General features: G+C 43.9%; 1 protein-coding gene across 1 annotated transcript; it reads right to left on the bottom strand.

Annotated features, from left to right (window-relative positions):
- Window positions 1-25,419: 25,419 nt before the first annotated feature.
- On the bottom strand, window positions 25,420-54,836 carry LOC8034917 (cytochrome P450 3A5-like). Its single transcript, XM_040211254.1, has 14 exons — window positions 54,787-54,836; window positions 53,413-53,509; window positions 53,239-53,291; window positions 51,671-51,767; window positions 50,687-50,806; window positions 48,840-48,928; window positions 48,467-48,615; window positions 38,204-38,319; window positions 37,615-37,714; window positions 31,573-31,730; window positions 29,283-29,371; window positions 28,762-28,899; window positions 26,825-26,987; window positions 25,420-25,603 (listed from the first exon to the last, which is right to left on the bottom strand). Exons 1-14 carry the CDS (start codon window positions 54,834-54,836, stop codon window positions 25,523-25,525), a joined length of 1,500 nt encoding a protein of 499 aa, XP_040067188.1. The 3' UTR covers window positions 25,420-25,522.
- Between the last annotated feature and the right edge of the window lie 17,253 nt (window positions 54,837-72,089).

Genomic DNA, 72,089 nt, shown 5'->3' with positions numbered 1-72,089 from the left:
CTTCTAAGGAGCGGCCGTTCCCGATGCATGGTGGAGGCTACGCGATAACTACACTACCCCCTTTAAGCCACTGTAGTATGCATCTCGGGACGAGTCGGCCCCGCCACGAGAGTTTTTCTTGTAGGTTCTAGCAGAGGCGCTATTATGGTGAGCTGTAGTATGTTCAATTTACGGAACAGGCAGTGAGTGCGGAAGCGGTGGGTGTCAGATTTGTCGCGTCTGCTTGTCCTTCTTTTCCCTTGTATTTATAAAATAGGCAGTGAGCGCGGAAGCGGTGGGTGTCGGATTTGTAGCGTCTGCTTGTCTTTTGCCTTGTATTTACGGAGCAGGCAGTGAGCGCGGAGGTGGTGGTGTCGGATTTGTAGCGTCTGCTTGTCGTTCTTTTGCCATGTGTTTACGGAGAAGGTTGTGAGCGCTGAAGCGGTGGGTGTCGGATTTGTAGCGTCTGCTTGTTTTTCATTTGCCTTGTAATTCTCGACCGCCACGAATAGAGCATGCACTGTGGAATTTCAGCACTAAAGCACTCCTTCGCGGTGCACCTACGTCGTTGGTGAATCTCTAGGAGGCTTCGTAATGTAAGTCGAGCGGCTCGCTCGAAGCAGCCTCTCAGCAGAGACTGTCTCTAGAAAGCGCTGTCAAAGGCAGGGCTCAATCTTGAATCGCGTTTTACGCGCTCGCGCGCTCCAACCTTGACGGTACTTTTTTTAAGTCCGTCTCAGCTGAGACGCTGCATTCGAGCAAGCCGGTCCGGGGCAGCGGTCGTTCCGTGCGCTTTAGCATTATCTTCCAAGCTGCTCAAAAAAAAAATATATATATATATATATATATATATATATCCTGGCTCCGCCGTTTTTTGGCTTTCGGCGGGTTCCTGGAAACTTGGATTCTTTAATTCATTGGATTAAGTACGGTTCATTCATCTGCACAATCTCGTTTATATATATATATATATATATATATATAAAACTGAGAAGAAAAAAAACCTTAGTGAAAAACAGCAACAACGGACGATTTAATCTTCGACGTTTCGGCCGGAGTCTGGCCTTCGTCAGGAAGACGAAGGCCGGACTCCGGCCGAAACGTCGAAGATTAAATCGTCCGTTGTTGCTGTTTTTCACTAAGGGTTTTTTTCTTCTCAGTTTTATACCCACGCCTTCGGCCTCCCGCCACCATGCCCGTTATATATATATATATATATATATATAATGGGATTGAGTGAAGATTGACAAGTGCAGCCGTAGTAATATTGAGAACGAAGAGGGGAGAAGGTGATTATTGAATTTATTGCATTAAAGTTAGGGAAAGGGAAAGGGAAAGAGAGCTGGCGAAAAATTGGGCCAGGAGCGGGGATTGAACCCGCAACCTTCGCCTGACCGGGGCGACGCCTTAACCGATTAGACCATCCTGGCCACTGGTTTCGGCGGACTCAATTTCTGACCAGCTCTCTGTGTACTGTTTAGTTTCGAATTCGCTTAACTGGGTAGACGACAACCGTTGCTGATTTAAGGCCCGCGCTATTTCCGACATGCGGCAGTGACGTGGCACGTCATCTCAGCTTGCAAATGTCGGAAAGGGCCCGTCTTCCAGGATATCTAGGGAACCACTCCTCCCCATAGGGACAGGCTGCACCGTATATATAATGGGATTGAGTGAAGATTGACAAGTGCAGCCGTAGTAATATTGAGAACGAAGAGGGGAGAAGGTGATTATTGAATTTATTGCATTAAAGTTAGGGAAAGGGAAAGGGAAAGAGAGCTGGCGAAAAATTGGGCCAGGAGCGGGGATTGAACCCGCAACCTTCGCCTGACCGGGGCGACGCCTTAACCGATTAGACCATCCTGGCCACTGGTTTCGGCGGACTCAATTTCTGACCAGCTCTCTGTGTACTGTTTAGTTTCGAATTCGCTTAACTGGGTAGACGACAACCGTTGCTGATTTAAGGCCCGCGCTATTTCCGACATGCGGCAGTGACGTGGCACGTCATCTCAGCTTGCAAATGTCGGAAAGGGCCCGTCTTCCAGGATATCTAGGGAACCACTCCTCCCCATAGGGACAGGCTGCACCGTATATATAATGGGATTGAGTGAAGATTGACAAGTGCAGCCGTAGTAATATTGAGAACGAAGAGGGGAGAAGGTGATTATTGAATTTATTGCATTAAAGTTAGGGAAAGGGAAAGGGAAAGAGAGCTGGCGAAAAATTGGGCCAGGAGCGGGGATTGAACCCGCAACCTTCGCCTGACCGGGGCGACGCCTTAACCGATTAGACCATCCTGGCCACTGGTTTCGGCGGACTCAATTTCTGACCAGCTCTCTGTGTACTGTTTAGTTTCGAATTCGCTTAACTGGGTAGACGACAACCGTTGCTGATTTAAGGCCCGCGCTATTTCCGACATGCGGCAGTGACGTGGCACGTCATCTCAGCTTGCAAATGTCGGAAAGGGCCCGTCTTCCAGGATATCTAGGGAACCACTCCTCCCCATAGGGACAGGCTGCACCGTATATATAATGGGATTGAGTGAAGATTGACAAGTGCAGCCGTAGTAATATTGAGAACGAAGAGGGGAGAAGGTGATTATTGAATTTATTGCATTAAAGTTAGGTAGTATATAAGTAGTATATATATATATATAGTAGTAAGTAGTATATATATATATATAGTAGTAAGTAGTATATATATATATATATATATATATATATATATATATATACGTATACAACTTTTTTTTCTTTTTTTTTTTTTTGCGAAAACGCACGAGAGCAGACGTTGTCATCGCGATGTCTTCGGCAACGAGAAATGATTTAGCGATGCGAGGCGACTTGGGAAGATCCGACGCAGGAATGCAAACGAATCGTGAACTCTGTACCCCTCCCGCTGTGCTCGTGGGATATCAACTTGCCTTGCTGAGGCAGCTTCATTTCGTCACCGTGAGTAAAGCCTAGTTCCACTTGTCTCGAAGTCTCTTAAGTCACGTATTTTATTTACATTAGAATCACTTCGAAAATTAAAACAATACATACAACACTTATTTACAGCATAGCAATAGATTTGCAACACAACATTGACTTATAAATTAGTTACGGTACCCCTTTCAGACGGACAAAATAATTACAAGGTTGACAGAATACATAGTAATCTCTACTGGCCTTTGAACTGTGCGAGTTCGGTGTGACTTCGCCTTACTTTCTGTTGGTGTAGTTCACGTGTGGACACCGTGCTTATGCTTCGCTGTCTGATGTCCAGGTACTTCTGTGCAACAGACCGCATGAGGTGATAGGTGTGGTTCTCCATAGGTTAATTCTCAAGCATGTGGTCATTTAGTAAACTAAAGATGTCTTTGCCAATAAAGCGTTTCATCAGCAAAGGGTGAACGCACTCACCGATGAAACGAAACACCAGTGGGCGACTTCTCCGACAGCTCGGACCGATTACTGCAAATTCGTACACTACACAATCCCATCACGGTTAGGAAACACCAGCACGATTCGCCCACACAATCAAGCGCGACCGCCGCGGTCGCAAACACTTTGCAAGGTGACTATTCAATGGACACTACACCTTTGATGTCGTTCTCCGTCGTCAGAACTGTTGCTCAAGCGGTGCTCTGCGTTATCAGGCGGATATCACGCTTTGGTGGTTCGCAGACTCCTCTTCTCGACGATCTCGAGCATCGCCGCGCGTGGCTCTTCCGTCGGCTCCGTCCGTCATGCTTAAAGCTAAACGCCAGTACAACAGAGACACAAGAATAGGTGCAAACAGGACGAGGCGTCTCGTCCTGTCTGCAACTACCATTCTATCCCTGTTGTTTTGGCGTCTAACTTCAAGCATGAACAACCAACTAGCCTAACGCCCGTCAGTTTTGACAACTTCATCACTCGTAAGTCCCCCCCAAACGACATACTATTTTATAGCATACCTCAAACCGGCCGGCTTCTGGGCCGACTTTTTTTTATGATTAGGCTTCAAAAAAATCACGCGATGCCATCCCCCTGAGATTGCGGGACTCACGCGGAACTACAGTAGCGAAACCACGCGGAACTGTGTCGATGTATTCGACGGTATTGAAATCGCAGGAACTCCGTCGAAGACAGGCAGATTTTGCTGCAGGCTGCCTGGGTGCCTTCCGTGCAGAGTTCGGTTCTGCATATCTATGCCGAGTGCAACCGGCGTTCAACATGGTTCTGTATTTGTGCGTGTCATCAACATAGCAGCAACATCGTGATGGCAGTGTTGTGGGTTGTGAACAGAAGACTAGAATTATCGCCGATGTGACCGTGTGTTCGCGTATCAGTTATGTAACAATAAGATGAGATGACGTAAACTGTCGGGCATTGATGGCGCCGGTCAGGCCGTGTTCGGAGGGGGCGGGGATTCGCAGGTTGACATTCCGCTTTACATAAAAAGTTTAATACCACTTGAGGGATTAGGTGCAATCGATCGACGTGCGGATAGGCATGTTGGAACCCTGGTCTGAACAGTGAGCTCCTATCGTACAGTGGCCCATGTGACTGTCGGTTGTCTCGTCCCCGAGAGCGATTGCGCTCTGGGAAAGGATTAATCAGTACGAAATCGCGTCGAAGATTACGTATATTTACAGTGTGGAATTTTAGCATTAAAAAGGAATAGTAGGTAAAATCGAAAAAAAAGCTACCCGTTATATTGCTGTTTAAATATACTTTGGTTCCTCCAAGTGACGCGCTGGGATGAGCGCTTGAAGTTGAGCTCGCCACGGCGTAGCTCCATACACTTAACACCTGCCGCAAGTCGCGGCTTTGACTGCATTAAAGTTGATCAAAAGGCAATTTCTCAGCCCGTGAAGCATCACTTCCAGCTGAGTGAGTATCCGCTCTTCAGAAATGAATACAAGACGGCAATTAGTGGTGAGTTCATTCTGATTGAACATCTTGAAATATAGCACACAAAAAAACAAGGAATAAACGAGAGGAATAGATACACTACATACGAGTGCTGACTCCCAACACACATAAATTAGAGAGAAAAAAAAATGCATTAGGAGCTTTAGCAAAAGTTCAAACAGGTCCAAGTGGGCCGTGCTAATTCCCACCCATATGCATAATACTGTAAAAACAATTTCCTCGGCAGCTCAGGTAACAGACGGATGTGCGGACAAATTGGTTGCCCGTTCTACGAATAATAAAAGCCTAAAATAATTCTATTTTATGTTTTCATAGTATCTGCTAGTTATTCACGTTTTTCCTAAGCATGTAAACAGTGCATAGGTAGGCGACAACCCATCGTAGATTTTAGAGAAAAATTGAGCTCTCTTAATGTACTAGCCATCCATTTGTTACCTTCACTAAAATGAAATTTTTTTTTTTTAGTCGGCTCTCGCTTACAGGTAAATCAGCGCCTTCCACTTAGGCCTGTGCTTGAGCCCTACCACATTTTTATTTCTCCCTTTTCTGATTTATGCGAGTTCAGTTTGCGCTTGCATGAGGCCTAAGTGTTACTCTCCCTGTCTCCTTGATTTTTTGTGTACTATTTTTCAAGATGTTTAATTAGTACCAGCTCAGCACCTTACTACAATCATGCAGTAACTAAAAACAATCACAACTTACACCATTCGTTAAAGTCAGTACCAAACGAAAAATCAGGGATATGGTGAGGTATGTCTAACACTATATACTTACACTCAACAAAATATAAATAGCAGAAACTGGCGGGACACTACCTTAATTCAGGACATGCTTGTGAATTTCCCTAGAACCTTGTAATTAATACTTGATAGCCTCTAAAAAAAACAGCAGTATGAAAAGAGTAAATGCATAACCATTTAAAGCAGCCTGAGTGTTTCTGGAGGTGTGAAATTTGTTGAACGTGCGATGGATCATACAAAACACGTGTACAGTAAATGGTATTTAAAGCTCGACTTTTCGCGAGGTATAAGTGCCGGTGTCAAAACTTATTTCGCGGGCACACATTTTTACGATCGAAAGTGGTATGCTATGCATTAATAACCATGGGGTGAATTCATTGGGGCACCAATTTTTGGCAATCCTTTTCTGATTACGAATCGCGAAAATGAAATCGTTTGGGGACGACTGGGCGGTGGACGCTACGGGCTTGCTCGATCAATCAATCGCCGCTTTTTGTCAGGTCCGGGGGGGGCTATGTTGCACGTTTTGGACTCCCAGGAGACTAGGGAGAAGGAATTGACGCAGGTGTGAATGAACGTATGTTAGCAGCACCACACGACGCGTCATCAGCGACTCCACCAATCAACATCGAAAGAACGTTGTTGACGTCACTTCCTTCTCCCTAGTCTCCTGGGAGTCCAAAACGTGCAACATAGCCCCCCAGCTCTCCGGACGCAATGGCGTCGGCGATGGAGGGGCACCGCACCGCGCGCTTCCAGACATTCTAGTTTACCAGTAAACAATACGGCAATCATCCCCCCCCCCTCCTCTTCCGCCTTTTACCCCCACCCCCCCACCTTCCGTCTCCGAAAGAGTTCCGGCGCCACTGATGGACCTTGAGCGAGTACAGTCTCTGCATCGGGGAAAAAAGAAGAAAAACAGCCTCGCATAACACCATTCGCGCACAATTAGTAATACTGGTAAAAGCAAGCGATCTAGAGACAATAACAAGCCTTCTGAACGCAGGAAATAAGCTAGCTCTAACGAACAAAGAAACAAACTTACTTCGGATCCCGTGCCATGATCTTGGCTGTTGAGCTGATTTCACGTAGTTCTACCGTCTCACAGCCGTTTCCGTCTTTTTCGGACACGTTTGAAAGTAAGGCCTACACCACGCATTACGACTAATCGGGAAATTTAACCGTTAGCCGGTCGTGAACGCAGACATTCAAACTGTTCAAACGCACACGGCTGACACGCCCGGCAAACTGTGCGAAACATAGGCTGTTGATTCGATGAGATTGTTTTCGTATCTTCAAAACGTTTAAAATAAAAGGATAAGCAAACCGCATTATAAAACTTATAAAAGACACCATAATAATAAATTATTGCGTACATCAATATTGCCATAATATTATGAGTAAGTCCTGAACACTTAGCAAAATATGAAATACGAAACTAAGTGTACAATGTTTTGAAACGAATTTAGCAAACGTGTACACTTCTAGAAAACCAAACCAGGTCCACCCGGCACCTGTAGCGTAGTTTGTCTTGCTGAGCGTACGGTCTTTGGTTCGAATCTCGGTGGGCACTTTACCATGTCATATTTTTGTATTACTTTTTATTATTTTAGATATTTTCCCACGTTTTTGTATTAGTTTTTATGATTGTAAATATTTTCTATACTTTTGCAGTCGTTGGCACCGTTCTTTAGGGTAATAATCACGTAGAAGGTGAAAAATAACAAGAGTGAGCCAAAGTTTGAACAGTTGCAATGCACAAACTGTGGCCTCTTGTTTTGCTGGGATAATTCATAATTACCCGCAGGCGAACAGCAGAAGTCCTTTCAAAGTAGAAAGCAATGTAATAATAATGAGCATATTGCAAGCAAAATGGGAAATTGTGTAAGTGCATGGTAAAACTGCCACAGTAATGCAGCCGAAGTTTTTCAGAAAGCGGCCATTTTAACCCACTATTGAATCAAAAATGCCGCCATTTTAAGGCAGTAATTTAGCTGAGCTCATACACACTTAAAATTTTCACACCCTTATTGGTGTAAATGGCTTGTCCTATAGGCAGCACCCTTATTCGTGCAACAAAACACCCTAGGAAAGGGGTGTACTTCTCAGCAACTTAAGAAAGGGGTGCGATTTGCTCACACCCTACAAAAGGGGTGTGATTTTTCTAACACCCTTAATCATGGGTGCGATTTCTAACACCCTAAAAAGGGGTGTGATTTTGCTAACACCCTAAGAAGGGGTGTTACTTTCTAACACCCCCCCCTCCCCCCGTTTCCCCAGGTAATGTCCACCTCTCAGAAATTCCTGGGAGAACCCTGCTTGCGGCATTTATACTTTTTAGCACTGGTGACGTAAGCAAAACTCGACAGGCTTGCAAAGACGGAACGACCGGAAGTTACTTGGGACGCAAGCGGCAGTTCATGTTTTTAGCGTGCTTGCAGAGTACTTACAAGTAAGAGAGCGATCTCATGTAACCCGTGATAGATGCATTATCCCCATTCTGGCAGCACAGAACAATTCGCAAACACAACCCTTAGCAAAAAGAGGCCGTACTTCAAGCGAAGTTGAAATATATTTAGTACGAATATTCATTTTGTATTTATTCTGTATTATTTTGGCCGCATTCGAAATACGCGCGTAATGTATTCAAAATACATTATAAATATGAATCAAAAATTATTTTAGATATGCCAAAAATATTATTCCTTCACACTCAAGATGCCATTTGTGGATTAAAAAATCGGTTACACAATTTCTTTTTTATTTTCGACTTTGTCAGCAAATGGTGTCCCTGTGGTATTTGGAGGCACTACTAAATACCTCTCACAAAGCCACATTAGAAACGAACACAAACACAAACACCATGACGCACTGAAGAGCTCATTTTTTCTTTTTTCTTTATTGCCGTTTTTACAAGTCACTCACTGCGTACATGTCTGAGGCAGTAAAACAGCAGAAATGACAGTGTTACTTTCTACCAGCCGGCCTTTGGGCTAGTAGAATAAATTAAAATGATTTCAAATGCCTAACGGTTTCCGCACATTGAATCCAATCTGGCACGCAGCTCTGTGCCTTGTGTACTTCTACAATCAAGGCAAGACTCTCGCCGAAATATTCCCGAGCCTCACGCGCGTCGATATCGGCATGGCGCGTAGCCATCCGAGACCGCCAAATACTATGCAGGCCCAGTAACATAATCATATCAAAGGGCACGCCGTCCTCGTTTTCAACTGGAAGGTATCTAATTCCCTGCATGTCTAACGGAAAATCCTTCTTCAGGGTGCGTTGGAGGACATCCCAGAAGAAGACGCCATCCCAGCACTCCAGGAATACATGCTCGATTGTCTCGGGCTTTTTACACAAAAAACAGTGGTCGCCCCACGGGACGAATAGTCCCTTTTCTTTCATCCATGTCTTTACAGTTAAGGTGCCGGTGTGTAATTTGAAAAAGAATGACTTAACACCAGGCGGGACGAGCATTCTCTTAACGCGCTTTAAGACATCCTGTCCCGCGGGCCCGCACAATACAAGCTTCTATACAAAGGTACGGGAAAGAAAACGCCACATAGATCTCTATACAACTTTTTTCTGGATACTTGGCTCAAATACTCAAAAGAAAACCTGGCTGCCAAAAATTTACTTGAAAAGACAACTTCCTTGAGATATCCGTGGATGCCGCCTGGCACCCATGCCGAGGAAACGATAAACTCAGGCATATTTCTGCACAGTCTCACCTGGTAGACTGTTCGTAGAAACGGGTCACTGACATCCCGAAAGTAAATAAAACGATTCACAACTTGGCGCAAAAATAAATGTGACAATCCTAGTCCACCATCGCGGACGCGCCGAAAGAGGTTCATACGACTCGTCCGTTCAAATGACGAGCCCCAAATAAAAACAGCAAAGACGCGGTGAATTTTTTGAACATTAACTCGGGAGCAATGCAATACCTGTAGCACGTACCACAGTTTGCTAACAAGAAACAAATTGCACACTGTGGCACGGGCAAAAATAGACAATTCCCAACCTCTCCAGCCCTCCACTCTCTCGCGCAGTTCTAGCGCCCGCCTGCGCCAATAAGGCTCACTGTCGCTGTAATTCTCCAGAGGTACGCCCAAATAGTTCACAGGAGTTGTTGACCACCTCATATTTTGAAACACACTGGGAGTGGAAAACCAGCGACCATGCCAAAAACCCAAACACTTATCCCAGTTCACAGCACTTCCACCAACAGCACAAAAACGTTTAACTATGTTCACAACTTCAACTATGCTTTCTTGATTCGTGCAAAACACAGCGATATCGTCAGCGTAAGCTAAAATACGTACTTCAGATGCAAAAAGATTAAACCCGCGGATACTGTTGCTTCTAATGATGCTCAAGCAAAACGATTCTATGTAAATGCAAAAAAGGAGAGGTGAAAGAGGACATCCTTGGCGTACGGAACGCTCTACTTTGATGCGCTTTCCAACCGACCGATTTACTATAAGACTGGTGGTACAACCGCTGTACGCCATTCGCACACCTTCTCGTAAAACTGAACCGACATTTACATGGTCTAAAACAGTTAACATAAGATCATGCGGTACCCGGTCGAAAGCTTTTTCGAGGTCAATTTGTAGCATGGCTACACCCCTATTCATGACATCACTACACTCCAGCACGTTCCGAGCCTTTTGAATATTTGTAAAAATAGTTCTTCCCTTTATCCCGCACGTTTGGTGGGGACCAACTAGTTCTGTTATTACCGATTGCAGTCGTCTGGCCAGAATTTTCATTAGTACTTTATAGTCGATATTAGTTAAACTTATGGGGCGATAAGCTGTGACCTGTCTTAGTTTGATTTCGTCTTCTGTTTTGGGAATCAACACAGTGTGCGACGACAAAAACGTAGGTGGTAGGACATTTAGTTCAAATGATTCGTTGAAAACGTTAGTTAAGATAGGCGAAATCTCATGTTTAAACGCCTTATAAAATGCGGCGCTTAACCCGTCAGGACCCGGGGACTTTCCCGGGTTCAGTGCCTCGATTGCTATTTTAACCTCCTCGTCTGTGAAGGGTTCCTCCAATACTTCCCTTGTTCCGTCGTCAAGACGGAACAAGGGATACATGGCATACATGACAAAAATTCATTTTTAAAACACTCTGTCTGAACAGAGGTATGAGCAAACAGCGTACTGTAATAGTCATAAAAGGCACGCTCTATCTCTGACCCTTCCCTGCTAACTACCCCACCATATTCTATTTCAACTATCTCGTTTCGGCGCGCGTTCCTTTTTTCAAGGCCTAGGGCACGCTTAGTGGGCGTCTCCCCAGCCATCAGCCTACCAGCCCGCGCTCGAACCAAAGCTCCGCGATAACGCTCTCTGTCTATAAGTTCAAGCTTTGCCTTCAAAGTACAGATGTCATCTCTGAATGTACCCGGCATTTTGCCATCTTCCCTAATCAGCGTTTGCAAGCTGCATCGCAGCAACGTTTCGTTTCTTTTCTCTTCATTTTGAATTGCGCTCGCTCTTTCTAGTGCTTTTATCTTTATTTCCTGCTTAAAAAGTTCCCATTTCGTCCCATATTCCGATTTTTGCCCATTCTCTACTTTATCCAAAGAAGCCTGCACTTGGGCTCTAAAAACTTCGTCCTCCAAAAGCTTGGAGTTGAATTTCCATAACTCCCAGCTAAACGAATTTTTCTTTTCCTTGTGACCATTAATGCAACCAGAAACCAGACAATGATCGCTGAAAGACACCGCGCGTACACTGTACTCGCAACACAAAGGAAGCAGCTCCAACGAAACATACAGTCTATCCAAGCGGGCATGACTCGACCCTTGAAAATGGGTAAACTTCACCTCCCGCCCGCTTCTGAGGCATTCACCGACGTCGTCGAGGCCACACTCATTAACTATGGCACTCAGACTCGCGGTGCTCGAATCACTATAGGCAGTGGAACTGGTCTTGTCGCCCGAAGAACAAACACAATTAAAATCCCCCAGAAAAATAAGAAGCCGATCGCAGTTGCAGTAATGGCGAATGCCGTCAAAAAAGATGCGCCTTTCTTCAACTCTAGTTGGGGCATACACACAGATAACACGCCATTCGAAGGAAGAAAAACTTAAATCACACACTACAAAACGGCCCGACGCGCACGAAGTCACGGACTGAACTGTAGCTCCTAAGCAATGACGTATATATAAGCAAAAAACACCCTGCCGACGTACCCACCGCATGGCTGACACAGACGTCGTATCGCGCCGTAAAGAGCCTTACCATAATGTCAGTCTGCTCCACGCTCTCTATTTTAGTCTCCTGCACGGCGACAATGTCCAGGTCATGCTCCGTCACGAGGCGGTAAAGTTGGTTCTGTCTCCGCCTCGCTGAGAGCCCACGTACGTTTAAGGTCGCAAATCGCAATGGCCTTTCTAACGTCACCATCGACTAGTAGAGGGTGGACATACGACGCTTACCCATATCAGCCAGCGTCGTGCCGAGCGTTCCAATTCAGCTGTCGGTTACGTAGCCTGCCCGTCACCGCGTGTAAGCGACGACGAACGGGCTTTGCTAGCGACACGTTTCCCCCTCCCACCGACGGTCTTCCACTGCTTGTCCAGCTGGCTGAGCTGCTGCTCCTGCGATGCGCCGCTGACCTCGTCATGTCGACGCTTTGCCGCCGCCACGTCAAAGTCCATCTGGTCCTTCTCCGAGGGAGGGCCGTCCTCTCCTCGTGCGGGAACGGGGTCCCCGACCTTGACGATGGCCTTGGTCACCGGCTCCTGTTGGGCAGCCGAAACGGAGGACGACCGTTTCGGAAGCTCCTCGGGCTCGCGACTTTCCACAGCAACAGCAACGGCTTTTCTCGGAACTTCGGCCTTGACCTCTGTGGCCTCCGAGGCCGCGGCACGTTCCGCTTCTTCCTCGTCCATGAGGAGCTCGTTGTTGTCTCCTCCGTCGGTGCCTTTTCCAACTGCCCGAGCGTACGACCGGGTGCAATCGGCCTGCACGTGCCCGAAGGCACGGCATTCGCTGCACCTGGGGACTCGGCAGTCCTTCCGGATATGCCCCGTGGTGTAGCATCTGAGACAGATCGGCGGGCGGCCGGGGACTACCACGAGAACATTGCCGCCGCCGAGGCGTAGCTGGTGCGGGATGCGGTCTAGCGTGACACCATCGCGCAGCACCAAGCGGACGAGACGGGTCGTCGACTCGGCGTGCTCGAAGCCCGGGACCCTCCACTTTTCGCTGGTCACCTCCTTCACGACGCCAAACTCCGCAAAAGCTCGGCGTATGGCGTCACTGGTAACGTCGAAAGACACCCAGTGCAGTTTCACGCGAAGCTCGTGCCTTACGGGGTCGATGACAAGGCACGTCTTCTCCTTAATGATGAGCTGCCCGGCTTCGAGAAGCTTCTTTTTCGCCTCGTCCGACCGCATGTTGAGGAGCCACACGTGCGACATTTGGTACGCACCTATGGTTCCCACGTCCTGGATGACTCCGGCGTTGTTCAGCGGCTGCCGAAAGTCCTCGATCTTGTAGGGTCGACCGGCGATGTCGCAGTGCAGAATCACTGCACGCTTCATCGCCTCTCCGGAAGGCAGCGAAGGCAAAACAATACGATAGTCCGAAATGGCAGCCATATTGCCGATAACCGAGTCACCGCTGCCCGAGGGGGCCGTTGTCGCAGCTCCGTGGGAGCCAGCCATTCCTACGTCCGTACTCGACGAGCGCCGGAGAAAGAGCTCATTCACAGTCCCGTTGACTGCTCTAGAGCCTTATATAGCCTACATATTGAAGGTAATAATTTTTTCGGTGACCACCTCTGCGCTTATTAAGGTTACAAGTATTCGATCTTCTCCTCGGGAGTCTGTAAAGGGGGAAACAGTGTTTTGAAGTTCGTGGACGATATCTCTTACTAAAAGGCATTGGTACAACTAATAACAATTCGGCACAGTCCCTAAAACAATATCCACACAAACGGCTCATAAAATGCATTTTATTGCTTCTCTGCGTAGCACCACTCAGGGCGAAGCGAATCAAGGCAGTTTCTTCACTTTAAAATACTGTAAACGACTTTATTTTCGTGAGGACCTAATTCTCGCAAAGTTGGCGAATCGCCTACAATTCCGAAAAATAGGTCCCGTGAACAATTCCGGCAAAATGTAAAAACATTAAAATCTATATTGCGATCCCAGCGCGTCGCGAAAATTAGAATTTGCGAATTATTCTAAAACTCCAACTTCGACCTAAATCGCGAAATATTGAGCCCGCGAAAAATAAATATTTTACAGTAGTTGTTTTGCCTTTCCTTTTTAGTAGTTGACTATTTAATATGGTAGTTAATGTCACTGTATTAAAGTCACTATTCACATCACGTACAATGGTGAGTATACACGTTCAGTGAACTAACATTGTGCTAACAAAACCACGCCAAACGTATTTTTTCACAGCACCTGCTGAAGCTTTCCAGCATCAGCAAATGTTGTGGTTGTAGTTCCCGAACCCCGTTTGTGATTGGTGTGCAAGGAACTGATCAGGTGTGTTCTTGATAGAAAAAAGGAAACAATAACATAAACTGGGCTGATTTATCAGTGCGATGCTGCGCAATTCAATTGCCAAACTAATCAAATGTGTTTAGGCTCTTCAGTGTACTCCATATCTGCTTGAAGTGAACTTCAGAAGGGGAGCTTTTAAATATTTTGGTAGTTTAAGTCAAACTACCAAAGTATTGCAGTCAAAAGGTAATTAGAGTATAACACAACAGTATTTACGATTTTCAGGTATTTTAAGAGTATTCTGGACGTATTCTTGATTGCTCCATTTTTTTAGGGTTGGAGTATATTTTGCATGAATTAAATAAATATTTCAAGAAATATATGTGAAAGGTATTTTGTGCCTATTGATTTAGTATTTACATATTTCAAAACGCATGAAGGGAACTTCAAATGTAGTTTAAGTAAAGGTATTTTAAAATGATATTTAGAAGTATATTTTAGTATAAGTAACAAAAAAAGAAGTTTAAATTTTTGGTATATTTTTCGTGTACTTACAATTATGAATTGTATTTCAAATACACTCAAATTAGAATGTGGTATATTTCAAACGTATTAGTTTTCGCTAAGGCAATGCTGGGGATGAAGGCGGTCGCTCACATTCAACGGAGGCCTCGCGGTCACCGATGAGCAGCTTTCTGTTGTGATAGATGCACAATCCGATCCGGGCAGCACGAAATAACGCAAACACTTTGTCGAGGATGAAGGCGGTCGATCACATTCAACGGAAGTCTCGCGTCCGCCGATGAGCAGGTCTTTGTCAAATCTCGTCCAACAAACACAGCACTATAATTCAACAGACTCCGACGAAATAAGCGGCCAATAGATGAAAACGTTGGCATAGATGTATTCCGGCCGTTCACGACGAAAAACCACGGTCGCGAAATGGAACTCGTCAGGACCTGTTTGCACGAAAAAGAGGAGAACACTGACGGTCGCTTTTTGGAAACCGGATTTACGTGGTCCCTAAAACTCACCATAAGCTGGCAAACGGCGAAGGCTATGACCCCTGTAATTCATCAGCGCGTCAGAGCGAGTCGCGTGACAAATTTTCGTCCGACCGCTTTTGTCCTACGGAGATCTGTCACGTGTTTCGCTCCACACCTCCGATTTGCTAGAAGTGGTCTTCGCACTCGCTCACCGCCACACTGACAAAAAAGAAAAGTGGGGAGGCTTATCAGAAGGAGAGGTCAAAGGGGGGGGGGGTTGACAATGCTGCTAGTCTCCCTCTGCTGCCTCCTGAGCTGCACAGGGAGGGTCGCCTTGTATATGAGACCTTGAAGTTGTTGTTCGAGTGGCGGTTCCCTTTCGAAAAGTGGGGAGCCGGGGAGTGGCTTATTCTGTCTGGGTAGAACTCGTTGATCGACGTCTTGTTTATCCGTTTGAAATCCTTCTTTCCATTTCCTTTTTTTCTTCATGTGTTTAGAAGTGTATCTATTGGTTCAGTCAAGTGTGTTTGTGCTACCCGAAATAAGGGCGCCACTGTTTGTTCCAAGCTTCAGCGCAGTTAAAAAAAAATAAAAAGATTAAGCAAGAGAGAATTTAGTTCGCATTTTGCCCGAGAGAGACTTCTCGGGCTAAAAGCAAACAGATTCCGTTTTGGCTAATCTTTTTTATTTGTAACGTCGTATTTTAGGCGGTAGAGAAATAGAAATACCTCTCCGGCATAGCCGATTCACGCAGGATACTCTCAACAGACAACTAAAAACGGCGTCCCGTATGTTACGTCAGAATATCATTGGCGCGACTCATCCCATTCGTTAAATATTGGCTAAACCAAAATGGTGTGGACACAATCTTTCGAATAGATCCAATATCGGCGACATACGGTGTGTTGCCTGGGTTGTATATGTACACATCTTCGGTCACCTTTTGCGAGCGGAGGTGATTTTTTGAATCGAAGTAGAACTGATAAAACTGATGCACGCGCGACACGTAATTTTCGACTCCTGTCAGACGGAGAGTTCGATCGGAGTTGCAAAAAACATTCTCTAGCACTTTCTAATAATGCGCGCCTTTGTGTGGCGATTAGTTATATCCGATGTTCGTACCACCGTACATCAGCAACCGTTTCATCAAAGCAATAAACATGAACGGTTATAAAAACATGGGTGTAATCGACAGTATCAACATTACGCCCGTCTCGCACCGTGTAAATGAAAAGTGTGTGGACGTCTGTTAAACCACTTGACCGTGGACGGAAGCATAGAGCACTGCTCATCGTCATTTGCGCCGGGTTTTCGGGCAGAAACCGGTAGGAATAAATGGCCTCTCCTCTGGCGAGAAGAAAAACGGCGTCCATGACAATGATATTGACCAAACAGAGGGGAAAGCGGATTTATGTAAGATTAATCTGACGCGCATTCTTGCACGTTCTCGTTGATCTCCTGAAATTTTGACGAGACGCGGACCGATGCATCGCTACATAATTCCAAGCAATTTGAGCTATCTCTTAGTATTGCACAAAGTACAAAAACTACCACTTCAAGCACGTATTAGATAAATATCCGAGCTTGCTAATGCAGGCGAAATTGTTTTTCCGACTTATTTCATAGTTAGCTCCTCGATTTGGGGTGCATGCTGCTATAAGTCATGTCTCGTTAATATGGACGCCTCCGTTCCCCAGAAAAATCGTCCATAATGTGAATCGTCCATAATAACGAATCAAGTTCAAAAACACAAACATTAGGTAATAATTGTTAAAAAATAGCATTGTTTGTTTCGCAAAGAACGAGGAGATATGAGTTTGCACTGACGCTTTCGATCCCACTTTAGTGTCCAAAAAGCGCAACACTTCGGCCACTTGAAGTGCACGTTCTCCGTCCCCCTCCTGCTCAAGGTAGGCGATCGCTGTCTCCAAGCCACGGCGAGCTTCACATCGAGTAACGGTTGGTCTCTCTTCTTCATCGTCTGTTTCTGTCGGCGCAAAGTTTTCGACAAGTTGATGGCAATGTTGAGCGGATTCACCGACAAGCTCCATGATCTGCTCGTCGCTCATAGGCTCTCAGCTGTTAGTCTCTTCGTCTATATCCAAGAATGCCGATGCCTCTTCATCTGGGTTTTCTCCCCGAGTTGTCGAAGAGCTTCACGAAGGGCCGCGAGCGGAAGTTCATCCATCGGATCCTCCACCTCCATAGCAGAGCTGTTAACAAGAATACCTGCGTGACGCCAGCAGTTCACAATGTTTTGAGGCCTCACCGCGTCCCACGCCCTCTTCAGCTTTTGAAGGCACCAGCTCAAGTCAACAGTTTGCGGTTCGTTGTCTTCCGCGCAAGAGATGTAGTGCCGCACAAGTTAACCTCTGTAGTGTGCCTTAACCGCGCGAATGATTCCTGCGTCCAAGGGCTGTATTTTGGCAGTCATGTTGGGTGGAAAGAACTTCAAGGTAAGGTTTTCATAGTCCGCACGAACAGAATGGCATGATGCGTTATATCAACCAACAAAACAGCCCTCCTCTTCTCAGCCTTCAAGAAGCGGTCAAATTTTGCCAAGAAGATTTCAAATATCTTTCCTGTCATCCATGCTTTCTTGTTGCAATTGTAAGAGCAATACATGTTCGGGTCAAATGTCTTTCCAAAACATCGTGGTCACTCCGCTTTTGCCACGACAATGGGCTTCCACTTGTGGGTGCCGCTCGCGTTGCACAAGAATCCCACCGTGATTCTCTCTTTGCTTCGCTTGTTTCCAGCCACAGGTTCGGATGCAGAGTCAAAGATGGGCCCAACTTGTAAAAAAAGCCAGTCTCGTCGAAGTTGTAAATATCACCTGGAGAATACTGAGCAAGAAATTCCGCAAGCTGTTTTTGAGCACTGGCAACGGCGGCTGTATCCACGCTTCCACTCTCTCCATGAATACGGTGGCTTGAAATTCCATACCTTCTCTTAAACCTGCTGAGCCAACCTCTTGAGTAGTTCAGGTCATGAATGTCTGCATAAAGACGTGAAGATTGCAGACATTAAAATAAAACCACTGAAGAGAGAACAGTTATTTAAACGTAGATGCGTAGTTGCACAAGAACGAGCAACTAGAAAAATCATTAGAAGAAACAACATTTTTGGGGAGGAATGCGTAACATTTTGAGAAAACATTTTCAAACTCAGTGCTTAAAAAGATACGCTCAGAACTCACTTACCCATCGTTGTGCCGAACTCCTTCGCCTTTTCTTGCAGCATCTCGTCGCTGACGGCGGCCCCTCTGGAGCGCATTTCCGCAAACCAGATGTTGACGGCCTCCTCCAACTTCTCAAACTTTGGGGGTCACTGCCGGCAGGAGCTGGAGCTGGCTGTGGGAACGCTCATCCATTTCTTTGATTCTTTTAGAATTGCGTGGACTGTCGATTTTCCGAGATCAACGCCAAGGTTTTTTCCACTCCACTCTTTCACGTACTGAACAGACGCTGAAGGCGTTTCAATTTTGAATTTGCATATCTCCTTTTTCAGCTGAGCAGAAAGCTCTGTCCGTTTACGCTTAACATTCGTCATCGTCTCCACCTCCAAAATGACCGGAGAAGCGTGCAGCCTTGCCTCTTGCCTCTTATGCACAACGAATGTGATTCATCACGTATGCCAACCCGGAAGGAGATGGCATACGTTTAAGCTTAAAAGACAAGAAACAAAAAAAAAATGACCACCTTCAGGCGCGCAGGTCTTATCTCAAGGGCGGAGGACAATAGTGAATTCCGGGTACAAACTGTGACCTCTACGATTCACTAACCTTTTTTTCTGTCGGGTATGTGGACTCGCCTTCAAAGTAACCAGACGGGGAACAAAAAGGCAATGGTGAATTCCGAGTAGTACACACTGGGGTCACTAATATTTTTTCTTCGTGGACACGTGTCCATATTAACGAGACAAAATGCCTGTATTTTCCCGTTTCGTCCCCAAAATGGCCGTCCATAGTCCGGACTGCGGGTTTCTGTATTAACGGGACAGAATTGCATGGCGGGAGACCGGTCGCCGAACATTTCGTCCATATTGCGGGGTGTCCCGATTAACGGAATCCATATTAACGAGACATGACTGTACCACGATGACGATCAATCGATGTCAGGATGTCCTTACCGGTTTCTCTCGTGGACAAGGGTTTTTTCGACGTGATTAACTCCGACTCCTTGAAATCATATATACGTTCATCACACCCTTTCTACACGTTATGAACGGGGGTTGTTGCGACGAGTGCGTACACCCTTCTAACACAATTTCCTTAACATATTTCAAACTACGGGTGTGATAGGGGTGTAAGAGGGGTGTATGTAGGGTGTAAGCCTTCTCGTACACCCCTGTTACACCCACCAATACTCAAAAACGGGTGTAGGAAGGGTGTTGGTTAAAAAAATACACCCTTTTAACACGATTTTGGTTGTTAAAATATGTACTGTGTAGTACGCTACGTATTAAGCACATCTCTCAATATTGTGACTTCCGGAAAGTAGTATTTAATTTGTGCTTGTAGATCAGTGCTATCCCCCGCGTGCCGCCAGGTTTTATTTATACAGGTTGCGCTCCTCAGTTTTACTTTTTTATTAGGCCTAAACACGTTTTTATACCTGAAATTCAAGTACAGCGCGGATAATTGAAGTAGCTTTCCGAAATGGTATCGTTCGGCGTTGTACCATTTATTTTTTATAGCGTCAAGGGCTCACATTCACAAACCCGGCAGTGTGAACATCCACAACGCAGTGGTGTTTCCCGGTTATTTGAGTTAAAAAAGTTTTTATATTCACGTTCCTCTGGTACGATATGTCGTATAACATAAGCTATCAAAGAGACAGATATCGTTTGGCTATGGGAACATTTGAAATATTTCTGTTAGATAATCGTAACTACCACAGAAAACAGTTAATTCCTGCCTGAAATAGCATATTTTCACACTCAATTTCGTAGCGTCAACACATCTCTTACTTTTCTAGTCTCTGAAAGTAATTTTTACTATTGTTTTTGTAACTGAAAGCGCGTGCTCAATATTGCCAGGTTTTTTTTTTTATTTTTTTTGCTCCGTTATACCGTTTTTATTTTTTATCACAGCCAAACACGTTTGTATACAACCGGACCTTAAGTATAGTGGATCAAGGTAAACTAGCTTCCTGAAAAAAGTAATGCTCGGCGTTGTGAAATTTATTTTTCGTGGCGTAGGCGGTCATATTCTCAAATCTTGAGCAGTATATGTTCTTCACCGCATTGTTTTTTCTTACGTTTTCGCGATAAAACCCGTCAGACTTGCCATGCTGGGATAAGATACCCTAGCGTCGGCCGTCATTTAGGAAGGATGGATCAACACAAACATTTCCACTCGCTATTCATGAATTGCCGCAGTTCGTCAGAATTTCAATGACTTCACTGCACAGTGAAAAAGGCAAAAAAGTAAAACGATGCCGGTCAGTAAATGAATCTTCCATGACGGGGCTCGCCAGTTTGAACAGCAAAGCGCCGATGCCGGCCACTCACTGAACTTCCATGTAAATACTGGCCCATCAAAGGATATATTAGCTTCCACTTCACAAAATACTTTTAACTTTCGTGATTGCTTTCTGTTCAGATAAATTCTGGATCACGTTAATATGAAACATACACTTAACGCAAATGTTAAGCCTCTCACAGTTTTTTTTTCTTTGTGTTTTCTCAAAATTGTCACTAGCGACACGCTTCAGACTAAATGAATGCCAGGGTTTCTTTTCCGTCAGCTCTGCATGACGGTCAATTTACCTCGTTTCTTCATACTGGCTACTGCATGTCAGGAATATCGGTGATTTTGATAGAACCGAATTGTGATGGGACATCTGAGGATTCTAACTTATTAGTTATTATACTGAAGGCGACACATACTGATACTTGTAGCGGTGTAGGAGTGTTACAGATTTAGAAATAGATACTTTTTTATTATAAGCACGACCACTGATTCCAACTAAGTATCCTTAATTCTAAGGTTAGATTGAACGAAATGTGTTACCAGACGCACCACTCGCTGAAAGTACCTCTGTCAAATTGCCACAATATTTCAAGATCCCTCCTCCTCCAGGTCATACCTGAGAAACATTTTTTTTAATTTTTCGGCTAATATTGGTTAAAACCGGCTACCAATAAAGACTTTATGGTTACGGTTACGGTTATTTTTTTTTTTAAATTTCAAATAGCAATTTTGTTTCGATTATGGTTACTGAAAATTTTCGTTCCCAAATGGTTTTCAGTTTCGGTTACGGTTACGGTTCGAGTCCCTGCTTTGCGTAACTATATTGATGAAAGCCCTTGAAATTTTCTGCACGTGCACCATAATAGAATGTTGAACATGCAGGCATAAACAAGGAGACCGCAGGAAAGCTCTCAAAGATACTGAAATGACACTTTCCGATTGTGTGTACATCTAGCTGTGGCATCACAGTAGTTCTTGTTTTTGTTTGTTGTTATGTGGAGAAAATTATGTGAAAAAGGTTATTTGACAGTTATCAATAAATTTTTTTTAAATATTAAAAACAAAACAAAACGTAGTTTAAGCATAATAATGAACAAGTATGACAGAATGGATGCTTGGGCGAGTTGGATATTCATATTGTAGGAGAAGCGCTAAAGTACACTCACCCTCACACTCACACTCACACCAGAAAAACGGTCACTCACGTCGCGCTGACTTTCAACTCAAATTGTATTTTCGTATTCTTTCGTTTTTCTTTTACCCGTATTAAATTTGTCATCTCACTTCGTTCTCTTCTGTACAAAATAATTAGCAATGTCTATCGCACATTACCTTCGAGAATCAAGATATAACAATTATTTTTCCCTAAGCGTTATGGATGGACTACTAACACAGGTGTCACTCCTTTTTATGATGTCAGCTGCTTCTATTATCTCACGTGTTAACTGATGATGGTTCTTTCCGATTATGGTGCTATTTTTGAAGTCCGCGGCGCACCCACAGTCACGGCAGTGAACGCCCAAAAGTCCTGAGTTTGCTAATCGGGTGTTGTTGTTGTGTTCCCTTAATCTGTCATTAATACATCTTCCAGTTTGTCCTATGTACTGTTCGCCGCATGATAGGGGAAAGGAATAACTCACTCCTTCTGAGCAAGGTATGTATGGGGTTCTATGCTTTTTAGTGCAGACGGTATTAGTTTTTGGTATGGCTTTAACTTTTTACATAGGCCTGATAGTTTGATGGGGGCGCAAAAGGCTACATCGATATTTGCGCGATTCCCAATCTTCTTGGAGATTACGCACGAGCTTCCAGAGCTAGGATCATTAAGATTTCTGGACCTAAGATTCAACTCAAATACTATTTGAGTTGAAAGTCAGTGCGACGTGAGTGACCGTTTTTCCGGTGTGAGTGTGAGCGTGAGGGTGAGTGAGATTAGTTTAGCGCTTCTCCTACAAGTATTACACAGTGCATAGGAAAAGCTAGACGGAATTAGATGGCGATGACTTGCGCAAAAATAGCCTTGATGTCACCTTTTTGGCGCCGCGTATCAGCTCGCTGTATTCTGCGGTCTGAGCTCTGATCGACGCAGCCCGTACGGTATCGGGATGGATTGTTTGCAATTTGATGTTTCAACCATACGCATGAAAGTCTTCGGCATCAGGCGGCTGATCCCATTTTTTTTTAACAAGATATGGCAAAGTATGGTTTGTACAAACCGGATATTTTCAGTCTAGACTTTGTCCAATTTGACTTTTAACCGAATTAGGCGAGAAATGGTTTGTTCTAACCGCATATTGTGTGTCTAGAATTCCTTCAATTGTACTTTTAACAGAATTCCAAAATTCACAGTTTGTGCGAACCAATTAGGAAACTCACGGTTTGTGTGAACCGAAATTTTTCTGTCTGGAATTCCTCCAATTTGACCTTGAAGCGGATTAGAAAAATCACGGTTTTTGCGAACCGGAATCTGTCTCTCTGGAATTTCTCCAATTTGACTTTGTACCGCATTAGGAAAATCACGGTTTGAACGAACCGGGATTTGCCTGTCCGGGATTCCTCTAATTTGACTTTGAACCGGATGAGAAAAATCACGGTATGAGCGAACCGGGATTTGCCTCTCCATTATTCCTCCAATTTGCCTTTGAACCGGGTTTGAAAATTCACGGTTTGTGCGAACCGGAAGCCGCCTTTTCGGTTTGACTCTGATATGATTTTAGTCCGGATTTCACTTTCCGGACTAATTTCAAACCGTTATTTTTGCTATGGCGCCCGGGAAAGCAAGCTACAAATCTTTACGAGAAACTAGCTGAAAGGGTATCGACCCCTAAGGTTTGAATGTGTTCTTGGCCGGCTTGCTGGAAATCAAGTAATCGGGTCCTATTTAAGCGAATATTGAAGTAAGTATTGTTCTGATAGCGTAGTATCAATATACCACGTGAATGATCGCACTTTATGCGCATGCGCGTTCTATCCTTGGCAGTGGTTCCATTTAAGTCTGTTTTAAACGCTGCCGACCGATTTAATTTCAGGGATGCCATTGGAAACGTCCTGTTCCTCACGACCCTAGTGATAAATGTTATTTGTATAACAATTTGCTTGATTCAATAAGAGCATATCATCAAATGTTCAATAAGAATATATTTGAACCCGATAAGAATGTATACGAAAATATGTAAATATTGCTAATACATTTTTATTAAATCTTATATCATTCTTATATGTTCTTACACGGTTCGTACCCGAAGGAAAAATCCATCAATGTAACCCTGCTTGGCAGTCAATGTTTTCTAGTGGACCGCTGACTGTGCCTGACTGTACGTCAAGCATGTCTGATTGGCCAACAAGTTACTCTGACCGACTGTCAAACTCCAGTCAGACCCCGCTTGTCGGCTTTCTGATGGTTTCCTGGTGGCAGTCGGCCGCCGCGAAATGCCATCAGGATGTCTTGGTGGTGATTCTGACTGTACATCGATTGTCTCTGACTGTACGTCAGAAAGCTTTGACGTGCAGACAGACGTACGGTCAAAGGACGTAAAGTTCGTTCGGATACCACTATTTCGTCAAATCTATGAATACGAAAAGTAATCTATGCACGAGAAAACGATTTCGGGACGTGAGCCCATAAAACCGCTGACGTTAGAGATATGACACGCAACCGACCGACAACCTTGATCAGAAGCCCGCCGAAGCGCCGAACACGACACTTCGCACTTCGCTTCGCCCATAGAGGCTTCGCCGAGCTTTCATGAACGATCGCTCTCGACTCGTTTTGTTTGCCCGCTTGCTCCAACCTGTCGATCCTGCCCGGGCTCTACAATGTCTTATGTTTTAGTAGAATTTCTACTCGACAAGACCCAGCCTGTTGTGAGTTCCGACGATGTAAGGGACTTAAGTGGTGTAGTTGAAGACGACAGGGTGTACCAGGTCTACTGGGCCGGTGATGCGCGAACAAAAGGATCGTTCTACGACGCGAAAGTACTGTACATGGCAGGTGAGTAGAACTGAAGTACGGCGAGTGATGTACAAGTGCTTTGCATAACATGCTGACGGCTTAACTGCATTTGCAGCCAAAGCATTTTGTATAAAACGAATAGTCAAATCGAGTTTCTCTAACGGTGGGGCGGAGCATAGCGGTTAAGGTGCCCGATATATACGCATGTGGTCGTGGGTTCGATGCGCGGTGGTGCTGCTTTTTTTTTTTTTTTTCTCACTAACTTTTTGTTTTATCGGGGCATTTAGCGATATTTATGAGTGCGTATAGCTTTACTCTTATATAAATGCTGCCCTTGTGATGAAATTCCCTTGGCAGTGGCAGTCAGACGTCATCTGATGGACCATCAGATGACGTCTGATGGTCCATCACGTTCCACCAAAGCTGCTGACTGGCAGTCAGTGTCCCAAATTACGAAGCTTGATGGAATTTTCAATAGGGTATGTGTTTTATATGATCTTATTTGATTGTATGTGCTTATTGAACCAATACATTTTATATACCATTAAGATTTTTCACTAGGGGAGCGACAACAGCACCGAGCGTAAGCGAAATTTCAAGAGTAACTGTCTTTATTTACACAAAATAATTCATGTTTATATTTTCACACAACGACAACCTTTGTTTCCATTTTAACCACAAACAGTGAATACAGCTCTATGTTATACAAACTCTATTGCCACTTCCTGCCCCAAGGATATACAATATTGCGCTCAATATGAGCTCCAACAGTCCTTCTTGTTGTTTTTTTTTTTTAGTATCTGCAAGTTTTTTAGAGAGTTAAGGTCCGAACGAGAAACACAGAATAAGACGTTGGAGTCAATAACTTCGGCCTTTTTGACACAGTTAAATATAAAACAGCCTGTAAGGACCGTAAACGCAGATTAAGACCGAATCGGGTGTTCATGTCATATAGAGTGTGATAATGAAATGGCTCCACTAATGAAGATGTGAACCTCCACGCCGAGCACTAAGTGCGAGAATAAATCTTAAGCATCACTGGTTGTCTTGGCACTGGTAGAAGACACCTTGCTTTCAGCTTCAAAGGAATCTGGAACAAATAAAAACATCGCCCTTTATAACATAGAACTATACTTGTGGTGAGCTTGTGCTAAAAAAACACCACTACCATCTTAGTTGAAACAAAGTTGCTGCTAAAGCTGTAGCTATTCAAACGAGGTCTTAATTGATCCTCCCGATTTACGGACATTTTTACGGGCGCTCATGTGCCACAAAACGATTTTCATTTATATATATTTTTTTACCATTCTGCCACCTAGGCGAGCAGTGGGTAGAGAACCCACTTTGTAACATAACCCCCTAAAAGAGCAAGTGTGAACTGCTAATAACATGCTCTATGATGTTCATTTTGACCCTTGCGTTACAAGTAGCGTTACACAAAAACTCTAAAAGCATGTTCATGCAGTGTCGTTAGATTATGTTACGTTGGCTTTAGTTGGTATAACACTAAAATATTATTTAGCAATCAAGATTTTACACATTGTTTTATGGTAACAAGCAGAGGAGTGCCGACGTGAGCATTGGAGGTTGTTTGGAAAAATTTGTGGATTAGTGAACAGGCCAATTTTAGCTCTTTGATTAACTTGTCATCGTGGACGTAATATCCCCGAATTTACGGGGGGACAGAGGGGAGGTAGGATGAGCGTTAAGTAAACACTACTCGGTGATTCACGCGTTAGCCTTTGCTTACGATTATCGGGTTGCATTTTTACCTGATAAGCATAAGCCTTGCAAATGCTTCAATATCGCCTTGAATAATTGTGTCTTTTTGCTTTATTTTAGGGGAAGATATCCGTACAAAATCTCCGCGAAGAGAGACTGCACGGAAAGAACCCCCCCCCCCCCCCCACGCACACACACACAGACCGTGAATCAAGACAACTTACTTTATATATAAAAAAAAAAACTTCGAAATCTTTATTAATATCTCTTCAATGCGCTTGACGCAAATCTTCAATACACCCACATATTATTTCACTCGAGAGTACCAATCTAAACTGCATGCTTTTGTATTGAAATGATTTCTAGGCGAATTGTTTTACCACTTTAGTGTCCAAACGTTGTACACGCACTGTGTAAGGAGTTCGAAGCGAGTTTAATCTAATCTCAAGCGAAATTTTAATTTAGTCTAAAAATGCACAGTTCGCAGGAGATGTGAGAACTAAGTTTTAAAGTCACGTGTTCGGCCCTGCGTCTTGCACTCTTCTGCACAGAAAAGCTTTAAGGAAGTAGTGAAAGCAAGGCTTCGTACCATCGTCTCAGGACAGGTGCCAAACTTGACGTGCTGTAGTAGGCAGACCATAACAACTTTGACTGTCAGATACCCCAGCCGCATTCCCACGCAACTTCTCGGGCCACTGCCAAACGGAAGGAACGTGTACGGTGTGTGAGAGTCCTTGTTTTCAGGCAGGAATCTGCAATGATTCCAAAAAACACACAGTTCAGACACTCTCGTGGTACCTTTTAAGTTCACGCTGTAAACAGAAATAGTAACGTGGTAATTACTTTTACGGACTAACACTTGACAGTGACGGCAGGTTAATCGAGCTAAATAACTACAAACTCGTAGCAGAGAAATATCCTGTCTAAGGCTTGAATTCACAGTCGTACGCAGCACCGAGCAAGCTCATTGTAGAAGCCTGGTTTGTCCATTTTCGCCAGGCCGCCAAGAGAGCAAAGCACCGCTCGCGCATGACACATCCACACAGCTTGGCCCGCAATGTAGTTGAGGGGCGAAAGCTGTATAAACCTGATTACGGTGTCACGCTTGGCTCGTCATAAAAACAAAGAGCGTAAAACATCATTTTCTTATATTCAAAATTACTCGAAATTTTTGCTCGGTCTTTACACGTGGGTTCGTGCCTTAGGGCCTGTGCAGATAGTGCCACGTTACCGCAGTTGCGAATTCGCTCGTGGGATAAAGATGGCGACGAGAGCTGCGGCGCGTTACGTCGCAACATCAAAGCAAACTCGCACTGCGTGAATCAGGCATAATGCGGTGGCATCATCACATACCATGGCCGGGTCTTGACGAAACGAAAAAGATGTTTTGCCACTTTCCTAAAGCAGCCTAAATGAGTGTGAACACTTTTCATGAAAATTTATATACGAGGGTCTATGATGATGTTGGCAGCGTCACGAGCAAGTATTGTGGTATGGCATACAGCACAGGGTAGAGTTTAGACTACACCGTTCCAGCCCCGTTAAACAAAACGTATATATGTGATGCAGAATACTGCGTGAAACAATACCCCGCAGTCAAAATGTACACTAGGAAAAAGTGACCTTTAAAAAACAACAAAAAAACAAGCCCACTTCAATGTATCTAAGCAGGCATTCATTACAAAGGGCGTTTCTTGTTTTAAGCTCTATAGATTTGTTTAATAATAGTGGTGAACGTTACAATTACGTAGCTTGTAGAAGTGAGTTATACGGCCAGGGGGACATTATGTGGGTGGATAATCTTTGCGATAAGTCGGCTAATTAGTTAAGATTCGTTAAAAACTTTTTAATTAGTGAAAATAAACATATCGCTACAATTAGGAACTTGCTGAGCGTCATCGGAAAACCCTTTAATCAATTCTTTTTTAGAACGAATTGAAGCTCGCGGGAGAGTCTGGGGAGCACCAAAGTTACCACTGGTACAGCAGGCGCAAAGCTAACACTGGCGAAACGTGATTATAATTTTATCACCCGCGTTCCGCAATCGCTAGCCTTGTGCCTGCTCCACTTCTACACTTCTCACGCGCTGAATGTGTTTCTGAAACTTATTGATTTTGTGGTTTTTGACGACGCTCTGCAAGTTTTTAATCGGAGCCATATGCCTATTTGTATTAGTTAAAAGGTAAATTAATGAATTGTAATTAATTATCCGACTGATCATTACGATTAGCCCCCTCTACTATATCTCCCTGGCCGTATAGCTCACCTGCACAAGCCTCATACGTGTAACGTTCACGGCTTTTTTTAAAAGAATCTGTAAACCTTAAATAAAGCAACCTGTAGTTCCTCTCAAATGTTGTCGCGCACTCTGCAAGACTCGATGTGGCCTGTGATGCTCCCCCGGTCATTTCTCGCCGTTCTTTGGTACTTTCTGCCGCTCCATTGCCCAGCCCACATGGTTGCCTTCGGTAGATCCAACTGACCTTGTTCAATGTGTAAATTGAAGAATAAGAGGTGCGTGCTTACCTTTCCGGTTTGAACGACTCGGGGTCAGGGTAGAACTCCGGGTCATAGTGGATGCCGACTACTGGTATGTCCACATTCATTCCAGGTTTGAAGTTGATTCCAGCGAGCGTCGTTTCTTGAGTACAAGTCCTCATCAGGCTATGAAGTAACGACGGAAGCGTTTAGGTTATAGAGTGGTTCAAAATCGGCCCTAATAAGGCATTTTTAGTAGAAATAAATATGGAAAATATTGTCTAAGAGCAGCGGACACCACTGACAAACCAAAGACAAAAATATTTATCATGCTATTTTTAGTTTATATAATTTATCTAATTTCTCTTGGTATAATGAGCATCTGTATAAATCGTAATCATATCTACCATGCAGGTGTGTACACATTCTGCAAAAGTGGCTGCAGCAAAGGGTACTGTGCTTAATCTATAATCATTTTTGCTGGAAATATTTAGCTAGGCTATCAGACCTTACGTCAAGATGTCTTTTTGTACTCTGCCCTCAAGAATCGTAACGTAAGGGGCACTCACAACATGGCACCTGGGTACAAGCGCATCGTCTCCTTTACACAGGCATGGAGGTAATGCATGGACTGAATGCTCTCGTATGTTACCCCATCCTGGAGGAGAAAATGAGTTAGCGTGTAAGCGATGATGCTTCAATGCATGGAGAACATTTACGTAGATAATGCGTGCTATTATGGTCAATACGTGAGTGAAGAGTCCTTTACGCTTTTTGGAGGACTTGAAGCTTTTCTGACTCACCGACTTCCTCAGCGTGACACGCTTGACGTGTCGAGCTGTGACAATGTTTTTTTTTTTTGTTTGTTTTTTTATCAAACGGTGCACGTTCCTAGATCGGCATTAATTTCTATACTTTAACTGATATCATTATGAAGTTTTGAATGAAGACAAAAACACATATAGTATATTTAGGCTATTTATTTTGAAATCGTTGGAGAGTTCAGGAATGATCCGTCAAACGAGCCTATTCGCTAAGGTTCCGGTCACGGTCATTAACCGCTGGTAAAATGAACGCCACGATCATATCGGTGCCATTTAAAATAGTTTAAGTAACATATAAGCAATAGTTCTTCTTCTGGATCAAGTTTTAAACGCCAGTATTGAAGATGACCGCAAAAAACACGAGATGAAATTTCACAAACGCCAGGCGATATCACTATACAATGCATTAGTAAACAATATCTTCTTTATGTCGCCAGATTTGGAAAAGGTGACGTTATCGTAATCGAACGTACCTGAGGTAAGGAGCGAATATGACGAACGAGGCACCATCCACTACGCAACGCCAGGGAGTTTGCAGATTTTCTTATTCATTTAATAATTTATTAATACTAAAGTACATTACATAAAGGTTTACGGCGGCATACAAAGCCATGTGGAATATTGTCGGAAAAAAATTCTGGTAGCTGTACATTGTGCACCGTCTGTGTTTTTGCTTATGACAGTAGCGTATATTTACAGTTAAGTGTTTTCGGATAAATCCGTTAAACTCCGAAAAAGACTCGCCGGTAAAATTTTGGACAATTCGGATTCATCTAAAAAAAAAAATTCCAACCTTGTAGGTCACGTTGACAAAAAAAAAAGCACATAAAAAAGAAGAGATTATACGTATAAAGGTTTTCATGGCAGAGGGTTAGTCGCTCTGACAAAAAGTCAATGCAGTTTTTTCTGAATTCGGGACCAATGGCAATACAGTTTGCCGTTCACCTCGCCAATGTTAGTTCAATACAATGAGCCATGTACTTTTGGACCGAAGCAAAAGCCGCGGTTACGTTATCCTGTTTAAACCATACCATTTGCGTTTCTTAGATGAAAGAGGGGTTGTAATTTTTTAGCAGTGAAAGACGTGAACACATATATCGGAGGGCAGTTGAAGTCTTTGTACGTACAGGGGTTTGGCTATTTAAAAGAACAGACATTTATTGAAGTAGCAATTGTTTTCGAAAATTTGTCGTCGGACAGTTAGCACCGTCACTAGCAAGGGCGCCAGTACCAAATGCCGCTGCAAAACTACATATCGATACCGGTTATTTGTTCTTTATGAGTTAAGTTTACGTTAGCATCCTTCAATACTCTATTTTGCTTTGAAAAAATACATAAGAAAACAATGTAAAATAAACTCCAAATTTCGGAGGATTGGGAATCTAACAAAAACAAACTCCAAATTTCCAACAATGAATTAAAAAAAAAAAAAACAGCCCCCCGAGCTTCACAAAATGTAAGGTCCGAAAACACAAAATCCTACGTAGATCACAAGCGCCCGACCTCATACTATTCATATTGGGAGAGACATTAAGTATTCGCGAAGCATCGAGATTCAAAATCAATCGTTCTGAGTGCTAGGCTGGACAATAAAAAAAAATGCAATAATGAACGAGTTCAATTTCAGTGTTGTTTCGCGAAAAAAAAAACCTTAGCCGGTAACGAACGTCTTTTCAAAATGGAAAATATGATGCCTGATATAAAAATTATATATAATTAATGCCTTTGGTTATGTAATAAAGTAATGATATAAAACCAGATCATTTTAATCGCCCCGATATATTGCTGTTGAAGAGGATAATAGCGATATTTGGTTGTTTAATTTCCAGTCTAAAATAACCCACCATTGAAAACACCACTGAACTCATGGTGGATACCTCAGTAAATGTTCTCACATGCGCCTTCTGAAGTATAATCTTAACAATAACGCAAGACTGATGAACACTAAGTAATATGCAGTTATGCCAGGCTTCTAATCATTTCCTCACTTTTGATACATGATCCCAATTTGACGGTGACATATCTCCCGTCTTACTTTTTCCACGGTAGCGTCTATTTCACTGATGAGCTTCTCTTGACATTCCGGGTGAAGAGCGAGCAAGTGCGCCATGGCCATCATAGCCGCCATCGCGGTGTCGGTGCCAGCAGCGAAGAAGAGTCGACACTGGGCGGCGATGTCCACGATCGTCAGGGCTAAAAATGCATTTATGAATGGATTTCAAAATAAACAAAATATCGCTGAGCCATGGCTAACGCGGCAACGGCATTTAGATAAATATGGTTAGAGGCTGCCCAGAACCTCTAGAACAGGGTTCGTAGATATTCGTACATACATACTCTGCAGTTTTTTCAGTCTTCGCTTTCCGTACACCCTAAGAAAAAGGGGAGCGCGACTTAGGCCCCCCCCCCCCCCCCCCCCGGGAACCAAATGCGCTGCCACCCCCTTAGAAAAATGATTAGTGAGTTTCAATTGACTTTCTACTGTGTTCCTATAGAGTCAATTGAAACTCAATATAAACTCAATGTCTAATGAGTTTGATCATTAGAAACTCAATTTTGATTCTATTGAATTTACTCATTAGGAATGCAATTGAGACTGATCATAAGAAACTCAATATAGATTCTATTGACTTTACTCACTAGGAATGCAATTCAGTTTGATCATTAGAAACTCAATATCAATTCTGATGAATTTACTCATTAGGGATGCAATAGAGTTTTATTATAAAAATTCAATATCGAATTTATTGAATTTACTCATTAGGAATGCAATTGAGTTTCGTCATTAAGAACTCCATATCAATTCAATTGAATTTACTCATTAGGAAGGCAATTGAGGTTGGTCAGAAGATACTCAATATCGATTCTGTAGAATTTACTTATTAGGAATGCAATTGAGTTTGGTCATTAGAAACTCAATATCGATCCTATTGAATTAACTCATTAGGCATGCAATTGAGTTTGGTAATAAGAAACTCAATATCGCTTCTATTGAATTTACTCATTAGGAATGCAATTTAGTTTGGTCGTTTGTGGATTACTGCACCAGGCGATTATTGCTTGTAGCAATCTTTTATTCTATTATTCTATTAAGTGATAGAGTCCAATGACGTCCAAACACTGTTTATCGTTCATGAGACTTCCAAGGAGGAAATAGCAAACTGGGAACCTTAGTAGATGCTGAGGTAGTCACCGGCCAAATGAATACCTTTCTTAGGTAGGGTATATAAGGCGGTGGGGTAGTCAAGGGGAGTACAATTAGTGGGTTCTGAGTGCTTAGTTATGATGGTGTTCGTTTCCTCGATGTGCTTTGTTTCCTTCATGCTGTATACAAAAAGATTCCCAACCAGTTGCAAATTTTTTTAACGCAGTTGAAATAAATTCTATTGAAACTTTTTGCAAAAATTTAATTGAAACTCAATCGCAATTTTTTAGTGAAACTCAATAGCAAAAGTTATATTCAAACACTATTGCCAAAATTAAATTGAAATGCAATTGCTAAAAATTTAATTAACACTCAGTGGCCAACCCTTACAAAAATCTGTAGTTAAATTCTTTTGAATTTTTGTTGAAAATTTTCTGGAATCGTATTTTATTTCTTTTTAAACTTTTTTGGTGTGTTTTAGACTTTGTTTTGACAACCTATTTAACTCCTAGTTATAATTGGCCACTTAAATTTTTTTGAATTCCTTCTTACATACATTTTTTTTTTAAATTCCTTCTTACATAAATTTTGTTGAATTCCTTTTGACGGAACCGCAAATTTACGTTAAAAAAAATTCAATTTTTTTATATATTTTTTAGTTTTGTTAGGAAATAGTGTGTTTTTGATACATACACATCCCACAGATAAACATTGTAAACAAGCACATACACCATGAAGCACTCAACACCAGAATCATGATCCGGTTGAGAGCACCAGAGTCTTATATAGCCTACATATTGAAGGTAATCATTTGGCCGGTGGCCACCTCAGCACTTACTAAGGTTCCAAGTCCCTGATCTCCTTCTCGAAAGTCTGTCAAAGGGAAGACAGTGTTTCGAAGTTCGTGGACTCTATCTCGTACTGAAAAGCATTGGTACAGCTAATAATAATTCCGTGTAGTCGCTAAAACAACACCCACAAAAACGGCTCACAGAACAAATGTTATCGCTTCTCTGCATAGTACCACTGAGGAGGAAGCCAGTCAAGACTGTTGCTCCACTTTAAAGTAGTTATTTTGCTCTTCTTTACTATTCGAATAAGGTCAATAATGTCACGATAGTCATTTACAAAGTGAGAACGACAGGGCGTGTTTTTCGAACGCCTGGCCTCCAGCACGCGCCCCATGCCTTCCGTCGTGCTTTGACTGCGCGGTCGAGCTCGAGGGGCGCGAGACGTCGACGTGTTGTCAAGGATAGAAGGCTTGCGCTGGAGGCAGAAGAACGGAAGCTCCTCCCAACGGTTTTCAACTTGTCAGAGACTATTGATAAACTTGGCGACTTTTGACATTTAGTCAAGATGTATTATGTTCGATAAAAAGTCAACAGAAAGTCTGTAGCTTTTCTATTGACACTGGCTACAGAAAGTCAACTGAATAATTTAACACGAAGAAAACAGAACGTCTTCAATGTTTCTGATAACACTTTCAACAGGAAGTCAACAAAAAAGATCCAACGTAGAGTTAATAGAAAGTCAATGCTTTTCTTTTGACTCAGGCAGAAGAAAATAAAAAAAAAGTTTAATCACAAAATCAACAAAATTTCTGTTGACCATGTCACGGAAGTCAGTCAAAAGAAAGTAATCAGAGTAAACAAGAAGTCAACACATTTTCAATAAAAAGTAAAAGAAAAAACCCGTCATGCCGGACCCCGCACACAACCGCAGACCAAATAAAATACTAAAAAAATTATCTTTTTATAAAATTACATAAAGAATAATTTCAATAAGTTTTGTTTTTATTTTTAGAAAATAACCTACAAAAAAAAACGTCGATACAACATCTTTTTAATTTTTTATAAATAAGTCTACAAAACAAAATCTATTGTTTTTCTTTTTGAATTTTTTTAGAAAAACACCTACAGAAAAACGTCTTTAGAACTTCTTTTTAATTTTCTTAGAAATAAGTCTACAAAAAAAATTAATATTTTTTCTTTTGAAAGTTTTTTGACAATAATCAAAACAAAGTGCGTTTATAAAGGAATTCAGTAGGATCGCGGAAAGGCAATAAGAAGAGTCTAAAAAAATTAAAAAGAATGTTGAGACCTGTTTTTGTAAAGGTACGGTTCAATAGGGACTCATTAGAAAAAGTCAATCGAGTTTTGATTGAGACTGAATGCGGTCTATTGAGTGAGTCCTTTACACTTTCAATTGAAACTTGATTAATTTTTTGTAGAGGCCGCCATTAGTCCCCTGGGGGACTAACGGGGAGGGGAGCAAATTTTGCGCCCCTCCCGTTAGTCCCTAAAAGTTTAAGCGCCAGGACTAACTTTTGCACCCATGCATTTGGGCTACTGAGACCAAAAGTTGCGCCCCTTGTCCTATTCATTACTCAATTCGCCCTTACGCACCCAGGTGGAGCTAGTCAGCGTCAAATTCAAAATTGGTGAAACATGTAATCACCGGGGGAGGTATTTTCAACGCTCATTTGATTCACATATGAACAGCGTTTGTTTCACATGTGCACACGTATTGCATATTTTAACATATACAAGGAAATAGAGCGCAGATTATACACGCGCAACACACACGGCGACGACACACGAATTCAATTTTTTTTTTTTTTGCTTTATTTTTGGTTAAGACAAAATTTAAAAAAAAGAACACAGTCATTCCTACACCCACGAACTCAATCGCCATCCCGAAAGTCTACCGATGCGCCTTTTATACTAATCATATAAAAAAGTCGTTTGGTCAGTGACCATCTCAACCATTAACGATGTTACAAATATGGTGCTGCTTTCGCACCAATATTATACTCCAATATTGCTGCTAAACTTTCCAAGGCATGTACCTCTTACTAAAAAGTAACGGTACACAGGGTTCTTATTTCTGAAAGTCTATAAAACGGCGTCCCCACAGGCTCCAAGCACCAATGTTCTGGCTTCCCCGTATAAAGCGCCCAATTTTGCGCATGCGCGTCTCCGTGGCAACCGCATCGCCTCTTGGGGAAAAATATACAGATTTTAAAGATTACAAAAAGAAAAGAAAACAGAATGAACCTTTTTTGTCTTACCAAACGTTTTTACCTCGTGCTACGAGGCTGTTTTCATCCCAATTAAACCAAAATGAGAATATAAACGCTTTCAAAGCACTTTCCAAAGCATGCAAAGGGGAAGGACGCCAGAACAACGGTCGAAAGCCGTATGGCATGAACAATGGCGTCGTTCGAGTCAGCGCTCGCTTCCACGACGTGCTGGAACAGAGGCTGCGATCGTTATAAATTCAGCTCCAACCCTTAAATATGCGTTTCTGATGCAACGATTGTCTGTGGATAGCTCCCCCTGCGTCCCGAAACCGTAAGTACGTCGCTAACGCTGGCTATTGGCGATGCAGGAGACGCCGCAATATTGTCCTCGTGTTTCGACAGATGCACCCTGTTTTAGGAAGGACTAATGGCTGTGGGATCGGTGGCCGAGTGGGCTAGCACACACCAGCTCGGAGCATGTGAAGCTCGCGCTGCAGAAGCCAGGAATGCTAGGTTCAATCCCCACCCCCTGTTTCGATTTGGATGAGCATCGTTCGGGCGTGCGGTCAGCTATCACTACTGCGTGGTGCACGTTAAAGGCCCCAGGCCAGAGGTTGTACCGCACTGGCTAAACTGCTCATCGACAGCGAGTGACTCGTCGCAACTTTAAAATGGCTGACCAACTAAACGCTGTATCCACACAAACCCAATTCTTGTTTAGACTAATGGTTCCTTTCGCTCTCGGTTAGTCCCGGTCGAGTACAGTTAGTCCTTAGCATTTGGGCACGGTAACTAGCTCGAACTAGATGGTGTCTTCGGGGAGCAAATCGGAGTTCAGGGGACCAAATTCTTCGGCTAGTCTTTTCAGTCTGAGACCATCGTATTTCTAGGGTGTGCAATGAAGCAGGGGTAGTGCATAAGGAAGCCAACAACTCGATCGTCGCGTTAGTCTTAGATCCGTCGACATGTTAGTTTCTGTTCGCGTGTTTACGTAAGTCATACGGCATCGCTGTCGCGCGATGACTGTGGATACAATACACTGAAGTGGTTCAACTCGCGCCTAGCATTCATTGCCCGGGGCAATACCGCGCCCTGAAATGATGGGGTTATGTCTAGAGCAAATCGTGGGTTTTTAATTGTCATTTTGAAATTGCGACGTCGCTTGCGCGGCCAAAATAGGCTTAGTGGAAGACTAAGTTCACGACGTGAAAATGCAGAATGAAAGGATAATATGTGAATCAGGATTTTCGAGGTAGAAGGCCAACGTTTTTTTTTTTTTGTTTGTTTTTTCTGCTGTTTGCCAACGTTGTCTCGGAGAGGGGGGGTTGCGGCTGTTTCTACCAGGCTTGATGAACGCAGGTTTCAATTATCAGAACAATTATTTTTGAATGATCATTTAAGCTACGTAAATCGAACCTATTTTGCCAACTTTAGAAATGTAGCCGAGCGGTGGAGTGCCTGAGGCACTGTGAATCTGAACTTGCATGCAACAGAGGAATACGCTCATATACATTTTGAAGAAAAAGTTCGAGGGTTGGTCTCTGCGCACTCCGTAGCTGTACCCCCTGCAGACTGAGTGGCTTCTCTATAAACCTGCAGGGAATCCGTGCAGACTTTGAATGGCTTCCCTGCGGACTTCCTAGGTACTCCCTGTAGACCATGTATGGATTCTTTGCATACCCCATAAAGACCCTGTGTGGACCCCAGATGGCTTCCCTGCGGACCCCGTATACCTTGTACGGGCTCTCCGCGGGCGTCTACCAACACCATATGGATCTCGTGTAGACACCCTATTGAGTCCGTACGGAACATAAATGGTGTCTTACTATAAAATGATCAACGTGTAGTGACGTGTCTAGACACTTAATATGTCCCTTACATATGGAAACTTTTTTTTTTTATTTGCTTACGTTTTCCGCCATCAGAAGAAGGTTTCACGGCTTCGACGACGTTCCCGTCGCTATCCACATATCCACTGTCGAGGAACAGCTGCAGGATGTCGTCATCTCTCTGCACAACGTTCGAACAAGATCGATGTTTCAATATTAAAATGGGATACAGATGCATGACACTAGTTTTCGACATTCTCAAGGCCGCTGTCGCACTGCAAATACATGAAATAAAATACCCTCTGCACACACTGTCGGAGGCAAGTTTCTTCTTTCTAGGACTGTCCCATTCACGTTCCTCATGCCACTGTCCATTCTTCTACAAAAACCCGAGCGATAAAATTTACCGACACTAGAACGTGACACCGAATCTGTGGGGAAAAGAAAAATGCCCCCCCCCCCCCCCCGGAGGAAAAAAAAAAGAAAGAAAACATACAAGCTTACTAAAAAGGTAAAAAAAAAAAAAAATCCGGCACCAGGGTAATGGCATTTCATGATTGCTGTGCAATAGGCAATAACTAAACCAGGGATCATCCTTCTATTCTGTTAGACAGACTGGAGTATAATTTTAATTCGAATGAGAAGGAAGAAACAAACAAGCGAAGCTCACTTTTTGTTTGCTCCTCCGGTCCTTGGCCACCAGCCCCACAAAATGAATCAAGTCATCCGTGTCCCCTTTTGCTTCGATATTCGGCCGTAGATATTTTAAGACGGTGGGCATCGTAACTGGATACAAGAAAAATATTTATCTTGTGTTATTATATCTCTCTTATCGTAACAATACTATATATGTGCGTGTTATATCTGAAATCTTTTCTCTTCGTCTAAAGTATCATTTCTGAGAATGTTCAGGCCTGAAGATGGTACATCACGAGCTGGCTTGCTTAAATGTAATTAATACGTTTTTCTTACATAATATATATCGTTTGCATGTTTAACGTTTCATGAATGCATTTCAATTTTGCATTCCTTTTCGAAGTCCAAATTTGCTCAAATTAAAATAGGATAAGGTAGTGCGCTAATCTCACCTAACGGCTGGAGTTGTTTTCAGTGATACTTTTTTTCTATTTATAATACAATCCAAAATCAAAGAAAAAAGATGAGATGCGTTTAGTACTAGAAAAATTATGTAAATGCCGAAGATCATCAGTGGAACTGTTATACGATTATTGTGGTTTTCATATTCTCTAATTTATAATATACGTGCAGTGATTTTCCCGGCACTATACCTGCAAAAATACACAACAGAAATAAAGTCAAGCACGTCTGATCAACTATTGTTCATATGTTGGCACGATATGTTTGTGGATTAATAGAAAAATCTTTGAGTGCTAAAAAAAGTAGAGACTAATTTTTTTTTTTTGTGATTTGTGTATTTTTAACCAAAAATTAAAGCCGTTTGCAACTCCCTGTACCGCCGAATTGGAGCGCAGCTCTTGAGGAGAAGGAGGGAAGGGTACTGAGGGGAGGGTATATTCCTCCTCCCTTCTCCTCCCTCGTGATCCTGCCTGCTATTCCTGAACGAAAGGGCTCCGGTTCGAAGCCGGCCGAGGGACAAGAGATAAAAGTCTATTAAAATCATTTTTCGGAGTAATGAAAATTCGGATTCGTCCTCCCTGCTGACGTGATCCAACATCTCCTAGAGAAGAAGGCCGCAGCGCTCTGTGTGGTTACGTCACAATGTCGGAGGAAGGAAGGCCATTGCGCAACTACGTTAAAATATGTACTATCGACGTGAAACAAATGTTGCTTCTCGAGCGACGCGGTGGTGTTCGTGAGCGTTTATCCGACATTAATATACGTTTTAAAATCGCAGTCTTGTCAAATTCATTATATATATAATATAAACGTAATATACAACGCGTTACTAAGGTTGCAAGTCCCAAATTTATATTCTTGAGTATCCCCGTAACCGCGGGACTGCGTGCAATCCCGCAGCTCTCCACACCATCGAATGGAACGGCTCCGGTCACTCCGATGTGACATCTTCGCTCATACGGGATCCGATTCTGGTAAATTTACGTTGTGTGTGAGCTGCTGACTGTCTGAACATTAACGCTGACCCTACTGAAAAACCCCATTTCGCGCCTATATGAAAGTAAACGGGTTCATACCGTTAACCGTTTAGCCATACCGACCACCAGTTTGTCAAAGGGGCCACCCGTATGAGCCACAGAAACAAGACAAGCGGCGTGACGTCAGTGGGGAATCTTGTAGAAAGATAGCAAGTTGCGCGAATACCTGCTCGATAAAAGGTAACTTTTCTATAAATCTTGTCGTTCCAACATATATATAAATGCGTCAAAACCCTGGTATCATCGACAAACCTTTTATTATACGGAGTTCTAGTGGCGCCATCTATCCTAGGTAAACAAAACCGCGAATAGCTGCCAGAAGCCGGAGGGGGCGGGGGACAGCGCCGGACGGGCAAGGACGGGTATGGCCGGACCCGGATGAGACTTTCCTCCTTTCACCATATATTTCGCAGGGCGCCCGCCAGCACGTGGTTATGGTGTACTAGAAGGGGAGGTGTGCCAAGCGCGCCGTCGCTGCGTTGGGAGAGGAGGACCTTCTGTAGGATTCTGCCGCTATGACGGCAAGCGGCGCTGCTACGCAAGTCGCGGTAAGCGGGGAGCTCCCGGCCGGTCGTGCACAGCGTAGGGCAAGGCGTAGAGCACGTTAGGAGACCCTTGCGCTTGCGGTGCAACGATGGAAGTCGCTGCGAAGAAGAAGACAGATCGCTGGTGTTTTGTGCCAGGATGCAACGTTGGCTACCAACACTCAAAAGAAAAGGCATCATTATTCCGGGCCCCCAAGGACGCCGTTAACTTCGAGAAGTGGGACCGCGCAATCCCGAGAGCCGACAACAGGCTGCAACCAAATTCGGCAGTGTGTGAACGGCACTTCGATAAGAGGTGAGTGAACTGTAAATAATAACATCCGCGTGCGCGGTAGGGGGCGTATGTGCTTCTCTTTGTGCTCTGTCTTTGTGCAGAAATATGGTGTGCTCACGTGAAATGGCTTGAGAAAACGGGATAGTAGGTCTCGGGCCCTCACTGAAGTGTCGTCTCCACAACACGTTACATGTCAAGATTGGTGTGCGTGTCGTCCCATATCTGTTCCTTGGTCTCGGGTTTCCACGATGTTAAACGTTCACCAGCTCGCCAGTATCTTTTCCGTCATTTATATTTGTGTTGTCCCCTTCTTTTCGCCCGCCGACTCCGGTACCTAATATCTGTTCTGTTCCGTCTGCTCTTTTTTCTTTTAGCCCGCCTTTCTTACTTATTTGAATGTTTTGTATATATAAACCCTTCAGCCATCGCCACCAAATTTCAAAATAAGACAGGCAAAAAATGTTTGAGTACAGCATCACGCAGTAGTTTTTCTTAGTTATTTTGGGGAATAAAATAGAGCTTATACTATACATTCAATTTCGGTGACTACTTCACTATTATTTTGCTGTGACAACTTTGAGAGGATTCACGCCAGTATAAGAAATTAAATGCAGTGTTTTGTCATCTATTTCTGATTTTTTCTTTGTGATAAAAAAAGCCTAATGAAACTCATACCCAATAGCTTTCTTTTGTAATACTACCTCGATTAGCAGAAGATATTGCACAGGCTTTTGCTCTGTGGCCCGTATATGCCTCCGAGATGCTCTGAATGTATTGTATCGGTGTTTACATTGCCGGTTTTTTTTTTTTCTTTCTTGTAGGTTTATAATCTCTTCGTCTCGCCTTATCATCAATGGAGAGGAAGTGTGGCAGCCCCGCCTGGTACCTGCTTTGGCGTCTGATGCCGTGCCGACACAGTTTCCAAACGTACCGAAATACCTGAGCAAGACACTCCCCAAGGAAAGAAAGCGGAAGTCACGGGCACCACTGCAAGAGCCCAACCGAAAAGCAAGGACTCTTTGTCAGCCTTCTCAGCTTCAGTCCTCTCAGCAGTATCAACAACAAACTCAAGAAGCCTCATCAGTTTACGGCGACTGCGACTCACCCAGTGGGAGCCTTACTGCTAAAACCAGCACCTTCAGAAATCTGAGGCGCCCATCAGACTACTGGTCGGAGCAGCTGTTTTCAGAAGAGCCAAACACAGTCTCCTATCAAACAGTCTGTCTCAGCAACAACACGGTACCCCCACTTAAGTTTGAAAGGGCAGTGATCTTCGAAGCTCAGACGGCTGAAGGACCTTCTGTTTGCAAGGTCTTTCTTCGTGGTATTCCACATCTTGAGAGTAGTGTTGGAACCCCTTCGCAAGCGGAAGATATCCTGCGCTACGTTGACAATGTGCCGCTATGTGCTGGTGTTGGAGAACTGACTGAATTCGCCGTGGTCAAAATACAAGAAAAGTCCTGTCAGCGTGTCGAAAACAAGCTGTATTCCAACAAATGCAATGGATCTGTTCTAGGTGAGACATTCTTTCTTCTGAGTGGGAAGAATTATTTATGTCATGTACGAACAATTTTACAGGTGTTTCTGGACATCCTTGCTTGTCCTGCAAATATCTTCGCAAGCTCCTGACGTCTCGCATGTGGAAAGCAAGGCGCGGCAAGGCCAAGACAAACCTGACTGCATACACTGCTGCAAAAAAGCTGCGACGTGCTCTTCGGACATTGAAGCGGAAAAAAAATCGAGTGCGTACTCTGCTCGACCAAATCAACCAAACAAGGGCACAAAATGCAAGCATCAGCCAAGAAACCTTTGAGCATACTGTGAGTAGCTTGTACAGATGAGAATTTTACAGTTCAGACGTAGGCACTTTGCATCTAATTTATTTTCTAAATATTCACTTCTTTCTACCTTATATCTACATTTCAGATTGCAAAGCTGCCACCAAAGCAACAAGAGTCCGTTAGGGCTTGCTTCGAAGCATCACAGCGAAAGTCGTTGCGTGGCTACCGATACAGCAGGGCATGGCTCCTTGAATGCATCATTCTTCGAATGAAAAGCAAGAGGCTATATGAACACCTGAGACGCCACCGAATTCTTGTGCTGCCAAGTCGAATGTGCTTGTTCAGGTACATCAAGGTATGTGTCATGAGATATGCTAAGCATCTATCAAATTTTTAGTGCCAGACTATCTAACCTCGTAACAACGTCAGAATTTCAGAGCCTCATATGGATTCAGTGACAGCCTATTTCGAGCTGTCAAAGCAAAGGCACTGCAAATGGACGAGATGTCCCGTCATGGCGGCCTCGTTCTTGATGAAATGAAGCTGGCAGCGCACCTGGACCTGACTGCGTCATCGCACATTGAAGGTTTTGTGAACCAGGGTCAGCACACTCCCGAGGCTGACAAGCACACGAGAGCAGATCATGGGCTAGTACTCATGTTCCAGCCGTTTATGGGGAATTGGACGCAAATAATAGGTAAATAGTTAATTCCTCTTTTTTTTTTTTTTTTGCTTTTTTGACTACAATATGTCTTACTTAGTGCCATAATTTGTTTTTTAAGCGTATTTGCTTCAAGTGGAAACGTGAAGGCTCACTTGCTCAGTAAGATTGTCACCGAGGCGATAATTCTATGCGAACAGGCAGGTCTGTTTGTTGACTACCTGTGCTGTGACGGAGCAGCTTGGAACCGGGCAATGTGGCATAGCTTCGGCGTGCACGCCGACGCTACATCAGTCTGCTGCAAAGCCTCGCACCCTGCTGATCCTAGTCGGTTCATCCACTTCATCTCCGACTTCCCTCACTTGATGAAATGTGTCCGCAACCTGATGTTGAAGGCTGGGTTTAACACACCAGAAGGAAGGGTAAGCACTACTATATGTTTCTCCCCTCATTTTGCACCTGTGAACTGAAAATGCATAGCAGATGTTTTAATGTGATGTTTTTATTTGCTTAGCAAAACCAGTATTTTTTTAATTTTGAAGGCTCACTGGGAACACATCTCGGCCACTTGGAAATGCGAAAGCAGTGATGTTTCACCCAAGGCAGCACATCGACTCACACGGGCCCACATCTACCCCAATGGATTCGAAAAAATGAGGGTGGACCTCGCATTTCAGGTTTTCAGTCCTTCAATGCTACATGCATTTTTCATCCACAAAGGAAAGGTTGAGGAGCAGTACCCAAACTTGGAGCCCACCCGAGCCTTTGTTGAACTCATGGTGAACCTCATCCGTGTCATGACATCACGAACACCACTGAAGGCACTCAGGTAAAACTTGTATTGTTACATGCAGGGGGTTTGTTTTAACATAGTAGTGTGCACTTTAAGGCAGATTCTCAGTTTGTGCCTCACCAGGAATCTATCCAGCAACTTCTTGTTTCATAAACCAATCCTGTGACTACTAGCTATGGTGACTGTTTTTACGGCTGCTATATGCTGATAGGGTAACTATTGTGGGTTATCTTACATACCCTATGGCAGTCTTGTGATCAAGTCATATGACTTGGCATAAAGGTTAAAAATTAGACTGCACACCAATTTATTATAGCAAACTTTACTAAGTGAAAAGTAGGAATATGATTACGTTACATCAAGTGCTATAAGGGGTAACAATCGCCTCCCTCTTTACTTCCCACAGTAGGGTGGAAGGGAACAAGAGAAAGGGGGAGGAGGTCAAGTTTTTACTAGCACCTCATCGTTTTTCTTCTAGCCAGTATCATGGTGCTTACAAACGACATGTTATTGAACAACTAAAAACTGAGTGCAAGCGTAAAGAGAAAAATTTGAATCTACTTTGATACTCCACATAGAGCAGATTCGTGCAGAATGCGTCGCATAGCGTGTTTGTGCCTGCATCACAGATTACCACATAGCCAGATGGGGGCAGAACAACTGAATCAAGTCGACAGAAGCACACGATGCATTATCATTCGGCTCTATTAGTGTATCAGGGTTAGCTCGATGTTTTGTGGTACACACTGACGCAGGCTTTGCTTTCTTGGTGCATATGCAGGCCAAACAGCGACGAGGAAGCTGTCATCAACCAGACACTGGACTTCCTTGATCGGTGGGACCGTCATGCCAAAGGCAGCGGCTTCCTAAGCAAGAGTACGGCAGAAGGCTTGAGGGTAACCTTGCGCAGCACAAAGGAGCTGCTGACATACCTCACAACGAAACTTGGCTACCGCTACATAATGACATCCAGACTCAGCCAAGATTGCATCGAACGGTTATTTGGGATTGCTCGGCAAGCATCCGGTCCGAACGACAACCCCACCCCGGCACAATTTTGTGCCATCATGAGGTGCCTGAGCTACTACAGCCTTGCTAAAAGCCCTGTGAGCGGCAGCATAGCACCTGGCGTGCTGGATGCACTTTTGACCCCCGAGACCGTGCCTCTTGACGAACCAGCGGCTTACAAGCAGCTCGACGAGCTGATTGACGTCGGCGACCTTGATGGGGCTCAGCATGTTCTGGACCACCTTCCCTACGTTGCTGAGCGCAGTGATGGTCGCCTCGTCTACTACATAGCCGGGTATGTGGCACGAAAACGGGTATTGGACACTGGCTGCAGGCTATGCAAAGCGGATTGCCTCACAGAGCGGGGCGACGTCGCACAACACCTGCCAGCAGATGCGACAATGGAGTGGGACCAGGGAGGTCTGCTGTACCCCTCCGAGAAGCTGTACCACCTGGTGATGACACTGGAAAACCATCTGACAAAGGCGTTCAGCACGTCCAAGCTTCACGCCAGCATAATGTACGAGATCGTTGGCTCGCTGAAAGGGCTCCCAAAAGTTGGCTGCGCTGACCACTGCGACTGCCTCACCCGATCAGTGGTGAAGTTCTACTGCATCACACGGATGCATTTCTTCTTGAAAGGCAAAAACAGGACCGAAAGAACTAGATCAAAAGAACAGAAATTGAAAAAGAAGAAAGTGTAGTTGGACACCTACACGTTAAGAGAGGTATATCTACAATTAAAAAAAAAAATGAAAGCATTCCTCTTTTTTTTAATTTTTTTTTCTTCAAGACTAGTCTTAGCATCATAGCATCAATAAAGTTTCCGCTAAACTGAACTGAACCTGTATTACTTTTTTATGTTCTGTTGGGAGGGGCCCGGATATTGCGGTTATTAGAGAGAAAAAAAAATAATATTGGGGATTTATTAGGTTTTGATTATGTACTGGTCAAGTTTTATATGTTACATGTTTGAGAAAAAAACCCAAATGCCACTGCAGAAGTACCAGGAAGCGAGCAATCCAGTATGGTCCCGCTCGCGCGCTGAGGAACGGGATCAGCGCTCCCGGTTCATAAAACCAGTAAACACTACTTTATTATGTTACAGAGGCAAAAAAATGGAGTAGGGTATTTGTCAAAAGCAACCATGTTTCAAACAAGCAACGCGACGAACGCAAAAACATTTTTTAAACATAACCACACGGCTGCATTGCATACGTTCGAAGCGGCGTGCTGTATTCTATCTACCGCGCTTTCCCTAGCAGCGCCACGAAGCGACAGCGTCCGGCGGAGGCCCCCGGAACCGAGCGGGGCTTGGCACACCTCCCTTCTAGTACACCATAACGTGGTCACGCGGTCGCGAGCGGATGAGTTCTCGCTGCTCGCTGATAGCTCTAAAGAGAGAACTTTTCCGGAACCCCGCGCCTACTCAAGTGACGTCACTGCGCACGTGACCCGGAAGACGATGTACGAGTTGAGAGGCGGCAAAGACCTGGAGCTTTTTCATTTCTTTAAAATAAAAACTAGGGTATCCAGGCAAAATCTGTTTTCTGTAGTTCACTGCAGAAGTGTCAGGCATCAACTTCCACGATTATTTGAGCAAAGCCGTGAAATTGTTGCACAGCTCCTTTAAGCCTTTTGTCCCCGCTGCTCTTGTGTGTGGTACTATTGAGACTTGTTTTATCTTCCCGTCGTATTTCCGTCGTCACCGCAGTCTCACGTGGTTTTCTTTTTTTTTGCTTGATATTACGGCACTTACGTGGATTCGTGGAACAAGTCCTGCTACGATTTGAGTGAAATGTGTGACAACAAGCTAAGGATGGCTCTGGTCGATTATCGGTAAACCTCTCTCTCGACAAAGGGAGACCTCTTGGAGTTCGTGGTCAAACGTTTTTGTTAAGAATATTCGGGGACGTATGAATCCGATCGATAAGTGAGAAACAATTCATTTACGGGCTTTCTTAGTCATGTAGGACGCAAGCCAAAGCTGCAATCGTTTTTGTTTTTTTTAATCTTATGATAGACTTGAATTTTGTTCTTTGCCATTATCCGTGTGCAGTTGCGTCGACATTTGCAAATATGCGCGGTAATCTAGTTTTCACTGGAAGGTGAAAAACAATTTTGTGTGATTATTGAAAGTGCGTTGTTTGTGGTTATGTGTTTATCTATAGTAATGTTCTTTTATTGCTTTTACCGCGTTCATACTAGAATCTTAACTGTATTAACGCATTAGTATTATTGTATACCAAATAAGTTATGTTTCGTTCTAAGGCGGCTCGAGCTCATAGGGAGAAGTAAATTAGTTGAATAAGTAGTATCTCTGCCAGACGTAAAAGTGAATATATTTTCATTCAATGATATGAAATTTAATCAGCTCGCGGTCTTGAGTGATTATACGAACGTCGCAAACTGATTTGTCGACCCCATAAGGTCATTCGATCAAAATTACATTAATGTTGCCTTATGGCCGGGTATAATGCAAACATTCAGTGACATCACGCGTTAGCATCGCTTCCATGATGGCAAGTGACACTTGTCTTGCCGAGTTCGCGTTGACTACGTCTACCTGATTCTTAACTGTGGTCTGTTTTGCTGTGTCCAGTTACTGCGTGTCTCGCCATTTTGTCGAAGTATTTCTGTATAAAATATTCATTCGTACTGCAATAATGGCGTGACTCAATGTTTTCGAGTTAAAACAACGCATACCACGTGCCATTCCGTACATATTATTTAGCGGTGTAATATTTTGCCCGTGTAACAAAGTGCTTTCTAGACCCATTGCTATGTGCAACTTTAATTTTAGCTAATAAAACATGCGTATGTGACTAAAAGCGCGTTACGACAGTCGATCCACGCGCGTTGCATTCGCTTCGACGCGCGCCCCCAATGGCCTTCCTTCGCGACGTCACGAGAAGAGCACTCCGGCCTTCTCTTCTAGGAGGTGTTGCGTGATCTCGGGGGGGGGGGGGGGGGGGGGGGGGGGGAGGCGGAGGGGGGGATCACGTGACCTAGGGGCTTCGCGTGATTTGAGGGGTCACGTGACCTCACGGTTACGGCGACGCCGCTCAAGCCGAAAACGGGCGCCTGGGAGCTACGTTCTAGAACTAAACTGACGACTTCGACCATGCTTACATATTTACATTTACATGAAAAAAAGAAAAACACAAACAAGATGAGGGACGAAGGCGACAAAGACAGAAAGTCTCAACATTACGTTATCTATCATCATTCCCCCTATTATCAGTGAAAGAATGGGTGCGAGTTGGCTACCTTCGATATCCCTTCGACGTCTGGTTCGCTTCTAACGGGCCTTCGCAGTCAAATCACCAAAGCACGACAGAAGACGGCGAGCCCGTGCCGGAGACTACCAGAGCGACGCTTTCTACTTTTCGTCTTGTCATTAACTCTGGTGTAATATGTCTTAACCTCCAAATACCGGACCTGAAAAACGTATCATAATATTCTTCGTTCAACGTGGTTGTTGGTGATTGTATGATGTTGTCTTTATTCGTACTTGTTTTTCTTACTTGGTTGTTCTCATATAACACCGCGGTGCAGGTCTTCATTGCGTCATGTCATATCACACTGCCCTCCTGTATTGAGTTCAGCAAACCTAAAGAGCTTTAGAATTTGTGCTATAACGCCTATCGCGCATTCTCTCTCTTCGACTGTCCAATCGCAGCACGAAAAGATGAGATATACTTAAGAGGCAGCTCTCGTCCCCAGGTGCACTTACACACAAGCAGAAACTTCCAGCTGGGAACCACTTCAGCGAACAGCGTCTTGAAACACACCATCAGTGGATGCTTCTTGTCCACGTGACTGTCCATGTCAAAGCTGAATACCGCGGCGGCTGTTGCGTCTCTCGCGCAGCTATGGAAGAGCCTGCGTATTTTGCCGAGACGAAAAGCATTTTTTCAGGAAAAAAACGGTTCTCTAGGTTTATAGAATGAGCATGGTATGGCGCGAGTTATAACAAACAAAACGGAAGTGACCAAGATGACTATCCCGCAATTACGTAAATGACGGAGGACCTTACTTTCACGGAACTTGGGCAACTCATGCTCTACACTGAATTAAAAACGTTTCATGCACGTTAGCGTACTCACTCGTTTACAGCAGCCGGAGTTCCGTTCTTGGCATGTTTTCTTAACCGGGCCGTTAACCTTTCGGTGACCTTAGCAATCCTCGGAACTGACTGAAAAAGGTTTTGAAAGAATGCTAGTCCCTGTTTGATTAAATTACGATATATATCCACCAATAGCTTAAAAGGAATCTGAAGAGGTCTTTGAATTCCAAGAATCCGTAAAAGTGTTAACGTAGGCACGTTACAAATGAAGTCTTGAGACTTTGTTCTAATTTAGTAGTAGGAGAGTCTTAATAGCTACTTAAAATTTCGACGTAGACTGGACCGTTGCGACTCGCCGAGGGCGGAAAAGCGCGAGAGCGGAAAGAGGAAACTATCAAAAGTGACGTCGTCACCGGATAACCCTCGCACGCCACTAAACTGAATCGAGCATGTCGTCCACGACGTCAGTACGCTCCGGACAGGTAGCAGACGGCAGATAAGATCGCAGGATGCCCGCGTCAACCGCTGCACATAGTCGATGCAACATAAATACTTGCGTCGAAGGTAAGTGCGATAACTGAATTCATCTGACAGAAAGCAATGCAGTTCGTCTGCCTCTTCGGGAGGGGTCGCGGGGACGAAAAAAACGCCGAGCTCTGATTGGCTCCGATCGCAAGGATAGTGGGTAGGCCTCAAGGCAGCTAGCATTGAGGTCTATTGACTATCCCTCTATTAGATAAAATCAGAGCCTGTCGTTCTGACGCCAGTGCAATCCCTCGGCAAGAAGCAGACGAACTTGCGCTCTGCTATACGGCGTGCAAGTTCGTAATCTCCTTGCGCACCTCGTGCGTCTGTTTACACCCTGACCTCGAGCAATGGTTGCGTGCAGAGCCGTATATGTAGAGAGTTTGGTCAATGGGAGGTGCGGGCCGAGTCAGGGCGCGCGGCAGAGTCGGAAAGAGGGCTTGCCATGCTCTCTTGACCAACCAGAAGCCGAAAAGAATCCCCTAGCGGTGGTAGCGGCAAACAGTTCTGATCAAAAGTTTATGTTCGTATATGGTTTTAATAAGCGCGTAAGAGTGAAGGGTAGTAACTCTTTGTGGTTGAAAATAGGGTGCACGTGTTGTTTTGATCATGATCGATCATGCAGAAAGATGTAAGAAACGAATGCGCCGCGCAACTCTATTTTGCGCGGACAGAGTGTGACCGTTCGGACGGCAAATTCCCGGACCTGGGCGCTTGGCGTACGGATCATGTCGATCGTTCCGCTAGTCGCACTCCTCCACCATCATTTTGGATTAACGCGATTGAAACATCACGTGTACCATATTTTCAGCCATTGAGAGTTACTCCAATGCAGTTATCAGGTTTGTTTCTCGCGACCACCGCCAGGATATTATTTCCGGCTTCTGCTTGGTCACATTCAAATTTCTGAAGACGCCCTGGAACACGCCCAGCTCGCTTGCGGGCAATGGCACATTCTCATTTGTCTCCTATATTTCCCAACAAATGGCCAAACTCTCTACATTTACGGCTCTGGTTGCGTGAGCCTAGTGCATCGTCATCACGCTTTATCTGCTTTTTGTCGATGTGAGCCTTTGATTGGTACGCCCTTTTTTGCGTTTGCATGCGCCAAAGACGAATTTCAGAACACTTGCTCGTTTCATTGAAGCGCTCTCCCAACTCAGAGTTCTTTCAAAAGAGTTTCACCTCCCCTTTAAGCAACGCCCAGCGCGGCAAGACCCGAGCATCGCGTAATGCTCATCCACAGCCAATCAGATTGCCGGTCTTGCCGATAAGAACGTCGAAAAACCAATCACGAGGCAAGAAGGGGAAAAACAATACGCCGTGCTCTGCTGTAATAAAGCTGTCCGTCGTCTAACGTACTGCCTTGAGTTTATTGCCCGTGAAGGCGGGCGTAATAATGGTGCGGGCGTGTTTCCACTCGTCTCCGGAAAGATTAGCGATGGCTCTCTGTCTATGACCTTTCCCCAGCTTTTGTCCAATCTGCAAATAGAGAAACGAGCCACGCATATAAAGAGTGTACCCCCGAAGACACCGCACTCTAGAATGTAATTGTTTGTTTTTTTACAAACAAAACTGTGTACAAAACAACGCGTTTTTTTTAACGAACAAGTTAGCGTATTTTTACACCAGGTGGGAGCACTGCTCTTGCACAGAAACTAGACTCGCTTCTGCGCATGCGCCGACAGCAGCACCACAGCTGCGTCGTGACGTCGGAGCCCTTGTTGGTGAATATCCATGTAGCACGTAGACTAATGTGGCACACGTTTGGCACTCCTAGGTGCCTAGCATGGAACAAAGGCGCGCAGTTTGTCTCCTTGGTTACCATGAACTTTAATAAAAAGAAAGTGGTGCAAAAAAAATGCAATTTTTCGTAAGCGCTTGTCGGTATGCTGGGGGTATTCGATCGGGTTTTGTGTTTTGTTTCCTACCTACAGCGTGTCTTGTTTACTCGCTCCTTTGTGCAGGAGTAGAATATATTCACTTTTGGGTGAGCGCTGTGCTCGTGCGATTCCACCTCTAATCCTCTTTTTTTTTTCACCCAGTCCTTTTTTAATTACTGAATCCTAATACTGTTTTTGCTCCGAGGCGTTAATTAGTGCCACATTGCTAGATCACCTGTGTAGTCGTGGTCTTTAGAGACAAAATGTGAAGAAAGACAGTTCTAAATGAGGACTTAAAGCAGATGACCATTTTTATCCAGCGCCTCATAATTTGACTGGCCTTACACGAAAAGTATGTTCTTAGCACCCGATTAAAAACAAGTTTCTTTGGCTACAATATGCTCTGTTATTTTTTAAGTAATCAGGACTAATTAAATACGATTGCTCGGACGTGTCACCATACCGTTCTGTCCGCAAATGACTTGAATTTTTTGACAAATACATCGGCGAGGAGTTCAGGCTCTGCGACATAGAGACTCGGAGCGAGGCCTTGGTAGGATCTGTGGAAATTATAACATCAAGCGGTAATAAGATATTTTGGTTGTTTCTACAAGACCCTTTCTGAGGCATGCAAACTACTTTTTTCACTCAACAAGAATTATAAGCACTCAAACGAATGATTCCTCTAAAGCGAAATCTAGTCCTTGTCATTGCAATAAGATTCCGAACTCTCTGAAATTATGGTTTCCAGTGTTATAAATCACACGTGGACAGCGATGTTTGAACAAGAAAGGCAACGCCGTCGACATTGTTCTTTTTTTATCGCTAGCAGTAAAACGGCTTCTTGATAGTTACCCTATGGAAGTCATCTCTAGTTTGTCGCAAGATAAAAAAAACAAAAAAAAAACTACGAGAGTTGCTTGAAACACTAAGAGTCACTTGAACACAAAAAGGCGAAGGACTAGGGCACGTTAATATTTTACTGCGCACAAAAGTGCGCAGTAAAATATTAACGTGATCAATGCCAATGAAGCCAATGTGCAATCAAATTTATGCAAAGCCATGCTTTCGCGAACGCCGATCACAAAAGGGGGAACTAAATGATTCAGCAGTCATTCAATTTAATTATACTAATTTTGTTCATGAAACAAAGTATACTTCAAACGTATTCCTGTATGCTCCTTAATTACTGAAGAAAAATTCATTATACAGCGAAAAAAAAAAACAACTTGCTGCTTTTTTTACATGAATATAATAATTACTAAAAAAAATTGTATTATACAAAACGACAAACGAAAAAAGCATATGTTTTTTTTCTACATAAATATATTGCGCATCTTGGAAAGCTCAATTTCCGCGCAATTCTAACTCTAGCTGTCCGGGCGAGATGCCAAGGTTTCAGGACTAACCGTCATTTTATAAAAACGATTCTGAAACGTTTGATAGGAAATATAGCCCTATTTACACGCTTGCATCTTTATGTGTTCGTGGAGTACGACACTCACCATTATCCCATTCAACTATTTTTTCTTAATGGCTTTTCATACGCTATAATGACGTAACGATGAGTTCTAAAACATTGCCATCTGGTTCAAACCGCTGACGCTACATTTCGGCAAAGTACTGAGCGGTCGGCGGTGCGTCGTTCATTTTTTTTTTGTGATAAGAGCAAGTAAAAACAAAATTCTAACTTTTATTTTATAAGACACCTTGTATTTTCAGAACCTTTACTTCAGCGTTGCGGTTCGCCCGTCCACCTGTAGGGCTGGCAAGGTGCACATAATTAAAGGCATATTTTTATATAGTATTATCAAACCGAAAATACCTTTCAAGTATAATTTCTGGGTTGATTCCACACATTAGAAATTTAGTATACTTTTGTGAGATTATCTATTTTTTTTATCAAAGGCTCCAGCTACGCTATCTTGGCTTGCACAGTCTCCATATCGGTATGCTCACGTTGAGGTGAAAGTAACGCATTTTGACTTAATCTAAAACTCGTAGAGTGCAGAAGTGGAAATGAACACTTACCCGTAAAATCGTCCATTACGCTTGTAGTGTTTGCGTACAGTCTCGTACATGGGCTGAAAATAATAACGAAATGTTCATAGTAAATATTGTGAAGTAACACCTGAAAAGGGAATGATTTTGTAATGAAAATCAAATGTCATAGACACCGTAAAAGTTAATGCAAAAGTATCCCACCTTTGTGAACATGTCGTACGCGTAGACCAGGTAGCCATAAATGCCAACATGGGGTACGCCTTTGTCGTTCCAGAAACTAAAGGTTCTATGCACTTTCCTTGAAATATATAAAACACATTTTTGTTCAAGGTCGCCATCTTTGCCAGGTAAGAGGTAGGCAAAATTCAATTTATAGTCAAAGTAATATGCATTGATATTAGAACATATCACATTTAATCTGTGTATACTTTAGTTTAGAATTAAATCGCTATATTGTTTTGGCGAATTTACGCACAAAAAGTATGTTTGGCAATCCAGAATATTAACGGATTCCAGAGGATCTAAATCAAGTATATTTTACATAATATCGCTAAAACACTTTGACAGATTCACGTCTGTTAAAATCGTGCTTTGTATATAGACCTCAACCGAATCTATATGCGTCAATCATAAAATTAAAAAAAAATATAGTACAGAGACGCCAAGCAAGATATGCAGAGCAAAACACAATACTACGAACCCAAAATTAGAATTTGTTAAATTGTAACCTGTCATTTGAACACCTAAAGTGCATTGAGCTCGTACGGTCCGCTAACGTAAACGGTAGCAGTATACTGTATTAGCTACATAAAAAACAAACATGGTTTTGCATATACACTAACTGTGTCTCACAGTTCAAATTGTAAGTTGTAATCATAGAGAAACTCGTTAAATTAGAAAATACACGAGGGGAAATGAAGTTCAAGGAAGGAACGGACCAATGTATTCACAATATTTATTTGCGCGATTGTTCAGTAACTTTGGATAAATGCACATCATTGGGTCCTTATTTTATTTACGGTAATAAAGCATGTCGTTTTATATTTTCACGAAGGATTTGTTTTACTAAAACCTCAAGGTCTAAACGGGTACGCCAAACACGCTATCATGAATGATGATGTTATTTTAATATTATTGTGCACTACTTATAGAAAAAATTGAAGGACGGCGTTGGCAAGCGTCATCTCGTTTTGAAATATAAAATGTGGTTGGTGTTACAGAAGATGTTTCATACACCACAGACCCTAAAAAAATCTAAAAAAAACAAGCGCGCTGGTGAATAAATACGGATGTATGAAAGAAGAGAATAAAGAGCATGGTGACGGAAACAGTGTTGAAAGATGAAAGAAATTCTGTTTGCGTCCCCATTTTTATGTTTTATACCTTCACGTAAGCTCTTCCCTAATAAGCTCTGCCCAGTTCACTAAATGAAAACATCTCCGCCAGTTTATGATGAAGCATTAGTAGTAAAGAAATGGGCTTCAAGCGGAATAAGAGAGCCCGCATTCATAACCTTTCGAAGCTTTACGAGTCTTTAGCTAATTTTGAAGCACCAAATTCGGAAGAGATTCTCACCAAAAGAGAAGTGTCGCAAAGGCAGCGAGCAAGATGAGTGTGACGGTCATGGCTGAGGTTTCTTCCTAACAAACGATGCTCCAAGAGAGATTCGAGGTTTTCATTATATAGCGAATCCGACGCCCCAGTCGCTATCAGCCGCGCAATAATATTGCTGATAGCGACTACCGCGTCGAATTCGTGAGAAGCGTTTGCTCACAACCTATCATTTTCTGAAAAACGATGACGTTTCATTACTCGCGGAGATGGAAGACTTCCATCCAACTATGAGTTACACTAATCTCTCATCTATTACGGCATCATTCGGTTGGCATCGACTTAAAGGTGCGAAGGCTTCCACTCAACTTGAAAATGTCGTTATCATATTATCTAATTTGTCTCTCTTCCAAACGCTTCAAGATTTCATTTGGAGCACAAATCGTGTGTTTCTACAGTTGTATCGCAAATTATCTTGGTAAGCGAAGGAGCATTTACACCACATACTTCGTGCAATTGTAATTCGTAATTTTCACCAAAGGTATTCTATTTAGCCTCTCCTAGCTATGTACATCTTCGAACTTTCCGGCTTTACTCCTCCCAGCGTGGTATTTATTACGTCTAAATTCAAATAGATACGCGTAAAACGAGAAAGGAAAGTTATGCCAAATCCAACACTCTCAGAAATGTATCTGCCTCTTATCACCCGCAAAACACTCAATGTGCCAATCATTGCGTTCTAGAAAGTCACTTCAACGAATAATGAGGCGAAACATCTGTTTAGACCTCAAAATTAAGTCTTCGCTGTGGCATTACGCAATCGAAGCCTGACGCTTTGCATTGCGTAATGCCACAGCGCACACTTTATTTTTAGTTCTAAACGCATGTTGCGCCTCATAATCCAGTGAGCAGGTTTCGAAGATAGCAGAGATTGGCAATTTATGTGTTTGCCGGGTAAGAAGACGCGCAGGCATTTCTTAAAGTCTGAATTCGACTTTTCGAGCGTTTTCCGGCGTCCTGCCCTACCACGCTTTTTAGATTCAAGGTCGAGCAGGCAGGTAATAAAAAAAGTATTTTGTGCTTTTTGTTTTCTCGTGTGAGTGTTTTTAGTCTTCAATATATGTCACCATATTTCTTTGAACTCATCATTAACAAGATATAATTGCCTCATATTAATCTGCCATCACGTTTTCTCTTTTGCAAATTGAGCCTCTCAGCCTTTCGGTCCGCACTTGAAAATGTAATAACTTCGCGAAAACAATTATAGTAACCTCTTATTTGGGTTTCTACTTCAGATCTGTAATTAACGTGTTAAGCCTACTTTGAGGCAAACAAGTGACTATCAAAGTTTCGCCAGAGCTTCTTTTTAACAACCTGAATTGACTCGAGGTTTGGATGACTTTATATGTTTAACTTCGTACCTAAAATTTGTTGCGAGTCAGGGTTTGTTTTTGCTTTAAAAACAGTTCCAAGCTTTCATAAGCACACACCTTTCTTTTAAGAACATGTTCACTTTTTTGGCGTCAATATATATTTCATCAGACACTGTCAAAGGAATGATTGGACCCTTGGCTTCGGCCGGTTAAGGGGTGTGCTGGTTAGCACCAAATGCCAAATTTAGCTATTTTGGAGTTACGTCATGTAGAGACAGTTCATTACACGGCGATTACTCATCGCGCATTGGCTCGATGTCTGTGTTGTCAAGAGCACACCATACATCGGAGCAGCTTTAGCGAAAGATTGCGCGGCAGACCCCAGGTAGCTTAGGTTCAATCGACAGCCCTGCCCTGTTTGATCTGGATGAGCATCGTACCAGTGCACGGTAGCGTATCACTACTTCCTGATACACTATAAAACTCCCAGGCTAGCAGTCGTATTGCAAAGGCTAAATTACTTATCTACAAGGGGGACGGTTAAGTAACCTAAAAGCATCTATAAAGGGCTGGCCGTTCGTGGTTCAAGCTTTGGCCTCTTGCAGTGATTAGCAGCAAATCTTCTGGGTCAGTTTGCCGACTAGCGTCGTCTGATAAGGATCTAGCGGCATGGTGGAATTTTTTTTTCCCAAGAGTTATAAAATCATTCCTAGTTTTTTACAACGTCTGATTTTAAGAAACAGAGCGCGTCCTCGAAATTTTGTTTTCTCTTCGGGAAACCGGCGGTGGAAACTTTTGTAATATTTCATACAGCTAACAGAGGAAGTGCTATAAAGAAATGGCAGGCCTACGAGTGCTTTTTTTTCTCGCCAAGGCCAGTGAACTATTGATCGTATACCAACGTCGGTTCCGGCGACCATCAGCCTCCTTAAACGATGAAAACATCGAGAAAATACCGGATATGAGCTCGGCAAGACTGCCGAAGACAATTCAAGAACCTGCTGAAATGAGTGCATTGTCCTGAAGTTCGTGTCAACTTGTTTTGGTCGAACATTTGAACATAAAATGAGTTTCAGCAAAATGTGTTCCTCGTGTGCTCACTGCTCATCACATAAATTCCCGAGCGAACGCTTTTCAATAGCTAAAAAAAAAATAAAAAAGACAACATCTGTAAATTGACTTAAACATTTCATTCAAGTGTCGTCAGAAGTGACGGAGCTGGTGCTACGAATACGGATTCGTTCGTGTAAAAAAAAAAAAGTCCTATAAAAACGTTTTCGGGATGCGGAACAGGCCTAGCGCAAACGTGGAAGGCACGAAAGGCGTTGTTTTATATGAGTTCCAGAAATGTTTTGAAAAGTAGAAATCACGTTTGAACCAATACATTCACTCAAATTTCCTCAGGGCAATCAAGCTTGGTGTGACGCGTTGCGCCACTTAGCTCCAAATATTTGCAACCCTAGGAAGGCCCTTTCGACAGGCTGCTTGCTCGCGGGGCTCTTCACGCATCAGTTTGAAAGTGTTTATTCCTGAGCTTTGGTCTTTTATTCTTAACAATGCTATCAGCTGTCGCAGAAAAGCGAACGTCGAAGCTGTAGGCACTGTTTCGTACTGGACTGTCGCAACCCTGAAAGCTTAGAAGGCGTGAAGCTCCCCAGCTCCCGCCGAGGCCATGGGAAACACAACGCTGTTGGAGATGCATAAATGCCGTAGGACCTGTAAAATAAACAATCCGTTCACATTACATCACTTGAGAAAGATTTCGATATGTGCTATTTTAACTCACAAGCGCCTAATATACACGTACGTACATTACAGCATTGCACGGGGTGGAATTTCTAGGCCTGGCCCAACCCGGCCCAACCCGGCCCGGTAGAGGCACGGCCCGGGTCCGGCCCAGCCAGAGAGAATATTTAATTTTTAAGCCCGTCCAGACCCGTCCCGTAGGAGAGACTGCCCGGACCCGGCCCCAGCCGGAAAGAATTTCTAGACAGAAGGCCGAGTCTGAAAGAAATTATATAGATGGGCCCGAAGAAGTTTGCGGTGTTTAACATAAAAACCGTCTAAACATAAAGCCAACAGGTTTTGTTTCAATTTCTTTTAAACTTGAACAGAGTTTTTTCTTTCTTTCTTTACACGACAATTATCCCAACTTATCATCTGAGAATATGGGCGAAATATGTACTTCTTAAGTGATTAAAAAACAGAAAACAGCAAGTCAATGGCATTTCCCGTGAAACTGTAGTTGTACAGTGATGTCCCGTCGATATGGGCGCCTCCGTTCCCCCAAGAAATTGTCCGTAATGTGAGTGGTCCATAAGAACAAAACTAAAATGCGTCTATGTTCCCAGTTTGTCCCCAACAATTGTGTCCATATAGCGGGGTATTCATATTAACGGGATCCATATAAACGAGACATGACTGTACCAACAAGGTCACGTGCCTCGTGTTTCGTTGCCCATGCCTCTGATTTTAGAGCGGAGCCCTTAGGCGCCCGTTTCCATGTTTGCGTTGTCGGCGCCACCGTCGGCGTCGGCGTAACCGCGTTAAATTTAGCGGGAAAATTGATGTTCCACGACCTGAACACCAATTCAATTCCCCGCTAAATTTAGCGGGGAATTAAAATGGTGTTGAGGTCACGTAACGGCAATTTTCCCGCTAAATTTAGCGGAGAAACTAAATTGGTTCATAGGTGCACGTGACACCAAATAATGTGACGTCATTTCCTCCGCTAAATTTAGCGGGGAAGCTGAATTGGTGTTGAGGTCGCGTGGCATCAAGTTTTTCAGCTAAATGTATCTTCGAAACTGTGGGAGGAGGGAACGGTATGGAGGATTAGGAGGAGAGGGCATGGAGGATGGGGGAGGGTACTCAGAAAAAGGAGGAGAAGGTACGGAGGAGAAGGAGGAGGAGGGAATGAGAAGCAGAAGGACTCTGGGAGGAGGAGGGGAGAAAACATAGAAGGAGGAGGGGAGAGGAAGATAGGAGGAGGAGGAGGAGAGGTAGAAGAGCAAAGGAGGAGGAGGAGGAAAAAACGGAGGGGGAGGAAGGAGAGGAGGGTAGGATGAGGAGGAAGGGAGAGAAATGAGAAGAGGAAAGCAGGCGAGTAGGAGGAGCACAACAGAGGGGGCGAGGAGGAGGAGGGGCGTCCGCCACATACCCTCCCCTCCTCCTCTTGGGGGGAATATTTTCTTGCCACATGTCTTGGAATAGTCATGTTACCTACATTTATAAAAAAACTATGTTAAGTTGACAAAATAATGAATAAACGCACACATCTGGTAAATACTTAAAAAAAATCTGATTTACACTGCGCTGTCTTACCCTTTAGTCTGCTGCCCTAGCCTGGTGTGGGGCCCGAATACAAAATGAAGCATTGACAAGTTACGCGTATTACAAAAAGAAAAAAAAATCACTTAGGATCATTGAAGATGTTCCACGCGACTATCATTTTTATCCCACCTTTTTAAAAACATAAAGTGATTGATATAATCAATGTGTATGTCCATAGACTGATATCTAATTATCAACGATCCGTAAGGGAAAATAATGCCATTTCTTTAGATCTTGGTAATATAGAAGCAATCGAGTCTGTATACCCATTGCGAGATAGGCCCCCCTGGCGTATTCCCTTTTCAAGAAGAAATTTTGGTCTACAAAGATATCGCCATCAAATACCACTTTTATTAAACACTCTGTTTTCCTGTCATATTGAAATACACTCTGTTGGTCATCGTTCTATTCAAGAAGCTTTATAATAACTAACCACCACTTTTTTGTATACTGTTGATTGCGAAGATAAATTCCTGATATTTTTTGTGTGTTTATCCTCTGTATAAGTGTATGCTTATGTATCTGTGCGCATATTTGTTCGTTTTTGTCTGTGTGTGCCAGTGCCGCTCTTACCTTGTACTGGAGCGCTGGGACTCGTCAAGCTGCAGGCCTGCAGCTCTTTTCCCAGCGCCCCTGTCACAAATGTACTGTTTGTGAGTTTCTTTGAACTTTAATGTTAATTTGAATAGATCGGTCATTTAGTCATGCCACGTTGAGTAAATATGTTTCGATTGTATTTTGATCGAGTATGATTTATTTCCAAAGTGTTACCAAGTGCACTAACGAGTGTATAAGCTCACTACAAAATATGCTATGTTGATTGTTGTTGATATGCTAATGTATTGTAAGGCCGCGGTAAATAGTGTGCATGTTGCGGCTGCGTCGCCGGCGGGTGTGTGTTCTTTTATTATTTGTTTTTGCTCCCGGCGCGTTCGCTCGAGTATTCGGAGCGCGCGTGTTACCCGATCCGGGCAGTCGGCGCATAGGCCCCAGCCAGGCGGCGAACAATGCACAGGCCGATAAGACGAATTCGGTTTTGGCGGTTGGAGAACTGACGGGGTATTATATTTACTTTCAAACGTTTATTGGACAGGTGTATACCACGCGCTCTTCTTCTGTTTTAAAATTATTGGTCGGTCCTGGCCAGAGGGAGAGGGGGACCTTTCCTACAAAGGCCCGTGTCGGGCAAAGGAAGGGGGATTTCGGCGTATGAGCTGGGCGCGCACGCAGACTTGGAGGCGCGGCAATGATGCCGGGTCCCTGGCTTTTTGTAACGAGGTACAGAGTCAGTAATAATTCGGAATAATAAACACCTTAGAAAACTTCAACCATCTAACGGCTCTTGGACTCGACGGCACCAACAGAAGACGCCGAGGACCATCATCATCAGAGAAGCACGAAGGACAAAGAACCTCCCCAAAAAAAAGAGAAACTTTTACTGGCGCAGCCGACAGGATGGGAATCAGGCGTCACAACAGCAAGCCGTCGGCCTCCAGGGACAGCTGAAGGCGAGGCACAAGAACCGCAAGGGGTGCCGTTCGTCGCCTGTTGTCGTTATACGGTAGGCCCCAAGCTCAGAAGGACTCGCCGGAGGAACGCACCGTCCGCTCCGGGGGACCAGGAACCGTAGCAGTCGAGGCCCCAGAATCACAAGGGGGGCTGCTTTTCTGCTGTTAACGCCAATAAGCGGTCGGCCTGCAGGGACAGTCGAGGGCGGGGCACCAGAACCCCAAGGGGTACCGTTCTTCGCCGGCTGTCGTCATACCTGCGACTACGGCCAAGCAAGCTCGCAGGGACTCTCGCCGGAAGGACACGCCGTCGACTCCGGGTGAGTGGGATTTCTTGCGTACTGCTTAGGTTCACGTGGTTCCACGGGAGCTGTTTAGATTGATGGGGCGCACCAGGGGCAGGTTGGCGACTTCAGACATGGTTGACGCCCAAGGGGAAAATGGACAGGGTTCATCTGACGCCCAAAGGGAAAATGGGCGACGCACATCTGACGTCCAACGGAAAAATGGTAATGACGCGCCAGCCGGGAATGTGGAGTAGCCAGAGGCGATCAGAATGCGCCGACTCGAGCTTGAATTTGAGCTTAGAAGGCTGCAGGTGGAGTCTGAGGTGCGAATCGCTTTACGTAGAATTCAGCTCGAAAGCGAGGGCGCTATTCGGTCGAGCACTGGTCGGCGGCCAGGGCCCCGTAGACCCTCAGGTACAATGTGCCAAAGTACTGAAGGGTCATAGGCTGCCGTGCGACGCGGACGTCCCCATCTGGTTCGACGAGGTCGAAAAAATGTTCTTGACATACCGGGTGCCGGACGAGGCCCGGGTGCACTTAATAATGCCTGCGCTCACGGAGAGGGTCAGATATCTCCTCCGTAATTTGGAGCTCGAAGACTGCGCGGACTACGAACAGCTAAAAAGAGCCGTGCTTGACGAGCTCCAGCTGACACCACCAGAGTACCGCGAGCGGTTTGACAGCACTTCTAAGCGCAAGGACGAGAACTGGACACAGTTCGCGTCTAGGGTAAGGACGTACCTGAGCTACTACTTACGCGCGAGGGAGGCGGAGAGTAAAGAAACGATGCTTGAGTTGCTAGTCGCCGAACGGCTGAAGGCAAGTCTCAGCCCGGTCAGACTAGAGTACGTTCTGCTGCGCGAGGGCGAGACATAGCTGAGAGCTCACGAGATCGCGAAAGTTTTGCAAACATACGATCAAGCGAAGGGCACGAAACGCGATGCAAGGGGTGGGAAGTCAAGGCGTGAAGATAGCGAACTCGCATCAAACCAGACTCATAATGGTAAGACTGGACATGCTCTCCGGTGTTTTCTCTGCCACGGGCCAAACCATCTTGCTAAAGACTGCCCGCGCCGACCTAAATATGAGGGTTCGAAAAAACAAGAGACAAAACCGAAATCCTTTGCCCACAATGTAAGGTTGCAGCGAGATGAAAACGAACGGGCGGAAGACGATGAGCCGAGAGGTTTTGTCGCAAGACTGGCAAGAGAGTTAGACGAGGTCCAAACATCTAAACTTGAACGCGTCAAGCTGCTCTGCGCGGACGTTCCGACCGATGCAATTCTCGATACAGGCTGTGAGGTCACTGTGGTCAGGGAAAGTCTGCTACCCACAACCGTAAAAGAGCCTCCAGGAACCGTGAAGCTCGTGTCCGCGTTCGGACAGACAATCGTCGCGAAGCTTGCCCGCGTACCGATTAGACTTCGATCAGATGTCATAGGCGCGGATGGTAGATTGGTGCACGTGGTATGTGCACTAACAGACCAGCTCGCTCCGGAGGTAGTTTTTCTACTCACGAGAGAAGACTGGAAGCCTCTGGGAGAGGATGGGCATTTCGGGCGGGATGACGCCGCATCTGTCACCCTGGGGGTCCCGGTCGTACGGAACGAAGGCACCACAACTCAAGAAGGGGAAGGCGCGACGACCTTCGCTTGCAGCGCTGCGGATCGTGAGTAGCAGAACTGAGCGTACCATGTGGCCGATGTTGGAGACGCGACGGCTCACCGGGTTGTGTTTCGCGATGAGCAACTGGGGGACCAAAGTCTAAAGAAAGCGTACGAGGACGCTCGGAAGGGAAGAGGGGGTTTGATCTTCTCGAATGAACTACTCTATCACAGAGACTCGATCGCAGGAACTAGAGTGGACCAACTGGTGTTGCCGAGATCGAAACGAGAGGAAGTGCTGCAGCTGGCTCACGAGTCTCTGTGAGGCGGTCATCTGGGACCGAAAAAGACAAAAGCTCGCATTAAATACAGCTTTTACTGGCCTGGAGTCGAGCGTGACGTTGCAGAACACTGCAAGACATGTCAGGGATATCAGACTCGTTATGAGAGAAGATGGGGGGACCGAGTGCTTATTACTCCGTTGACAAGACCAGATCATCCTTTCCATGTCGTCAATGTCGACGTCATTGGTCCCATGAACGCTCAACGGGAAGGGGCCACAAGTACCCTTTGTGCGTGGTGAATCTTTGTACACGCTGGCCGGAGGTCGTTTGCCTACGCTCTCTGACAGCGAGGGCAACGTGTGACCCCTACCAAAAAAAAAACGGTTTAAAAATAAACCGGAATGAATCCGGAATTTTAATCCGTCATATGGGCCCCTAAGCAAACCAGATTTCTAGAAACCGTAAATGAACCGGAAATACCCAGTCCGGAAACCCAACCGTAATTGGTCGAAGCGGAAGCTGAACCGTATCTGGCCAATCCGTAGAGCTTCACCGGAGTGGGTCTAACCGTATATTAAACCGCATCAGGCAACACCTGAATATAATAGAAGTAGTTTAATAGAGTGACAAACCTACTGTTTCACCTTCCGGTGTACTGCAGCTGATGCTACAAGCCATCCCTTACAAAAATGTCATATCTAGACTTATAATGAAAATACAGATATGGATATATAAGGAATGGGGCAGATATGACCACATATGCATAATCAGGCCGTATATGGATATATACAGCCATATCTGCCCAATTCCTTATATACCATATATAGACTGCTTTATATGATCCCGTGTTTGGGCCTGGCAAATAGGGTACCCACCTCATATAAAGCAATTTTCATGTGATACTCCTTCTAGCGTCACATTAAAATTATTGCCATGGGGCAGGTACCATACTTTCAGGTGCAGACATGGGATCATATTATGCATTTCTATGAATATCCACAAAATATACATTGTACTTCTATCCCACACTGCCAAACGTGTGTTTACGTAGATACATCGGCAGAATAGGCCACTGACCAATCTTTAGTGGCCTGGTTCGAAATTTGTAATTCCGACAAATATGTATGCTATAAAAATCAAATGCAGGCGATCGCTAGTTAGCAAACATTGTAACATATGATTCGACGTCTGAAAGTCACAGCCCTTTGGCGGGATTGGTTGTCGAGGGAGCAGACAGATATGGTTTGAAAAAAAAGTTTTATACATAAAAGCGCCAAAATTCCAAACAAGCACTTCCGCCGTTCAAAAAAAAATAATAGTAATATCACACGAACAACCATTAAAATAAACTAAATATGTAATAGCACACAGACTCCTATTAAAATAAAACAAAAGGAAGGCGACAATTAAGCTGTAAACTGTACGAAAGTTCCAAAGTCGTTGATCCTTACTCACAGGGTAAAGTTCTGATTGAACACTCCGGTCGAGCACAGCAGTTTTGACATGGGCTTCCTTGCTAGCCTCGTCGTTGAAGTCCTTCCTTGCACCCTGCGATGTTCAAAGTCCCCCGTCGCTCCTCGCTGGCCTTGTTTTTCCGTTCAGTCCCGAAATCATCCCTTGTGACCAACACGTCGCACACACACACACGCAGACACCATTGTTCGCCGGAACCAATACAAGATGAAAAGTTCATTACTGCTCCTTGAACACGACGAGGTCACCACCGTTTCCCGGACTGGAAAATGACGAGGGTATCATATTTTTAACTAAAACTTAATAAAAGAAAAAAATAAATAAATAATGAACACATAAGTAACAGAAACCCGGACTAAATCATAAGAAAAAAATAAAATAACGAACACACAAATAAAAAAAGAGAAAAAACACAAAGGACTTACACAGAAAGCCACATTTGTTCAATTAAAAATGACGTTTAAGCCTGATAAAAAATATTCCTGCTGCGCTAACCATAACCACTATGGTGTGTAAACTATGCGACTTTGAGCAATGCAGGAATATTTGTGATCATAATCAAATGTCATGGCGAACTCAAAACTTTTGGCTGCCTGCCTAGGTCCTTCATATTATTTTTCTGAATTCTATGTTCAGTATTGTGGTTGCTCAGGACCAGGCGGAACTTGGTGGTGCTTTTTCCATTCCGACTTTATTTCGGACAGCTTTGTACCCATAGGGAGAAGCACTAGCTTCTCTACATAATCCCACCCCTTCTCTTTGGAGGTACCCTCCGTGTATGCTGCAATTGGAAGAAAACAAACAATAATCAGCAGATATACACATTATAAGCTACATTGTTTTGTAATAATTTTTCTAAATAGGCCCCTGGCCTAGGGCAACACAAGACCTTTTTTGGGCGATGTAAAGTTTTGACCCAAACAATTTGTTCCGCATTTTGCAGAACATACCCTGTAAAACATTAAAGTGCACCATTACGATTTCGGCATACTTTACATCACCATTGTGCTTCCTATGTGCATGACATTTAAAAGCCAAATCCGCAAACACTTCACAATAATTGATGCGTATTAAGCAGTGTGCTTTATGTGGGGCCTTTAAGTGCAAAGCATCCAAAGTGCGCGTCCGTCTGCATTTGCACAGTATACAGAAGAGGGGAGAATGCGGGCGGACTGCTGTTTTCACTCCTTGCAGCATATAGCTCAAGGATTCTCTAATTTTGCTTATACAGGGCATTTCACCGCACAGAACGTACAAACACAAGCTTGGAGATCGCACACGCAGTCTCAAAAAACGATTACATCGCGTTTTTGTTTTGTTTGCACCATAAAACGTTTTGTAATCATAATCATAACATCAATGGGAGTACAAACAATTGCATGAAAGTTCCCAATTGGGTCTGTTTTATACCGCACAGCCACTGTCTATACACAAATCAACTAGCTCTACACATACCGCTCAGCACACCACTGCTAGGCTGAATCAGATAAGTGACACACTTGCCGAGCTTGAAGTACAGTCGTGATCTATACAAAGGTGAACAAGCAATCGTCGACTGCTCAGTACTGGGAGCATCATCCAGCAGCTGACTTGCTCTCCTTTTCAAATGCCTTGCGAACCAAGTGTGGTAAGTCGTCGGATAAGGAGAGAACGTCACCACTCACGGAACTGAGCCGTTGATACTCGCCTGTTTACCTTCATATGGATCAAGTCTCTGTCTGGCCGAAATAGCCAGTGTGTGTGCAGCACAAACGGCTGTATTGAAATCTCAAAAGGATGAAAGTTCAGAACAGGCTTGGTAACGTTTCACATTGCAAGTATGCCCATGCAAATTTCACTTTCTAGAACATAAAAATGCATTTCAAATTGTCACCCAAGAGAAGCTGCTCTTACACAGCTGTATATATAAGGCAGCTTACCCATCAACAACTTTTGCACACTGCCATGGACTGAACCTCGGCTTGGTCGATGCTAGCTTCTGTTCGGCGAGGGCTGCACTGAGTAGAAAGGTGAAAAATGTGCCGTGGATTATGTGAAACAAACAAAAGCAATCCTAGCATGCACAATTCGCTAGAGGCACTGACAAATAAAAATCAGAGGTTAGGTCAATTATGTTAACGCAATATACTTCAAACGCGCACCATGAGTGCTGGCAAAATATTTGCTGCATTCAATCTAGATAAGCTTGTGAATGTACATGCCAAATAACAAATAACTTAAAAGCTGAAATATATTTCGATGGAACTACAAAAACCGAAGACTAGCTCTGCAAATATAATGCTGTCTAGTACACCCTAGATGTGTAGAATCGGACTACAGCGTCCCCCTTACAAAGACTGAAGCAAAACAAGTATAGAGTCTGCAGTGTCACTACAACAGAAACGATGGTATTGTGATCTCGTGGAGATACCAAATCGGAACAAGTGTGACAGGCTTTGGCATGACAAATATGCCAATGGCATTATTCATTTTTGTATATTCTACGGTGACAGTGCAGGGAAACAATCACACAACAGATACTCTACAAGCACACGCGCTAAACTTATAGCTCTTGTGTATTCGACTACTTCATTCTTCTCTTCAACGTCTGGATAGACTTTCCAGAACGTGATAAGCAGAAGAAATAGCACAAAATACAAGGAAAAAAGCGAAAGACAAGACAAAAGAAGAAAGAAAACCCTTACACATCATCATTCTCTCTACCGCTATTGTTTAGATAGAAATTGAAGCTCTTTGGTCGACAACGCTATAGAAGGACTACTTACACACTTGCATACCTGCCAAGTTCGGAGAAATCAAATCGGGGAGAACGGGGAGGGGGGGGGGGGAGGAAGGGGGGAACATTATTATTTTTTTTTTTTTTTTTAGTTTGACAAGAAACCCCGTAAAGACGCACTCTGCGCGAATCACACTGTCTTCGCAGTTGTTTTGGAGTAAACTGCCAGTGGTGCCCTGCCCTTCTACGGCACGAGCATAGTTCTGATGCTTTCGTGAAGCGATGTGTATCTTGATGTCAAGCTTGCCGCCATGCGAAACGCTCACACATCACAGGCGCACATGGTACAGAATCCATACTTGTCAGCTTTTCGCGAAGCGACAAAGCACGGAAACTCAGTCGCGTATGATCTCAGAAATACTTGTAAGTACTTCTTCTTGGCTTTTGAAAGTGTCATCGATCGTTCCAACAGATCAGTGGTTGCAACGAAACTCGGGGAAACACGAGGAGTAGTTCGGCGTTCCAAACGACCTGACAAAGCCAACTGAAGCCTAGCGCACCCATGGTCATATAAGCAGTGTTCCAAAATGCGCTCTAACTTCAGGAGTAGAGGTTTCGTACCTTGGCGCCTTGGCGTTTGAATAGAGAGTTTTCGCAGACCGCGTTGCCCCCTCCGCTAACGTTTCAACTGCGCCTGCACGCCGATAGCCTTGACTGTGGAGTTCCCGTTATCGTAGCGGGTTGCGGAGGGCCTTGCGGGACGGCGAAAACGATCTACGAAAACTCCCTAATATCTACCCTCGTTTTACGCTACTGCTCTGAGTTGTCACGTGATAACCCGCTGGAGTAACCTAAACCTCGCAATGACACACGCGTCATGATTATAGCAATAAAACGTCATAAAAAAAAACTACGGTGGATATTTTCCGGGAAATTTTCCTGTCAATCGTACAACCGTACGAAATTGTCAAACTCCGGGAGTCTCCCGCGTAATCCGGGAGAGTTGGCAGGTATGCACTTGTCCTTCAGATGCTCTATTCTTTGCGCTTTCATTATTTCTCTTGTCAATTGGTCTCAAATCATATCTATTATGGAACAACTTTCAAAATGTGCTATGCAACCACAATCTTGACAGCAGACTCCCAAATGCTCAGCGATGACTCGGTGGTTATTATAAAAATGTTCCCTTAAACGATCACTCAAACACCTGCCAGTCTGGCCTACATACGTCTCACCACACTACTTATGTAGACCAGACTGGCAGGTGTTTAAATGATCGCTTAAAGGAGCACTTTTATAACACCCACCGAGTCGCCGTTGGACATTTGGGAACCCAGTGTCCGGAGTGTGGTTGTGTAGCACATTTTGAAAATTGTTCCGTAATAGTTAAGAGTCGAGACCCATTGCCAAGAGAAATAATGGAAGCGCAAAGAATAGAGCATCTGAAGAACAAGTGTGAAAGTAGTCCTTCTATTGTGTTGTCGACCAAAATGCTCCAATTTCTATCTTAAGGATAGTAGTGAGGGAGAGGGATGACTTGTAAGATCTTCCTATTTTGGTTTTTCCTCCGTTTCTTTTTTTTTTCTGTTCTTTGCTTCTTTCCTTGTATTTTGTGATATTCTCCTTATCACACTCTGAAAAGTCAATCTAGACGTTGAAGAGAAGAACGAAGTAGTCGAATACACGAGAGTTGTAAGTTCAGCGCGTGTGCTTGTCTTCCTGAGTATCTGGTGTCCGAATGTTTTTCTGCGCTGTCACCATAGAATATGGTTCATCGACTCGCCCAAGCATCCATTCTATCATTTCTGCAACATTAAAATGACTCTGAAAGTGCGAGCACCTACAGGGTGTATTCACGCAAGTCTTGCAAGTGTTGAGTTGTAGGTACAGTCGGCACGGAATGAAACGCGAACAGTGGGTGCATGGTTTTCGCTAGATGCTGCACCACCTGAACCAGATGGGAGTTGCAAGAAGATGGCTCCTCCTTCGACGTGTTAGACTCTTGCTCAGTGCGTCCAAACCTTCGGTGTTGCATCTCTAGGTGACTCAGCGTGGGTCGAAAACCATGCGCTCCTTGTTCGCGTTTCATTCCGTGCCGACTGTACAGTGCACTGGTTGTGTCCATGTGCGATATATGACCAAATACCACAAGGACTAACACTGCAAACTTCTCCGAAAACCAATGGGCGCGGCGGCGAGCGGTCAAAGTGGTGGTGTTCGCCACTCTCGGCGTTTGTTTGTGTTTGTGTGTTGCTACTAACAAGCGCACCAATGGGAAGGCTTCAGCCATTATTGGGAACACTAAATAAACAAATACAAAATACAGATACAACACAGCAATACTGGATGCAATTAGTGACGCACTTCTGTTGGGGTTCTGTGGATATTTTTACAGCGTGTAGTTGGTGAGCCATTTCAAAGTTGCGATGAGTTGCTCGCTGTAGGTGAGCAATTTAGCCAGTGCAGTATGACTGCTAGCCTGGAATCAACAACCTGCACCACGCAGTAGTGATACGCATGCCAGTACGATGCTTTCTAGATCGAAATGGACATGGGTTCGGACTGAACCCAGGATCCCAGGGTTCTGCAGCGCAAGCTTCCGTTCCACGTGCTCCAAATGGTGTGCGCTTGTCCAGTCGGCCACCGACCCCCAACGCAAGGCAACGCAATGCACTTCTGTTGTAAACTCATCATTCCGCTTACGAATGAAATGCGCAGTTTTCCTAAAGGCTTTCATTCCACGTGAGTGACAACAGAATTGCTAAAGGCCAGCCCATAAATGCAGTCTGTGTCAAAAACAATCCTAGCAGCAATAAGTTGCTATTATATTGCTAACCTTACCATGAACAGCCTTGGCAGTCTTTCATGAAGCCAAGACTTCAGCAGGGGAGACTGTCATTTTGTGTCGTCTCAGGTCACTCACATCAGGATGGCGAAAGTGAATGCCAACATCTAATTGAGAAAGGCTGCAGTAAGTACAAGAGATGAAAACACAGATTAGAATATATGATAAAAAATATCATGGACCAACTTGAAAAAGTGCACGAAAAGACAAGGACAAAAATACAGAAACACTTACGACACAGACTGGTGTACATTCGCAACTCGATTGATATTACACAAAAAAAAAATAAGAGAATGAGAGAAATCAGAAAGGCTTTACTCGGAGAATGCGAGCTTCAGGAACTGGGATGTGAGGCAAAGATGTCAGGTAGATTGTTTTACAGACACTCTAGAACTAGCAACAGCCTTTCCATGTAGTAAAGTGGTGAGTTCATTCTGATTGAACATCTTGAAAAATAGTACCCAAAAAACAAGGAATAAAGGCTAGGAATACATACACTACATACGAGTGCAGACTCCCAACACATACATTAGATAAGAAAAAAAAGAATGCGTTAGGAGCTTTAACAAAAGTTCGAACAGGTCCAAGTGGGCCGTGCTAATTCACCCATATGCATAATACTGTAAAAACAATTTCCTCGGCAGCTCAGGTAACCGACGGATGTGCGGACACCATTGGTTGCCCCATACTACGAATAAGAAAGGCCTAAAATAATTATTTTCTATGTTTTTATAGTATCTGCTAATTATTGACGTTTTTCCTAAGGATGACGTACACGAGTAGTGTAAACAGTGCATAGGTATGTGACAATCCATCGTAGATTTTAGAGAGAGATTGAGCTCTCAATATGTACTAGCCATCTATCTGTTACCTTCACTAACATAAAAAAATTACGTTTTCGTTTTTTTTTTTTTTTTTAGTCGGGTTTTGTTAACAGGTAAATCAGCGCGTTCCACTTGGGCCTGTGCTCGAGCCCTTCCGCATTTATATTTCTCCCTTCTCTGATTTATGCGAGTTCAGTTTGCGCTTGCATGAGGTCTATGTGTTACTTTCCCTGTCTCCTTGATTTTTTTGCGAACTATTTTTCAAGATGTTCCATTAGTACCAGCTCACCACCTTACTACAATCATGCAACAACTAAAAACAATTACAACTTGCACCATTCGCTAAAGGCAATACCAAACGAAAAAACAGGGATTTGGTGAGGTATGTCTAACACTATATACTTATACTGAAAAAAATATAGATACCAAAAAATGGCGAGACACTACCTTAATTCAGGACATGCTTGTAAATTTCCCTAGAAGCTTGTAATTAATACTTGATAGCCTCTAAGAAACAGCAGTAGGAAAAGAATAAATGCTTCACCATTTAAAACAGCCTGAATGTTTCTGGAGCTGTGAAATTCGTTGCACGTACGTTGGATCATGCAAAACACGTGTACAGCAAATGATATTTAGAGCTCGACATTTCGCGAGGAATAAGTGCCGGCGTGAAAAATTATTTCGCGGGCACAAATTTTTGCGATCGGAAGTGGTGTGCTATGCATTAATAACCATGGGGTGAATTCATTGCGGCACCAATTTTTGGCAATTCTTTTCTGATTACGAATCGCGAAAATGAAATCGTTTGGAGACGACTGGGCGGTGGAAGCTACGGGCTTGCTCGATCAATCAATCGCTGCTTTTTGTCGGGTCCAGCTCTCCGCTTGCAATGGCGTCGGCGATGGAGGGGCACCGCACCGCGCACTTCCAGACATTCTAGTTTACCAGTAAACAATACGGCAGAGGGAGGCCTTTGGGGAGGCAATCCTCCCCCATCCGCTTTGACCCCCACCCCCGCACCCTTCGTCTCTCAAAGAGTTCCGCCGCTACTGATGAACCTTGAGCGAGTACAGTCTCTGC

Source organism: Ixodes scapularis, unplaced genomic scaffold (assembly GCF_016920785.2).
Source record: "Ixodes scapularis isolate PalLabHiFi unplaced genomic scaffold, ASM1692078v2 PGA_scaffold4__175_contigs__length_147842914, whole genome shotgun sequence".
Lineage (NCBI taxonomy): Eukaryota > Metazoa > Arthropoda > Arachnida > Ixodida > Ixodidae > Ixodes > Ixodes scapularis.
Note: the sequence above shows the minus strand (reverse complement) of the source record. Positions and strands in the feature narration are given on the sequence as shown.

Excerpts from the sequence above, each read along its gene's own strand:
- LOC8034917 (XM_040211254.1), bottom strand. The coding sequence starts at position 54,836 with ATGACCGTCACACTCATCTTGCTCGCTGCCTTTGCGACACTTCTCTTT. Across the intron at positions 53,510-54,786 it reads TTTGCGACACTTCTCTTTTG|GAAAGTGCATAGAACCTTTA; the intron begins GTGAGAATCTCT and ends ATATATTTCAAG. Across the intron at positions 51,768-53,238 it reads CGTAATGGACGATTTTACGG|ATCCTACCAAGGCCTCGCTC; the intron begins GTAAGTGTTCAT and ends TAATTTCCACAG.